The 72,089-nt window shown below is 47.1% G+C and overlaps 2 protein-coding genes and 1 non-coding gene across 4 annotated transcripts; 2 read left to right on the top strand and 1 right to left on the bottom strand.

Moving 5' to 3' along the window:
* The first annotated feature begins 41,944 nt into the window (after positions 1-41,944).
* Positions 41,945-47,446, top strand: LOC123181663 (uncharacterized). 2 transcript variants are annotated; one of them, XM_044593982.1, is made up of 15 exons: positions 41,945-42,477; positions 42,570-42,634; positions 43,033-43,935; positions 44,111-44,177; positions 44,261-44,323; positions 44,472-44,535; positions 44,619-44,712; positions 44,805-44,888; positions 44,984-45,079; positions 45,182-45,209; positions 45,861-46,340; positions 46,474-46,535; positions 46,610-46,719; positions 46,802-46,889; positions 46,975-47,446. In XM_044593982.1, exons 1-15 carry the CDS (start codon positions 42,069-42,071, stop codon positions 47,269-47,271), a joined length of 2,910 nt encoding a protein of 969 aa, XP_044449917.1. In that variant the 5' UTR covers positions 41,945-42,068; the 3' UTR covers positions 47,272-47,446. The 2 variants fall into 2 exon arrangements, with proteins under 2 accessions (XP_044449917.1, XP_044449918.1); XM_044593983.1 differs by having other exon boundaries at positions 41,948-42,477; positions 44,984-45,073.
* Positions 47,447-48,568: 1,122 nt separating this feature from the next.
* LOC123181664 (peptide methionine sulfoxide reductase A4, chloroplastic) lies at positions 48,569-51,532 on the top strand. Its single transcript, XM_044593984.1, has 2 exons — positions 48,569-49,226; positions 51,083-51,532. Exons 1-2 carry the CDS (start codon positions 48,693-48,695, stop codon positions 51,332-51,334), a joined length of 786 nt encoding a protein of 261 aa, XP_044449919.1. The 5' UTR covers positions 48,569-48,692; the 3' UTR covers positions 51,335-51,532.
* On the bottom strand, positions 49,467-49,548 carry TRNAS-GCU (transfer RNA serine (anticodon GCU)). Its single transcript has one exon. It is a non-coding gene; the product is annotated as a tRNA-Ser (tRNA).
* Positions 51,533-72,089: the final 20,557 nt, after the last annotated feature.

The raw sequence follows: 72,089 nt of genomic DNA, 5'->3' as shown, positions 1-72,089 counted from the left end.
TGCAAATTTCAAGTCTTCTACGAAGTTTACCTTCAAGAGGAACCCAGTCTCGAACTCTTTAGGGAATTTTTCTATTTAAACCGCCAAAACGAGTTCACGAACAGGCCCATCTTGGAACTTGGTGGAATTTCAATTCAACGAAGAAGAGACGCCATCTTTCCTTATGCTTGCCTGCCGAGTCACCCCAAGGATTGGAACCAGCCATGGTTTTATTGCAAGGATACCTCTCCGGCTGATGAGAATCCATTACCGGGTTATCATGCTGAACGTCTTGACCCAAAGCATATCTTCCTGAAAAACTTACAGCCGCTGAATGTAAAAAACTTGCCCCCACTATTGCAAAGGTCAAGGCCTTGCTGGGAAATGGTTTAACCAGCATTGATTTAGTTCGGTGTTGGGTCTCATGGCGAATCATACCCTTGAGCTGCCGACCCGGCTTAATGTGTACCTATACTAGCGGTACAAAGGATCCACTACGCCACAGCCCCTTGCGTTTGACTGATGATGCAATTACTGAAATGACCAAGACCCTTCTGAATGAGGACTCAGAAGACTGCCGCAAAGTGGGTCTGAATCCCTTCTGCAAACTTAACCCGCCGCCAGATGTAAGTCTCTAACTTACTTCACTTTTATCTCATCATTCAAATATTGTATTGACTCAACTTTGTTGACTTCCACAGGCTAAATCTGATTTTTGGAAGGCAAAATATGACCATGAAGCCGCCAAGAAGGCCAAGGCGGCCAAGAAAGCCGCCAAGAAAACCACCAAGAAGCACAAGAAGAAGCCAATTACCTCTGAAATGCTTAATCTGGATGACACCTCTAAGTCGGAGGTAGCCCTTGACTCTCTTGGCTCTTTTTTCAATCACCTCATTGACATTGATTACTCTCAGGATGATACGGGGGCCAGCCAAGCAGTTGAAGAAGAGGTAACTACTATTCCCTCCGGCTCAGCACATTTGCCAAGACAGAAAATTCAACGAGTAACCCGGAAAGTAAGATTTTCACACCCCTTAGCTCATTTGGATCCTCACTTACTTTTGAAGCAACAACAACATGAGAGCTGGCGTCAGACTCGGAACAGCGGAGGTGAAGAATTGTCCTCTGGCTTACTGAATACTCCAGTTCCACGAAAGCGCCAAAACGAGGTTCTTCCGAACTTAAATTCTCTTTACCCGCTGGCGGGTCTTATTCACCAACCACTCAATTCCTCTTATTCAAACTACCAGGAGGTTTCTCGCTCTTCCTCTGGCGACTCATCACAGACCCAGCTGCCGGCTTTCAAGACTGCCCCTGGGTAACTATAATTATCTTTTATTCTGTACCTCTTTATCCTCTTACAATCATACTGACTTATCACAACCTGTGCAGTGGACAAGCAAAGCCTAGCAAGAAGGCAAAGGTGACCAAGCCAGCTGAGGCTCCTAAAGCTGTTGAATTGGAGCAGCAAGTCTCTCCACCCGAAGTTTCTGAAAAACAGCAAGAACCTGCCCCGGACGTTCCACCTGAAATCCCTGATCTCTCCATTGATCACACCAACACCGACTCTTTGATCACTGAACCATCAAGCTCACTTAAGCTGCCAGAAACTCATATTGATGATGTTCTGATCACTGGCACCGGCTTTACAGAACCGGGAAACCCAACAGCTTTGGCCAAGCACTCTGCCAAAGAAGAGGTTATTGAAAGGCGGAAAGTGAGGTTTGATGTCTCGCATTATGCACAATTGAGCAGCAGTGAAATACTCTCTGGCTACCTTAACCAAGTACACTCCAGCCGCGATCTTGAAATTGATATGGTGAAGCAGATGCACCAAAAATATGAGGTACGAATCTCTGTTTCAATAAGTTATGTACATCCTGCTAGCCCCCAAGTCTACTGGGTATGATGAGATTGAATAGGCTGTAGACTTAGAATAACCATAAACATCTGTAGTAGAATCCTTCCAAAGCCAACTTGTATCGTTATAGTTAAGCCGGATTTGAACAATTAATATTGCATCCGTACCCCCAAGGGCCGGTTTAATCAGCATGAATGAGCCAGCCCTGCTCATTACTGTTTAACAAATAGAACTTATCTGTGTAGCCCTCATGAATCGGTTGTCATTGTTTACAGTACAATCGGGTCATCATAGAACAGTAAAAAGATTCAAGCGATATGCATTAGCCCCCAAGTGCCAAGTACTCTTGCTTGCAAAGTGCTTGGGACTTTACTGAAATGAGTCGTTGTACAGAGAATTGTTTTGGCAAGCATTAACCCCCAAGTGCCAAGTGTTGTTACTTGCAAAAGGCTTGGGACTTATATTCCTGTAACCCGGATATAAATGTATTTGCAACTCTATGTTTGTACAGAATGCCACTGCTGAACTTCAATCACAACTGACCGATGCAAAGACCCGACTGGAAAACCAAGAAGCTGAGACCCAGAAGGCCGATTCAAAATTCCAATTTAGCGTGGCTGAGACGGAAAAGCTGAAGACCAGTTTTGAGGCAGAGAGAACCAGTTGGGCTGAAGAGAAGACTGCTTTGATGCAATGAGCTGAAAAAGCAGAGGCAGCTCTTCAAGAGGTGACCACTGAGCTCACCGTCTTAAAACACTGTGTATCTCAGATGGTTTCTGCTATCTTTGGTGAGTCGCTGTCTTTAAACATTAAATGAGAATCTTTTCCTGTGATAGTATACATCCGCCTCTAACCAATCTGTGATTTACTCAGGTCCTAGGAGCAGCAACCTGAACCAAGACATGCTTGTGAAGCTGAAGGCGGTTTACACCCTTGTCGAACAACTGTATAATGGAGCTCAGCGTACACTGGCTACAATCTCTCCGACTAATCAAGCACCAAATCTGTTGATAGATGTCTTGAAAAGACTTTCTGTGCTACCTGCCAGGATTCATGAGATGAAGCGGTCGTCTGCAAGAGCCGGTGTTGTGACGGCTTTGAGCCGGGCCAAGGCATGGGTACCAGAGCTTGACCCGTCTGAGGTAGCCACTGGGTACCCAAGCTTGAAAGAAGATGGTACGCCGTTTGATCAGAAGGACTTCTCGGCTTGCGTGAAAGAGATACGTCCAATGGCGACTACGATTGCCAATGACTCGGACCTTTCAAAGTGCCATCCGGCTTACAACAAGGAGAATCAGAAGATGCCGACCCCGGCTTATAGAGTGATGGATCTAATCCCTCCAATTCGTAAGCATACTTTTGCCCCTGAAGTTGAGCCATCTGAACTTATAGATGATGAAGCTGAATTTCAAGCTTTATGTGGCATCGACTGGTCATCACCAAACTTCCAGATGGCAGAAGAAGACGAAGAGCCAGAAAAGGATGACCCAAAAGCCTCAAGCCAGCAAAGCCAAGGAGAGTGAACCGTCGGGCGGTTTATATATTTGATTCTTGGAAAAACACTTGTTCCCATTTGGCTCATGGAGTCATATAATAGGGTAGTAAAACTTGAATCTGTCGTGCCATCGTGCATGTTTCTGTTTTGCACTATACTGCTGATCCGGCAGTTTGAAAGATGATCATTTTATTCTTATGATAGTATTGATTTATGCAGATCAGACTTGATTATTATCCTGCACACAAAGAGATCACAAGTGCCCTGGCGGTTTACCGCCGGGCGGGTCATGATACCCAATTAAGGCCACTGGGGACGAACAGTCCATAACCAGGGTCGGTCGGACCATAATGCTTAACATAATAAAATATCATACCTGTGACATGTGCTTAGACTGCCGGCTTAGCAGCTTTATGCAGTTTAGAGTTTGTAGAACTATAACTCCAAACATAACATTATGATACTCTGATGACTTAGAATTTGCCATCCTGGCGGGTTGTAGAGACCCAAAAGATGCTTCAAATATGAGCCATAGGTAGGGCAGCTTGGCCCGATGTGTAAAAAACCAGATGGCAAGAAAGAGATCATATAAAGAAAGGAAATCAAAAAATTCGAGGCTTTTAAAGGCCGCCAAGCCAAAGTGTCTTCTTCGATGAAACTAGCCTGAGCCACTGGAAGGTACGTGCTTTCCGTGAGCCGGCACTCACAGTACCCAATCGACATTTGAACCCAGATAAAGTCAGGTCTTATTTAAAGATAGACTTATCAGGAGTACGCAGGGTCAGAGTCGTAGTATGCATCACGGGCCGATTTATCCAAGTTTCAAGGAAGGCGGCTTATGAAGCCTGGATCTATCCTGACTATCTGTAAACCATGCTCTCACATGACAAACTGCCGTTTGAACCTTAACGAGCTCAGAATCTTTGGTCGAATACACCGTAAAAGATTGATCGTTAAGAGTTCGGCTGGTCAATCGGGATTACCCGATGGAGTTGAAGCAGCTGGTTACAAGTAGGATTACCCGGAAAGGTTATGTTCTCTTTGGTCGAATACGCCTATGTTTGAACAAGATAACCTGGTCAAGAGGGTAGTCACGCTATGTTCTCTTTGGTCGAATACGCCTATGTTTGAACAGGAAGCCCCCAAGTGACATACTTACGAATTGTGCTCGTCGGGGGCCTATGTTTGAGCTGTGCTGTGCATCCAACTCTCTTTGGTCCCTGTAGTTTGGGCATCAAGCCTCTTAAGTGAACATGTAAGATGACGATAAAGACTCAACTTCGAGGAAGTGAAACGATAGAGGCCCTGAATTATCAGGGATGCCGGCTTTATTATACTGTTTATAATATATACATCATCAAACTATGTACATCACGAGAGTCGGTGGCTCAAGTATAGTAGGGCCAAAGATGAGCAATATTCCACGGCCGACGGGTCTCCTCCTCTGACTTACGTGAGTCCTTGTGGTCTCGAACGTCGATAAGATAGTATGACCCATTACGCAGATTCTTGCTGACCACAAAAGGTCCTTCCCAAGGCGGTGATAGCTTATGCATATTTGTCTGATCCTGGATGAGCTGGAGCACTAAGTCGCCTTCTTGAAAGGTTCTGGTTTTGACCCGGTGGCTGTGATAACGACGTAGGTCTTGCTAATAAATCGGCGAACGAGCCGCCGCGAGGTCACGCTCCTCATCTAACAGGTCAAGTGCATCTTGACGGGCTTTTTCATTATCGGCCTCAACGTAAGCCGCCACCCGGGGTGAATCGTGACGGATGTCACTAGGGAGAACCGCCTCTGCTCCATAAACCATGAAGAAAGGTGTGTAACCCGTAGATCTGTTGGGGGTTGTATTGATACTCCATAATATTGGGGGTAACTGTCGGCGTCCTGGGAACGGGGGTCCCCAGACTTGCCTGCCTGCGGCCCACGGCGTGGCTCCACCAGCGGCCCTATACGGCCCATCCTCATCAGCAAATACTCAAGACCCTCGCGAGGGGCCAAGCCTCGCGAGGCGGATGATGCAAGACCTCCTCGGGGGCGGCCTCACTAGGCTGGCTCGCGAGGAGCGGAGAGATCAAGGCAAGAGGCACCTCATGAGGTTCCTGTGACGCAAGCCATGACGACCAAGGCCAGGCGGGCGCCAGGCGGGCACCAGAGTGCGCAGCGTACTCGTTTCCTCTTTGGTGCTAAAGAGGCAAGCGCAGACGAGGAGTCCCGAGGCATCAGGCAAAGGTTGCCATATCGGTGCAACAAGACCAAGACCAGGAGGACGGAGGTCACCGTGGAGCCCAGGACGGCGTCACCACCAGAGCCTTTGGCAGGCGAAGACCACCTTTAGTCAGGATAACTTGTACTGGTTGTCTCCCTTCAAATTTGGCCGTTGTTGGATCCCTTCCCGCCTACATTTGGGAAGAGGACTAGGGCCTCTATAAATAGGACTAGCCATCACAGTAGGAGGCAACTGATCTTGGGCCATTCAGATCTTCCTCAACCACACAAGCTCACTGAGCTCAAGGACACCTCTCCTCAGGAGGATGTTCTTCCCTTGTACTTGTTCATCCTTAGCCCAAGAGGCAATCCACCACACCACACTGGAGTAGGGTATTACACCACATCGGTGGCCCGAACCAGTATAAACCCTGTGTCCTTTGTTCTGCGAGTTCGACGTGCTGAGCTTTGAGATTGTGGCGAGAGCGTGAGCTAGGGGGAGGAGAGATCTTCGTGTGCACCCCAGTGTTCGAACCTCAAGGGTTTTGCCGGAACCCGCAATCCGACATTTGGCGCGCCAGGTAGGGGTGCGCTGAAGCTTTCCTTTCGCTGATCCACGTTCTGCCGCTCCACCGCATCCATGGCGGACGCGCGTCGAGCCCGCGCCGAGCGCCGGGCCGCCCGTGTCGCTCAAACGGCCCCTGTCAATGGGCCTCCCCATTGTTCTCTGTCGCCCGCCGCCAATGCCGCCACCGGCCCGGCGGGAAATGAACAGCAAGCGTCCTCACTGCACCCCTCCGTGCGGCGGGACGGCCGCACCGCCACTCCATCGCCAACCCTAGCCGGCTCATCGTCTCACGCTCGTCGTGCGCCCACGGACGCGCATGCCACGCTGCTCATGGCACTCGAGCTCCTGCGCTACCGCCCGGTCGACGACCTCTACGAGGACTGGCTGGACCGCATCGCCGAGCTCGTCAGCGCTGCTGGGGGCTCTCCCGCACCATCCCTCTCGCTGCCTCGCCCTCCACCAGCTGCGGGTGACGTGGCTCATGGAGCACCTCCACCACCTCCGCACCAAGACGGAGCCCTGGCGCCAAGGCGCGCGGCCCCCCGGCGTGACCCACCGAGCCGGGCGCCCTTGCAAGAAGAAGGAAGCTGCCAAGAGGTTCCCCGGCCGCAAGAAAACGCTCCCGCGCTCCCAGCGCCACCACGACAAGACCGCGTGCCGCCTGCGGTGGCGGTGCGCGGACATCAAGGGCAGGCTCCGCATCTGCAAAGCGCCCCGATGGCCATAGCAGGCTGTCGCGCCTTCACTCCAGAGCTGCTAGCGTTGTCTGGCCGGGCAAGTTCAAGCCCGACCTGCCTCCTCGCTACGACGGCACCCCCGACCCTGCGGAGTTCTTGTAGCTCTACAAGCTGAGCACCGAGGCGGCCAACGGCGACGAGAAACTCATGGCGAACTGGTTCCCCATGGCTCTCAAGTATGGTGCTCGCTCGTGGCTCATGAACCTGCCCCCGGGCTCAATCTCCTCCTGGGGTGAGATGGGCGACCGCTTTGTCGCCAACTTCCAGGGCACTCACGACCGCCCGCCGGCCGCGGGTGACCTATGCCGCATCAAGCAGCAGCTAGGAGAGACCCTGCAGAAGTACATCCAGTGCTTCAGCAGCATTTGCCTCAAGATCCCCAAGGTGACGGACGAGGCCATCATCTCCGCGTTTTCCGATGGCGTCCGCGACGTCAAGATGAAGGAGGATCTCGCCATCCATGAGGAGCTATGCACGGCTCTGGATCTGTTCAACATGGCAACCAAGTGCGCAAGAGCAGAGGAAGGGCGCCTTTCCCTCCTCGAGCTCCCTGCTACCGACCTAGAGGAGAAGAAAGCCAAGGCCAAAGACGTGAAGCGCAAGGGGGTGGCCGTGCTCGCGGCGGAGCCAGACACGAAGCACGGCTGGGACCATCCCGAGTCGTCCAAGAACAGCCGTTCGTTCTGCGCCTTCCACAGCGTACACAGCCACAACACTGATGACTGTCAAGAGCTCAGAGCCATTCGAGATGGATGCTTCGGTCGACGCCTCGAGCGCAATGACCGGGGTTACGGCTGAGGAGGATGACGAGGTGGAGGATGCTGGGATGATCGTGGCCCCCGCCAGGAGTGGCGCGACCAGCCTCGTGAGGACCGCTGGTAGGACCAGCCTCGCGAGGGTGCATGGAGGGATCAGCCTCGCGAGGACCGCCCTCAGGGCAATGTTGGTCTCCCTCCATTGCCGCCACCGCCAAGACGGAACGACGACCACCATCAGGATGAGGGGCTGGGGGCTTCCAGGAGCCGCACGCTATCGCCTGCATCTTGGGCGGAGCTCAGGCCACAGCATCCCAGCGCACCTTCAAGCAGTTCTCTCGCGAGGTGAATGCAGCCCTTCCTAGGCTCAAGGCCACGCGCCCGCACAGGTGGTCCAAGTGCGCCATCACCTTCAGCTCGGTGGATCAACTCAAATGCGCAGCCACTGCTGGCGCCCTCCCGATGTTATGCTCGCCCGTCATCAGCAACATCCAAGTCACAAAGACCCTCATCGATGGCAGTGCAGGGCTCAATGTCCTGTCCGTTGAGACGTTTGGCAGCCTCCAAGTGCCATACGATCAACTACAGCCTACCAAGCCCTTCTCAGGAGTGGCCGACGGCTCCACCACCCCGATAGGGCAAGTCCGCCTCCCTGTCACCTTCGGCCAGCGCGACAACTACTGCACCGAGCTCATCGACTTTGACGTCGCCCACATTCGTCTGCCGTACAATGCCATCCTCGGGTATCCAGCATTAGCCAAGTTTATGGCGGTGACCTACCATGGCTACAACGTCCTCAAGATGCCAGGGAGCTGTCAGGACCCCGATTCCAAGTCACATTGATCTAGCCGGTAACACCTCATATCACTTTGCGGCCTCACGCACGGTATTCCCACGGGTGTCGCCTTACCATGGCCCGGGACCGTTTGCGCCTTTTGGCTCACGTATATGATAGTGTCGCTAGCATCCATATGACAGAGAACCCGGGCCGACATGACTAGTCATGAACCTAAAGTGGCACTAACTTACGGGGACAGGCATAGATGAATCAACATCGAGCATGTCGGTCAGCAGCGTGCGAATCTGGGTTGTAGCACTGGGATAACAGGACTCCGGTGAACCGGGCTGTAGCAGGCTAGGCAGGACTTCGGATGTCACCGCGTGACATTTCCCCGAAGGGACAGGCACAGGAACGAAGTGAATCACATGCCGGCCAGTCAGGTGTTCCGGAGCAGTAGTGCTGGGCTAGCAGGACTCCGGTGAACCGGGCTGTAGCGGACTACTATGGCTCATGGAAGCACAAGACTACATTTCCCCATAAGAGAGGCTACCAAGGATAAACAACTAGGTTGTCGGATCCCACACATACCAAGCATTTCAATCATACACACAATATGCTCGATATGTGTAAATACAACATGGCATCACAACAAAACTCTACGACTCAAAGTATTTATTCATTAGGCTCCGAGGAGCGAGATATTACAAACATGAGTCTCAGGACCCAACATTCAGAGCATACAAGTCAAAGCACATGCGAAAGCTTAACATGTTTGAGTACAGACATCTACAAATGAAAAAGGCTGAGAAGCCTGACTATCTACAAGACCCTGCCGAGGGCACAAGATCGTAGCTGAGGTATCAAGCTAAACGTTGAAGTCCACGCGGAACTACTAGCGAGACTGACGTCTCTCTGCAAAAACATAAAATAGGCAAACGTGAGTACAAATGTACCCAGCAAGACTTACATTAGAACTAGCTACATATGCATCGGTATCAATGAAGGGGTGGTGGAGTTTTACTGCAGCAAGCCAGCTTTGACTCGGTGGCTATCCTAAACTACGACTGCTAATAACTCTTTTGAGGTGGCGCACACGAGTCCACATATTCACCATGTCAATACACCACTATGGATCCGCTCCCGTCTCCTTACGAGAAGGCCATCCATAGCACTCACGCTTATCTTGCGAATTTTAGGGTATCCACTTTCACTTGTCTATGAACTGTACAGGCAACCCAGAAGTCCTTCACCGCGGACACGGCTATTCGAATAGATGATGTTAACCCTGCGGGAGTGTACTTCTTCACACACGCTCTCGCCACATACCACCATGTACACGTCGTGTATCTCGGCAACCTTCAAGCGGAAGCTTGGCGAGGGAGTCGTTCACGACCTGAATAACCACACAAGTCTCTAGTCCAGGTTTATCGCCTATTCGGGTTCCATCCGCAAGGAGATCCGGCCGGGGTGTCGCTCACGGCCCCAAACGATGAGAGCAGGGTTCCCGAGGCACCAAACGGGCGTCCCGGTACACCGTGCCTCGTTTCTCGACCGCAACATAGCCCACCCCTAGGGTCAGCGCTACGCACGGCCCCCGACACATATCCTATAAACACCAGAAACTACTTGCAACTCCTGGACAGAGATCAAGGTGATTAATAAGCCAAGAGGGGTCGAGTAACCAGAACCCAATGTGTGGTAGTAACTGTTCATGGATCACAAACACAGAACTCAGTTCCTGAGGACGGCTGCAATGAGACAACCCACCATGTACTCCTACAAGGCCTCTCGCCGCTACCTTTACCAAATCGCGTTCACACACTTAGCTCTCAACAGTAGGACATGTTCACCACATTCCAATTCATCCCCGATGAATCAAACCTGACTCAACTCTAAGCAGTAGCAGGCATGACAACAAGCATGAATGAGTAGGCACATCAGGGCTCAAACAACCCCTACTCATGCTAGTGGGTTTCATCTATTTACTGTGGCAATGACAGGTCATGCAGAGGAAAGGGGTTCAACTACCGCAGCATGTAACAGTTGAATCGTTGTTGTCCTAATGTAGTAAAAGAGAGCAGAAGTGAGAGAATGGGATTGTATCGGAATGAACAAGGGGGTTTTGCTTGCCTGGCACTTCTGAAGATAGTATAGCTCTTCATCGGTGTCATCGAACACATCGTCGGAACCACGTCTACTGAGAGGGGTCGAATACCGGCAACAGAGAAGGAACACAATCAATGCAATGCACAATATGATGCATGATCATGACATGGCAACATGCTGTGGTTTGAGCTATTGCAACTAGAACAGAAGGGTTTGAGCTTATTTGAACCAAAGGTTCAAATTCAAACTCAAGTTATAAACTCATATAATGCATTATCATGTTTTGATCTAAATAGCAGGGTTAAGTTTCTTTATCATGCATGAAACCAGTACAGGTGGAAAGATTGGATTTTTCTGATCATTTTTCATGTATAACTTATTTCATTTGGAGTTACGGTTGATTTTATATGATTTTTAGAAGTTTATAACATTTTCTGAAATAAATAAACCATTTAAGATTTATTTAAATTCCAGAAAGGAATTACTGCGTCAGCATGATGTCACTATGATGTCAGCAGTCTACAGGGCCGGTCCAGGTCAAACCTGACGAGTGGGGTCCACACGTCAGTGACTAACTAACTAATCTGAGTTAATTAGTGTTAAACTACTACTAACTAAAAATGTCAGTGGAGTTAATTAAACTTAATTAAAAACTAAACTAGGATTAGCTGAGGCCGGGGCCCACTTGTCAGCGACCCAGGGGAGGTCAAACCCCTGGTCAACAGGGTCAAACAGCCCAGCGGCTTGACGCCGGCGATGTCATACGCGGCGGTGGCGCTCGGGATTGCTTCTCCGGCGACCAAAACGATGGCCGAGGCCATATGCGGGACGAGGGGGCCCGTCCGCATCGATTGGTGGTCGGGGCCGGGCCTGAGGGGCCCGGAGGCGACGTCGGCGAGCACAACGGCAGTGCCCGGAGTACGGTGCACTCGGGAATGGCGTTGTGGTGTACGGGAGGAAGAGCTGGTGGGCGTTCTCGGCTCCTGGGAGCACGGTGAGTACGTTGACGCACTCGAATGCGAGCGGAAGCAGCTGTGGCCACGACGGCGCCATTGCTGGAGTTCGGGAGCTCTCGGCTCCGGCGGCTAAGCTAGCTAGGGAACGCGGTCGGCAACGGGGCAAGGGGGCTTTCGAACGGAGGCTCACCGCGAGTCTTTTGGGAAGGTCAGTCGGCTCGGGGGCGCTTGGGTCCAAGCGGATCGACGGCGACGAACCGCGACAGCCGAGGACGAAGACGACAATGGTGGCGACGTTGTAGGGCGCTCGAGGATGCGTGGCTCGTTTGGGATGATGCAGACGATGAGGCGGAGCCGATGGTCACGGCGGTTGGTCGAGGGACGGGCGGTGAGCGCGGTGGTAGTGAGCGGCGGTGACGGACGTGTTCGGGTCCGAGATGTGGAGCGATAGGGAGGCGGGGAACGGGGGCGAGAGTGAGAAGGTGGGGCTTGGGGACATGCGTGGCGTTCCTAGCCAGCTCCAGGCGGTCGGCGGCAAGCAGGAGGTGGCGTGCGGTGGCCGCGCGCGCGTCGGGCACGCGTTGTGCATCCGACTGGCGGGAGGAAGAAGACCTCCCTGCCCCTGGTGGGCTGGGCCGGCCAGATGGGCTGCCAGGTGGGCTGCACAGGTAAGCCAGTAAGTCTCTCTCTCTCTTTTAGTTCTGTTTTCTATTATTCTGTAAGCTTTAGGGCTTTATTAAAAATACCAAAACAATCTCAAAATTCATGAAACTGCTCAAGGCTACTGTTTGGAATATTTCCAACAGCAAACATTTTAGTTCATGAATATTTGGACATTTAAAATATTATATAGCATTTAATTGCCCAAATGCAAATAACATATGATTTAATTCAGTGACCCAATGTTGTCCTAGAAAAATGTGAACCATTTTTGTCAGAGGTTCCAGACCAAGGCAAAGATGATGAACATTTTTGAAGGCATTTCAGGTTCATTGAAAAAGTATTTTAGTAACCCTAGTTGGATTAAGTGGTGTTGGGGGTTTCTGCCATCCCCATTTCAACTTTAATTGAAACTTAAACATGATGCAACACATGACTAGCTAGCTCAGAGCATACCAGAACTAGGGATCTGACAACTCACCCCCACTAAACAAGAATCTCGTCCCGAGATTCAAGACGTGAGGTAAGAAGAAAGGAGGTCACAAACTATCACAATCTTCTCGATCCAACTGCCCTTCTCGAAGAAGTAGCTTCATTGCATCATAGTGATCTTGGCATCTTTACTTTCGAGATCTTCATTCAACGCGTTGACGACAAAGATAAACTCTACAGGAAATGATCTCCTCGAAGATCGAGCACTCAAGATCAACTCATGGAGTGAGACGTTGGAAACATCTCTTGAGCTGAGGCACAAAACACACATCAAGACAGATGGAAAGAAACTGATAACAAAGGTTCAATTTGATAGGCAACAATTCCACGCTTAGATAATATGGTGCATGGGTTTCAAAGTAGTGAGGAGTTAATTGCCATGACTCCATAACGGGGCACCTTAGGGAAGGTGGCTCGTAGAATTATTCCCTTAAGTGGCAAAAGGAATTACTTTTGATACATAGATCATTGAAACTCTTTATACCAGCCAAAGGCAATCACAAACGATCGTCTGAAGGAGTTCGAAAGAGTGGCATACTCATACTAGAATGGATGATGTGGACTACTTTGTTGAAGACAACACTATGAGTGATTTTTGCTTATCACTGGAGATGGATGGGACCCATGGTAGGACCACTTTTGAAGATGATCCTGAACAACAATTGCGAGAAGGATAGCCCATGGGACTTTGGTACAATGGCGGTGCAAGCTGGGAACAAAATGCAAATGTTGGGAATGTACCAACCATCATATCTGCCTGAGATTCAGATCTGGTTAGAAACAGGATACTTCAGACTCACATGTCTGAAAAGAAGAGTTGCAACACAAATCGACGAGATAATGTTGCGAGACTCTCCGGAGATGAACTACGATAGCAAGCTCCAAAACATGAGCTGGTTCTGCTACACACCTGTGAACACACTGTCCTAGACAAGCATGACCACATAGTAGTCTTATAATAAAACACTATCGAGTTCAGGTTAGAATCCATCATCAAGGATTTCGAAGTCTTTACGCGCGCTAGACTTCTTTTCCTTGAATAAGTCAATCAATGGCTTGGGGTGCTAGGGAACATATGGAATGAAGGTTGCAAGTCTCCAAACCACAGGATACTTCACACATCTGCATGAATGACTTGGGATGATTCCAGAGGAAGCAAAAACAAGCTTTCTCGAATTCATGGCGGCAACTTGCATCGATTGCACGTGAACTTAGAGGAAGTCGCTACTTTCATCCAAACATATACCTCATGAGCGGAACATGAAGGCAATGCTTACAAAGTTTCCCATGCTAGCTTTAATGTTCAACACGAGTCATGGAGAAGATAAGGATGTTGCCGATGGGCTCAGCAACAATTTATCAAAATTCCAATGGAGATGGAATTTCACAACTATGTGGACAAGGTTATAGCATTGGTCAGACCCAAAAGATATAATGTTGTATGCTCGAGGGATCAACCACGAGTAAGACAACATTATGGACATCGTTGGTTCTGATTTGATTTGATGATAGACCATACTCAAATCAAAGTTTTGATACGACAATAGGTCCAACAACTGATCACAGGGACCAATCGATGAAGATATCATCTATCTTCAACAAACACATGAGGATATCCCTTTAAAATCAACTAAGTTAGGCAAAGCTTTTATTATCTTCCAACTCTCCAAGTTGTTGTTTAGCTTGACCAACTAGCTTAGGGGTATCCAACATAGATTCTTGGAGAAGGGGTGGTTTACAAGAATCCAGCTTGATCACGAGCTCAACATAACAGTCAGGGAACAACCTGGTGATACTTCCGAGAAGATAATCGCAAAATCACGAACCATCGATATGTTACTAAGCTCGACAACGATCTTGCTTTTCAGAGCAAGACGATATGATCAAATAAGCAAGGGATTGAATAATCCTAACTCATTGATCGAAGAGTGCACCCGAAATAAGGACTAGGTAGCACAATCTATCTTAGAATGATGATTCAATAACCAACACACTAAGAATGTAATTACTGTCCTTTAGCTACCAAGCAACAGGGTTGCTAGGAGTATTGGTTTCACACGTCATGGTTCACCTGTCGGCATTCCGGTTGCAACAACACGGGAACCGAGAAATGAATAATGAGGGCGAGAAGTATCACCATATCAATAGTTCATAGGATGGTGTGCAATTCCTATGATATTGTTGATATAAAAGATGGTAATACTCCAAGGTGGAACAGACCAGAAGCTGGATTGGCATTTTGATTTGTGGAATGCAACTGCTTTGACCCAATCCTGGATATGGAAGAGGTACTAGAGTTTGTTTCTCGTAGTCATTCCGGAATAGAATGGCTTGTCGGACCACAAGAATAATAGGCATCGATAACACGAATGCACAACTACTCCTGACTACAAATTGATAGACGGAGGTCAGAAAACAAGTAATGAGGGACAACTCAAAGAACATATGATTTTTTGAGTTATGGATGCATGGACTAGCATGTTATTTCTTCCGGATAACCCATGCAGAAGGGTTGAACTGGCAGAGTCACAATATAGAATGGAGAACTCATTAGGAGCACTCTGGTTGTGATCTTTTGGTTCAAAGAACTTCTGCCATAAGCGGTTCATGGTATTTGGAAGAAGGAAATACCACAGACCTCGAGGACTATCTCAAAGGTTACTAATATCCTAAAGGAACTAGCAAACACTATCAACAGGAGGTGAGTGGGGTGAATCTCGGGTTCAAAACCTAGGAATAGAATACCTACTAACCAAATGGCATCACGGGATGCTTTCGAGAATGACGGCCAGAATCATCACACGGGGAACACAAAACATGGTTGGATTACTAGGTGGTCCTCTAAGACACCTAGGGTCATAATAATGGCTCCAACATAAATGCCGAGGCAGTAAAGTACCTCAACACACTAATTAGTGTGGTTGATCTGGCACAAAGGAACTTCGGAACGGTAGGAAGGAATTTGCAAATGCATCAGACTATTTAGAAACCTGGGATGACTCGGACAACATAACGAATGTAAATGCTCAAAAGATTTGGGACATTCTGCAAAAATGGTGGCATAACCACTTAGCATCACAATATCAATGTTTCGAGAGCAACTGTCACCACACGGAGGTAGTAAGAACTGAACTGAGGCTTGAATCCAACAATCCTATAAGTCTCTATCATAGTAACTCGTCATCCTGATAGATAGATGAGAAGGCCTAGTTCTTAATCCCCGTAGAAAAGAAGAGGATGACCCAGATCAGAGGGACATAAGGTAAAGGAGTAAAAGAGCCTTACGCTCCCTTCCACAGTCAATTCCCTTATATAACTAAAGCATTTCTAGACTCAACTTCGACCAGTTTGGCTTGGTAATCCTACAGGCAGTCAGGCTCTGATACCAAAGCTGTCAGGACCCCGATTCCAAGTAGAATTGATCTAGCCGGTAACACCTCGTATCACTTTGCGGCCTCACGCACGGTATTCCCACGGGTGTCGCCTTACCATGGCCCGGTACCGTTTGCGCCTTTTGGCTCACGTATATGATAGTGTCGCTAGCATCCATATGACAGAGAATCCGGGCCGACATGACTAGTCGTGAACCTAAAGTGGCACTAACTTACGGGGACATGCATACATGAATCAACATCGAGCATGTCGGTCAGTAGCGTGCGAATCCGGGCTGTAGCACGGGGCTAACAGGACTCCGGTGAACCGGGCTGTAGCAGGCTAGGCAGGACTCCGGATGTCACCGCGTGACATTTCCCGAAGGGACCGACACAGGAACGAAGTGAATCACATGCCGGCCAGTTAGGTGTTCCGAAGCAGTAGTGCTGGGCTAGCAGGACTCCGGTGAACCGGGCTGTAGCGGACTACTATGGCTCATGGAAGCACAAGACTACATTTCCCCATAAGAGAGGCTACCAAGGATAAACAACTAGGTTGTCGGATCCCACAGATACCAAGCATTTCAATCATACACACAATATGCTCGATATGTGTAAATACAACATGGCATCACAACAAAACTCTACGACTCAAAGTATTTATTCATTAGGCTCCGAGGAGCGAGATATTACAAACATGGGTCTCATGACCCAACATTCAGAGCATACAAGTCAAAGCACATGCGGAAGCTTAACATGTCTGAGTACAGACATCTACAAATGAAAAAGGCTGAGAAGCTTGACTATCTACAAGACCCTGCCGAGGGCACAAGATCGTAGCTGAGGTATCAAGCTAAACGTCGAAGTCCACGCGGAACTACTAGCGAGACTGACGTCTCTCTGCAAAAACATAAAATAGGCAAACGTGAGTACAAATGTACCCAGCAAGACTTACATTAGAACTAGCTACATATGCATCGGTATCAATGAAGGGGTGGTGGAGTTTAACTTCAGCAAGCTAGCTTTGACTCGGTGGCTATCCTGAACTACGATTGCAAATAACTCTTTTGAGGTGGCGCACACGAGTCCACATATTCACCATATCAATACACCAATATGGATCCGCTCCCGTCTCCCTACGAGAAGGCCATCCATAGCACTCACACTTATCTTGCGAGTTTTAGGGTATCCACTTTCACTTGTCTATGAACTGTACACGCAACCCAGAAGTCCTTCACCGTGGACACGGCTATTCGAATAGATGATGTTAACCATGCAGGGGTGTACTTCTTCACACACGCTCTCGCCACTTACCACCATGTACACGTCGTGTATCTCGGCAACCTTCAAGCGGAAGCCTGGCGAGGGAGTCGGCCATGACCTGAATAACCACACAAGTCTCTAGTCCAGGTTTATCGCCTATTCGGGTTCCATCCGCAAGGAGATCCGGCCGGGGTGTCGCTCACGGCCCCAAACGATGGGAGCAGGGTTCCCGAGGCACCAGACGGGCGTCCCGGTACACCGTGCCTCGTGTCTTTACCAGAACATAGCCCACCCCTAGGGTCAGCGCTACGCACGGCCCCCAACACATATCCTACAAACACCAGAAACTAGTTGCAACTCCTGGACAGAGATCCAGGCGATTAATAAGCAGAGAGGGGTCGAGTTACGGGAGCCCAATGTGTGGTAGTAACTGTTCATGGATCACAAACGCAGAACTCAGTTCTTGAGGATGGATGCAATGAGACAACCCACCATGTACTCCTACATGGCCTCTCACCGCTACCTTTACCAAATCGTGTTCACACACTTAGCTCTCAACAGTAGGACATGTTCACCACATTCCAATTCATCCCCGATGAATTAGACCTGACTCAACTCTAAGCAATAGGAGGCATGACAACAAGCATGAATGAGTAGGCACATCAGGGCTCAAACAACTCCTACTCATGCTAGTGGGTTTCATCTATTTACTGTGGCAATGACAGGTCATGCAGAGGAAAGGGGTTCAACTACCCCAGCATGTAACAGTTGAATCGTTGTTGTCCTAATGCAGTAATAGAGAGCAGAAGCGAGAGAGTGGGATTGTATCGGAATGAACAAGGGGGTTTTGCTTGCCTGGCACTTCTGAAGATAGTATAGCTCTTCATCTGTGTCATTGAACACATCGTCGGAACCACGTCTACTTAGAGGGGTCGAATACCGGCAACAGAGAAGGAACACAATCAATTGAATGCACAAGATGATGCATGATCATGACATGGCAACATGTCGTGGTTTGAGCTAATGCAACTAGAACAGAAGGGTTTGAGCTTATTTGAACCAAAGGTTCAAATTCAAACTCAAGTTATGAACTCATATAATGCATTATCATGTTTTGATCTAAATAGCAGGGTTACGTTTCTTTATCGTGCATGAAACCAGTACAGATGGAAAGATTGGATTTTTCTGATCATTTTTCATGTATAACTTATTTCATTTGGAGTTACGGTTGATTTTATATGATTTTTAGAAGTTTATAACATTTTCTAAAATAAATAAACCATTTAAGATTTATTTAAATTCCAGAAAGGAATTACTGGGTCACCATGACGTCACTATGATGTCAGCAGTCTACAGGGCCGGTCCAGGTCAAACCTGACGAGTGGGGTCCACACGTCAGTGACTAACTAACTAATCTGAGTTAATTAGTGTTAAACTACTACTAACTAAAAATATCAGTGGAGTTAATTAAACTTAATTAAAAACTAAACTAGGATTAGCTGAGGCTGGGGCCCACTTGTCAGCGACCCAGGGGAGGTCAAACCCCTGGTCAACAGGGTCAAGCAGGCCGGCGGCTTGACGCCGGCGATGTCATACGCGGCGGTGGCGCTCGGGATTGCTTCTCCGGCGACCAAAACGATGGCTGAGGCCATATGCGGGACGAGGGGACCCGTCCGCATCGATTGGTGGTCGGGGCCGGGCCTGAGGGGCCCGGAGGCGACGACGGCGAGCACAACGATGGTGCCCGGAGTACATCGCGCTCGGGAACGGCGTTGTGGTGTATGGGAGGAAGAGCTGGTGGGCGTTCTCGGCTCCTGGGAGCACGGTGAGTACGTTGACGCGCTCGAATGCGAGCGGAAGCAGCTGTGGCCACGACGGCGCCATTGCCGGAGTTCGGGAGCTCTCGGCTCCGGCGGCTAAGCTAGCTAGGGAACGCGGTCGGCAACGGGGCAAGGGGGCTTTCGATCGGAGGCTCACCGCGAGTCTGTTGGGAAGGTCAGTCGGCTCGGCGGCGCTTGGGTCGAAGCGGATCGACGGCGACGAACTGCGGCAGCCGAGGACAAAGACGACGATGGTGGCGACGTTGTAGGGTGCTCGAGGATGCGTGGCTCGTTTGGGATGATGCAGACGATGAGGCGGAGCCGATGGTCACGGCGGTTGGTCGAGGGACGGGCGGTGAGCGCGGTGGTAGTGAGCGGCGGCGACGGACATGTTCGGGTCTGAGATGCGGAGCGATAGGGAGGCGGGGAACGGGGGCGAGAGTGAGAAGGTGGGGCTTGGGGACATGCGTGGCGTTCCTAGCCAGCTCCAGGCGGTCGGCGGCAAGCAGGAGGTGGCGTGTGGTGGCCGCGCGTGCGTCGGGCACGCGCTGTGCATCCGACTGGCGGGAGGAAGAAGACCTCCGTGCCCCTGGTGGGCTGGGCCGGCCAGATGGGCTGCCAGGTGGGCTGCACAGGTAAGCCAGTAAGTCTCTCTCTCTTTTATTTCTGTTTTCTATTATTCTGTAAGCTTTAGAGCATTATTAAAAATATCAAAACAATCTCAAAATTCATGAAACTTCTCAAGGCTACTGTTTGGAATATTTCCAACAGTAAACATTTTAGTTCATGAATATTTGGGCATTTAAAATATTATATAGCATTTAATTGCCCAAATGCAAATAACATATGATTTAATTCAGTGACCCAATGCTGTCCTATAAAAATGTGAACCATTTTTGTCAGAGGTTCCAGACCAAGGCAAAGATGATGAACATTTTTTAAGGCATTTCAGGTTCATTGAAAAAGTATTTTAGTAACGCTAGTTGGATTAAGTGGTGCTGGGGGTTTCTGCCATCCCCATTTCAACTTTAATTGAAACTTAAACATGATGCAACACATGACTAGCTAGCTCAGAGCATACCAGAACTAGGGATGTGACAGGAGCGGCGGGATCATCACAGTCCCCTGCGAAGAAAGAGATGCGGTGTGCTCCCTCGAGCGCGCCTTACAAGCCACAACAATCGAAGACCCTGACAGCGAGGGCACGTAGTACCCTCCTGAGGCGATCCCAAGAAGAAGAAGCAACTACTCCGCGCAGGGCCTCAGGAGGGCGGTGTCTCCAACGCCGCCGCCTCAGGATCAGCGCCCGCACCTGGGGCGCCTCTCTCCCTCGCATAGGAAGGCGCGCTCGGCACCCTCCTCAGGCTGGGCTCAGGGGCTCTCTTCTGGAGGGCCTCAGACCTAGCCAACATCACGAGGGAGGCGCTCGGGCACCATGTGGAGGCGTGCTTTGCGGCACGTTTCCCTCAGGAGGGCACCGGGCAAGGAGCGCCCGGCGCCCAGGAGTTCATCAACAAGGCCACCCAAGAGCTTCAAGAAGCAAGGACCATGCGCGGCGACCGCCGCCCACCCGGTGCAGCTCTCCATCTAGGCGAGGATGGCGGGCTGCGCGTCTGCATCGACATCCCAGGGCTCAACAGAGCCGTGTCTCAGGAGCGCTCCTGGCCCAAGCTTTTAAATCTAGGCCGATACGACCGATATATAGGCCGATATATCACTTTTGAGGCTCTACCGATATAACATGGCACATCATTTTGTAAATATCATTTTCAGAACATATCAGCCGATATGGACCGAAATATCGACCAATATGGCCGATACCTAGCCCGATATATCCACCGATATAGAACGATACGTATATGACAACAGTTATTTAGTAGAAAGCAGTGAAATAAGATTATGCATTTACAACTTTATTTATATTATCAAAGTCATGCACAATGTTTTGTACAAATGCATATATATAGTACTGTTTTAATCATAGAGTAAGAATTTTATGAATCTTTTCTTAATAGTTTCTTAATCAACATGTTAATAAAATAGGAATACTAAAGTGTTCTGTTAAAGCATTGACATCATATATACTTGTTGTTTTACTATAAATAAATATTTTGAACAAGAATAATAAAAAAACTAGACATGTTTTCTCCGATATATCTACATATCATCCGATATATCACCCGATATCCGACATCCGACATGTTGAAGCCAAAACGATACGAACCCGATATCCGATATTTTGAAGCTTGTTCTGGCCTTCATGCGCTAGGCGTTGCGAGGGTCCACCTCACAGCTATGTCCGCATGCCGTTTGGCCTGCCGAACGTGGCAGCCGCCTTCCAGCACAACCTATGGAGCATCCTGGCGACTCAGGAGGCCAGGCATCACGCAGTGCTGGCAGAGATGGAGACGGTCCTCAAGGAACCACCTGAGCCCCCAGAGCCTCCCAAGGTTCAGGGCCCTGATGGCTCATGAGGGGCGACCCCTTCATCACGCGTCTTCGGCTACTTCAACACTCCTTCAACAACGGAACCATGTGACATTTTCCAAGACTATTTAGCTAGGAGCGCGCCTCGAGCTGCATTATTCCCAGGTCGCACGGGCCTGTCCCCGCGGCATGTATCCTTTTGCATCTTTAGCTTACCCTACTAGGGGCACCCCTCGAGCTGCATCATCCCCGGGTTGCTCGGGTCCGTCCCGGTGGCATGTATCGTTCTCGCATCTATCTAAGCTAGTACGCTTCCCATGCATGAGTTATTTATGATCACCCCTTGCTTGATTGTTACTCACCGCGTCCGCCCGCGTCGCCGATCGGCCCCTTGCTCACCCCGCAACAGGGGCTACTCATGCTGACACAACGCTTGTGCTCGGGTCCGTCCCTGCAATGCTGACAAATCTGAGCGGTTGAGCTCTGGTTCGCGGCACACCGGCGCGCGTCACCTCACCAGACCCTTAGTGCCTTCATCTTCTTGCGGAACGACCAGAGGCAGACCGGCAAGCGTGGTTGCAATCCGTACCCCTCCTCACGCTAACCTGCAGGAACCTCCCGAGGGCAATAGTGGGCGGCACCGCGGTCTCCTTCCTTTCCCATGCAACTCGCTTGCGCGTTGAAAGGGGGGCTCCTGAGCATCGCGACTCAGGAGCTCTTACTGGCTCTCCAGCCCTCACCCCTGGCCTTGACCACGGCATCGCGACCTGGCATACCAGCGGCGGCTGAGCTCGCTCGAGGGCCGGGACCCGAGGACGTAGAGCACACGGAAGAGCGTGGGAAAGAGGGGGAGTCCCGCACGGGCCTAACCTGGCTACACTACAGTCGCCAACGCACAAGGAGCCTGGTGCTGCACAAGGAATCGACTCTGGACTACCAAGATAAGTTCCGCATCCGAGTCAGCCGAGCACCGCGTCATAGGATTCCCATATCTTGCAGCCCTGTTGCGGCGACGTCGCCTCCCTTTCCCGCCTTTAGGTAGCTGCTTGCACGCTAAAGGGGACCTCTTGAGCATCACGCCTCAGGAGCTCTTACTGGACCTCGGGCCGCTCACCTCCTGGCCTTGACCACGGCATCGCGACGTGGCATACCAGCGACAGCTGCAGCCCGCCTGGGGACCGGGACCTGTCGGCATAGAGCACCAAGCTACCGCGAAGTTGGAAAGGGGAGACCAAGCCGAAGCAGGACATGCATTCGTAAATCTTATAATAAGGACGATATCAAGAAAAGGCATTACAGACCCTTTACACGCCTCCACGGGGTCCATCTCGATTCCTCGCAGGGAACAAAAGAAGGAAGTTTCTAGGATCCCTATCTACACGCGCCAACGCCGCCGACGCCATCATCAAGTGGGCCATGGGAGGCCGGCGCCAACCCCATCCAGATCAGCGACGGCGGCGACCGGACGCTGCGGCTGCACTCCGGGCACGGCACGAGCTCGGAGGCACGTAGCTATCGTCACTCGTCTCCAGAGTCTCGTATGGCTCGAGGGAGTCGCTGGACTCTCAAGCGCCACTGCTGCTGCGGGAGGAACCGCCGGCGAGGCCAGCGGCAGGCCTGGCTCGTGCCGCAGCGCCATCTCGACGGCCCCCTCCAGGGCAGCACTCCAAGCAGCGGCCTTCCTCGTCGAAGACCTTGAAGAACATCGTGGAGGCACCATCGTACTCGAAGTGGATGGCGAGGGCGCCCTCCGTACGGCAAACTCGGGCAACCTCACCCCAACCGCGGGGTCATGAAGATCTTTCCCGGGGAGACGACCTCGACCTCCGCCCCTGTCGCTGGGGCATCGCACTCGGCGTGCTGCAGCCAAAGCTCGAGGGGACCCCTCGGCGGCATCTCGGCGGAGAGGAACTGCGGGAAGCGAATCCAAGTGCGCAGAGGCATCGCCGCCCACATCGCGAGTTCGCGTGAGGAGCCCTCCGCGTGGGTTCCTGGGGCGATGGCGCGTGCCACCGCGGCGCGGCGGCCACGGCCTCGACGTGGACGGTGCTGGTCGCTGCCTCTGCCTCCGGAGCCCTCGGCCTGGGCATGCAAGGGCAGTGGATACCCGGGGGGAGGTCGCTCACACCAAGGCCTCGACGCCTCTGGCCTCACGACTACATCGCGGCGGCGGACCAACCTCTTCTTCGGCGGAAGCGGCCCCGGCTCATCGCGGGGGGGCTTTTCCCTTTTCTGCGGCTGAGAACCTCCGAATAGGCGCCATGGGAGTCACTGCGAGCGATGGAGCAATGGAGGAGAAGCGAGCGGAGCAGGAAGAGATGAGCGACGGGGGCTCCACCCCCTCCTCATTTATAGCAGGAGAAGGCCAACCGGCGACCCCCACAATCACAGGTAATGATGATTTTCTCTACATGTATCAGGGACCCGTCAAGTCGAGCGGTTGCCAAGGCAGCGTGGGAAAGTAGAGACGCCGACGTCCCGTCAATCGCCACGCGTCAATCGAGGCCGCAGGCGGTTGGGGCCCGTGGCGCTTCCCACATGCCCCTTGGCTTCGCCTCGAAGCCAAGTCCGAGCGCGCCTTGGGCCCGGAGGCTACTGTCGGCGTCCTGGGAACGGGGGTCCCCAGACTTGCCTGCCTGCGGCCCACGGCATGGCTCCACCAGCGGCCCTGTACGGCCCATCCTCATCAGCAAACACTCAAGACCCTCGCGAGGGGCCAAGCCTCGCGAGGCGGACGACGCAAGACCTCCTCGGGGGCGACCTCACTAGGCTGGCTCGCGAGGAGCGGAGAGATCAAGGCAAGGGGCACCTCGCGAGGTTCCTGTGATGCAAGCCATGACGACCAAGACCAGACGGGCGCCAGAGCGTGCAGCGTACCTCTTTGGTGCTAAAAAGAGGCAAGCGCAGGTGAGGAGTCCCGAGGCATCAGGCAAAGGTTGCCATATCGGTGCAACAAGACCAAGACTAGCAGGACGGCAGGGCGGAGGTCACCATGGAGCCCAGGACGGCGTCACCACCAGAGCCTTTGGCAGGCGAAGACCACCTTTAGTCAGCATAACTTGTACTGGTTGTCTCCCTTCAAATTTGGCCGTTGTTGGATCCCTTCCCGCCTACATTTGGGAAGAGGACCATGGCCTCTATAAATAGGACTAGCCACCACAGTAGGAGGCAACTGATGTTGGGCCATTCAGATCTTCCTCAACCACACAAGCTCACCGAGCTCAAGGACACCTCTCCTCAGGAGGCTGTTCTTCCCTTGTACTTGTTCATCCTCAGCCCAAGAGGCAATCCACCACACCACACTGGAGTAGGGTATTACACCACATCGGTGGCCTGAACCAGTATAAACCCTGTGTCCTTTGTTCTGCGAGTTCGACGTGCTGAGCTTTGAGATTGTGGCGAGAGCGTGAGCTAGGGGGAGGAGATATCTTCGTGCGCACCCTAGTGTTCGAACCTCAAGGGTTTTGCCGGAACCCGCAATCTGACAGTAACTCCTCCACCCAACAACCCGGCGTTCTTTGCAAAGGAACCATAAGCCGGGGCTTGACACCTCGCAAAATCTCTTGATTAGCTCGTTCTGCTTGACCATTGGACTGAGGGTGAGCCACAGAGGAAACGTCAAGCCGAATATGCTCCCGTTGACAAAATTCTTTCATAGCGTCTTTGGAGAGATTAGTACCATTATCCGTTATAATGTTGTGTGGAAAACCAAAACAGAAGATCACCTTCTTGATGAATTGAACCGCTGTTGCTGCATCACACTCACTAACCGGCTGTGCTTCAACCCATTTAGTAAACTTATCAACTGCCACCAAAAGGTGGGTCTTCTTATCCTTGGACCTCTTAAAAGGCCCAACCATATCAAGCCCCCAAGTTACAAATGGCCAAGTAATTGGAATCATCCTCAACTGTTGAGCCGGCACATGAGCTCGTCGTGAAAACTTCTAACAACCATCACATTTGCTGACCAAATCCTCAGCATCAGCATGAGCCATCAACCAATAGAACCCATGACGAAAAGCCTTGGCTATAAGAGATTTAGAGCCGGCGTGATGACCACAATCTCCTTCGTGAATCTCCCGTAGAATCTCACAGCCTTCTTCAAGAGAGACGCAACGCTGAAACGCCCCTGTGACACTGCGATGGTGCAATTCCCCATTGACAATTGACATTGACTTAGACCGCCGGGTTATCTGTCTGGCCAAGATCTCATCCTGTGGCAACTCGCCCCGGGTCATGTAAGCCAAATACGGAACTATCCAATCAGGAATAGCATGAAGAGCCGCCACCAACTGTACCTCCGGGTCAGGGACAGCAAGATCCTCCTCTGTAGGTAATTTGACAGAAGGGTTAAGCAAAATATCCAGGAACGTGTTAGGTGGCACCGGCTTACGCTGAGACCCTAACCGGCTTAAAGTATCAGCCACCTCATTCTTCCTGCGATCAATATGTTCAACTTGATAACCCTTGAAATGACCCGCAATAGCATCAACCTCTCGGCGATAAGCCGCCATGAGTGGATCCTTAGAATCCCAGGTGCCAGAGACTTGTTGAGCTACCAGATCTGAATCGCTGAAGCACCTCACCCATCTTAAATTCATCTCCTTGGCCATCCGAAGACCGTGAAGTAAGGCCTCGTACTCAGCTACATTGTTAGTACAAGGGAACATTAACCAGAGAACATAAGAAAACTTGTCACCTCGTGGGGAAGTCAAGACAACTCCAGCCCCCGAGCCTTCCAACTGCCTGGACCCATCAAAGTTAATAGTCCGGTATGTATTGTCCGGCTTTTCCTCAGGTCTCTGCAACTCTGTCCAATCATTGATAAAATCCACGAGTGCTTGTGACTTGATGGCCGTACGAGGCACATACTTCAAACCATGGGGTCCAAGCTCGATGGCCCACTTGGCAATCCGTCCCGTGGCTTCTCTGTTTTGGATGATGTCCCCCAAAGGAGCAGAGCTAACCATAGTAATGGGATGACCCAGAAAATATTGCTTAAGCTTCTGGCTTGCCATGAAGACCCCATACACAAGCTTCTGCTAGTGCAGATACCTCTGTTTGGACTCAATAAGCACCTCACTGATGTAGTAAATTGGCCGTTGAACCGGGTATTCCTTGCCTGCCTCTTTCCTTTCCACCACAATAGCTACACTGACGGACCGGCTATTGGCAGCCACATATAACAACATAGGCTCCTTATCAATAGGGGCAGCAAGAACGGGCGGCTCAGCCAACTGTTTCTTCAGATCCTCAAACGCTTGATTAGCAGCATCACTCCAAATAAAATGATTTGTCTTCTTCATCATCTGATACAGAGGAATAGCCTTCTCGCCTAACCGGCTTATGAACCGGCTTAGGGCTGCAATACGACCCGCCAAACGCTGAACATCATTGACGCATGCCGGCTTAGCTAAGGAAGTAATAGCCTTGATTTTCTCTGGGTTAGCTTCAATGCCTCTGTTAGAAACCAAGAAACCCAAAAGCTTGCCCGCTGGCACACTGAAGACACACTAGGTCAGGTTGTATTGTTGTCCCTTGAGCCGGCCTCCCCTTGCGACGCTAGTTATAACTCCGTGCACTGGTGTTAGCCAAAAAGTCATCAGCCTTACGCTTACCGTTGCCGCTCTGATTGGCTGGGTTGTACCGCTGTCCCTTCATGCCGCTACTCTTCTTTCCCTTTCCCGATCTTTCATCCTGAGAGTCGGGGTCCTTGGTACCATCAGAGTCGGCATACTTGACAAGAGCCGCCATAAGCTCCCCCATGTCGTTGCAATGACGCTTAAGCCGCCCAAGTTTCTGCTTGAGTGGAATGAAACGGCAATTTTTCTCCAACATTAGAACTGCTGAGCTGATGTCGATGTTATCTGAAGAATGTATGATAGTCGAGACCCGGCGCACCCAGCTAGTCGTTGACTCGCCCTCGGCTTGAACACAAGAAACCAAATCCACGATCGACATAGGTTGCTTGCATGTATCTTTGAAATTCTGGATAAACCTGGCCTTCAGCTCTGCCCATGACCCGATGGAGTTGGCCGGCAGCCCCTTCAACCAGGTATGAGCCGTCCCCTCCAGTATCATGGTGAAGTAATTAGCATATGCAGCCTCACTAACATCCAGCATCTCCATAGCCATCTCATAACTCTCCACCCAAGCCTCAGGGGGCCGATCTGCTGTGTAATTAGGCACCTTACGAGGGCCTTTGAAGTCCTTGGGCAGACGCTCGTTTCGTAGATCCGCCGTTAGACATGGCACACCGAAAGCTCTAGAAGTTACACCTGCCTCAATTGAAGCCGTCGGGTAAACCGGCGCGTGCTGATGAGCCACCAGCTGAGCCGCCAGCTCGGCCTCCCGACGCGCTCTGCCCTGGTCCACCAAATCCTGTGCATTAGCACCATTGCGCGTCGGGTCATGTCCATGAGGTTGTTTACGGCGCTGCTCCATACTCGAGACTGCTGGCGAGTCAATGTGTCTATTGTAGCTCCGGCTTGGACGAGGGGTCGAATGAATCCGGTCACGACTATAGGAATAAGCCTGTTGCTGCACCAAAGCTGTCTGAAGAAGGTCCCTAGCCCTTTGGGTTTCAACGGCCGTTGGAGTCTCGCCCTCGACTGGTAGAGCCGCCAATCGCATAGCTGCAGCAATCATATTGTCTAAAGGGGTGAGTAATGACCCGGCGGCGTCACCACATGCTGAGGCGGGGTGTTATTCATATGCAGAGAACATGTCACGCATGGCTGAACCGACACTCCACCTTCTGGCGCTTCAGTCATCCGGTTTATTATTGGCGGGTTACTGGCCCCCGCCCCGAGTGTGTTGAAGAGGTCCCTCGACTCATAAACTGAGGGCAGACGACTCCGGTGCTTTCTCCTTAAGACTTCGTTTGAAGCGTTCTGATCCACCATAAGCCGGCATGAATCTGCTTGAATCTGCTGCGCTTGAGCGTTCAAAACGGCCCGTTCTGCAGCCATCCTGGCGTTTTCCGCTGCCAAGTCTGCCTTAGCTTGTGCTATCTCATCACGCAATTTAGCCACTTCTACCTTATGCTGCTCCTGGTTGTCTGGGGTTACATCAACCTCCATCAGAGTCGCTAGAGCTTCCAACAGATCTATCAAAACTTGAGCCGGCGGGCGAGCTGACCCGCCAGCGCCTGTCGTCGTCACCGCCGCTGCACTAGAAGTCATAGTCGTGGCGGCTGTCGAACCGAGAACCGGCTGGGTGCCATCCATGAAGATCGCCACCCTGTTCGGCGGCTCACGGGGGTCCGGAATACTGTCGCCATCGGAACATCCCCCAAGCCGTCCGTCTTGTAGCTGATACATTGAGTTGGTCTCGCCCGTGGACGACTCATCACCAAATTAGATGGCCGTCTCACCGCCAGACACAGAGCCTTCCAACTCAGCCCCATGGATGAACCCAATGAAGACACACTTCATGGCGGGTTGAACTCGGGCGGGTCGTGCACGCTGAGCCGTCTCAATGATGTCGGTGCAGATGTCCGGCTCAGGGTCCGGTTCACCGATCTTGCCGATGAAGACGTGGATTCTGCCGAAGGGGACCCGGTACCCATACTCAATTGAGCCGGCCTCGGGGCCCCGGCCTGCATCGTTGATGTAGAGCTTGCCGCGATGACTCTTGATCATCCGGCCCATAGTGTATCCCTTGATCCCCTCGAAGCTGCCCTTCAAGAACTCAAAACCACCGTGCGTAGGCCCCACGGTGGGCGCCAACTGTCGTGGAGTTGTCACAGCAGATGTCCTAGTGAAAGGACTTAGTTGTGGAGCCATGGCGACGAGGTTAGCTTAAAGGGGTTAAACGGGACAAAGGACACGAGGAGTTTATACTCGTTCGGCCCCTTGCGGTGAAGGTAAAGGCCTAATCCAGTTTGAGGTGGTATTGCTAGGGTTTCGATTACCAGGGAGCGAATACGCTTTTCCTAGCTTTCGATCTGTTGTTTCTTGCCCTAAGCCGCTGCCGGGTCGTCCCCTTATATACATGGGTTGATGCCCTGCAGCCTACAGAGTCCTGGCCGGCTCATACAAATGTGTCCGGCTCGGTGACTTATCTTACATGCCTTATAATACAAGTTACATATACATGGCGGTTTATACTTAAGGGCCTTAAGCCGCCTTCGGGTTTGGGCCCTTTAACAAGCCCGCTTCATGAACTGCCATCTTCAACATACTCATGGGCTCTGTTTAGATGAACCGCCATTGATATAACCCGGCCCCTCCTGGGCGGGTCATATCTAATAGTCATATCCCCAACACTACGGGTGTTCGATTCATCACAATGTAACTAGATTATTGACTCTAGTGCAAGTGGGAGACTGTTGGAAATATACCCTAGAGGCAATAATAAAATGGTTATTATTATATTTCCTTGTTCATGATAATTGTCTATTGTTCAGGCTATAATTGTATTAACCAAAAACCATAATACATGTGTGAATACATAGACCACAACATGTCCCTAGTGAGCCTCTATTTGACTAGCTCGTTGATCAATAGATGGTTATGGTTTCCTGACCATGGACATTGGATGTCATTGATAACGGGATCACATCATTAGGAGAATGATGTGATGGACAAGACCCAATCCTAAGCATAGCACAAGATCGTGTAGTTCGTTTGCTAGAGATTTTCTAATGTCAAGTATCATTTCCTTAGACCATGAGATTGTGCAACTTCCGGATACCGTAGGAATGATTTGGGTGTATCAAACGTCACAACGTAACTGGGTGACTATAAAGGTGCACTACATGTATCTGCGAAAGTATCTATTGGGTTGGCACGAATCGAGATTGGGATTTGTCACTCCGTATGACAGAGAGGTATCTCTTGGCCCACTCGGTAATGCATTATCATAATGAGCTCAACGTGACTAAGGAGTTAGTCACGGGATCATGTGTTACGGAACGAGTAAAGAGACTCGCTAGTAACGAGATTGAACGAGGTATGGGGATACCGACGATCGAATCTCGGGCAAGTAACATACTGATGGACAAAGGGAATTGTATACGGGATTGATTGAATCCCCGAGATCGTGGTTCATCCGATGAGATCATCATGGAACATGTGGGAGCCAATATGGGTATCCAGATCCCGCTATTGGTTATTGGCCGGAGAGGCATCTCGGTCATGTCTGCATGGTTCCCGAACCCGTAGGGTCTACACACTTAAGGTTCGGTGACGCTAGAGTTGTAATGGGAATTGTATATGGTTACCGAAAGTTGTTCGGAGTCTCGGATGAGATCCCGGACGTCACGAGGAGTTCTGGAATGGTCCGGAGGTAAATATTTATATATGGGAAGTCCTATTTTGGCCACCGAAAAATGTTCGGGATTTTTCGGTATTGTACCGAGAATGTTCTAGAAGGTTCCAGAGTGGGGCCCACCTACATGGGGGCCCCACATGAACATGGGTAGTGGGGGAAAGGCCCCACACCCCTGGTCAAGGCGCACCAAGATCCCCCCTTAGAAGGAATAAGATCATATGCCGAAGGGATAAGATCAAGATCCCTAAAAAGGGGGGATAACAATCGGTGGGGAATGGAAAGGATGTGATTTCTTTCCTCCCACCTTTGCTAATTCCCCAATGGACTTGGAGGGCAAGAAACCAGCCCCCTCCACCCCTATATATAGTGGTGAGGTGCATGCGAGCTGCACCCCTTGCCCCTGGCGCAGCCCTCCCCCCCTCCTCCTCCTCCGTTGAGCGTAGCGAAGCTCTGCCGGAGAACCACGAGCTCCACCACCACCACGCCGTCGTGCTGCTGGAGTTCTCCCTCAACTTCTATTCTCCCCTTGCTGGATCAAGAAGGAGGAGCCGTCCCCAGGCTGTACGTGTGTTGAACGCGGAGGCGCCGTCCGTTCGGCGCTTGGATCGGATCTTCCGCGATTTGAATCGCCACGCGTACGACTCCATCAACCGCGTTCTTGTACCGCTTCCGCTTAGCGATCTTCAAGGGTATGAAGATGCACTCCCTCTCTCTCGTTGCTAGCTTCTCCTAGATTGATCTTGGTGACACGTAGGAAAGTTTTGAATTATTACTACGTTACCCAACAGTGGCATCATGAGCTAGGTCTATGCGTAGATTCTATGCACGAGTAGAACACAAAGTAGTTGTGGGCGATGATTTGGTCAATTTACTTACCGTTACTAGTCTTATCTTGATTCGGCGGATTGTGGGATGAAGCGGCCCGGACCGACCTTACACATACGCTTACGTGAGACAGGTTCCACCGACTGACATGCACTTGCTGCATAAGGTGGCTAGCGGGTGTCTATCTCTCCCACTTTAGTCGGATCGGATTCGATGAAGATGGTCCTTATGAAGGGTAAATAGCAATTGGCATATCACCTTTGTGGCTTTTGCGTAGGTAAGAAACGTTCTTGCTAGAAACCCATAGCAGCCACGTAAAACATGCAACAACAATTAGAGGACGTCTAACTTGTTTTTGCAGGGTATGCTATGTGATGTGATATGGCCAAAAGGATGTGATGAATTATATATGTGATGCATGAGATTGATCATGTTCTTGTAATAGGAATCACGACTTGCATGTCGATGAGTATGACAACCGGCATGAGCCATAGGAGTTGTTTTAATTTATTGTATGACCTGCGAGTCAATACAAATGCCATGTAATTACTTTACCTTTTGCTAACCATTAGCTATAGTAGTAGAAATAATAGTTGGCGAGACAACTTCATGAAGACACGATGATGGAGATCGTGATGATGGAGGCGTCATGCCGGTGACGATGGTGATCATGCCGCGCCTCGAAGATGGAGATCAAAGGCGCAAGATGATATTGGCCATATCATGTCACTTTATGATTTGCATGTGATGTTTATCCTGTTTACATCTTATTTGCTTAGAACGACGGTAGCATAAATAAGATGATCCCTCACTAAAATTTCAAGAAATGTGTTCCCCTAAGTGTGCACCATTGCGAAGGTTCATTGTTTCGAAGCACCACGTGACGATCGGGTGTGATAGATTCTAATGTTCGAATACAGTGGGTGCAAGCCAGATTTACACATGTGAAACACTTAGGTTGACTTGACGAGCCTAGCATGTACAGACATGGCCTCGGAACACAAGAGATCGAAAGGTCGAATATGAGTCGTATAGTAGATGTGATCAACATGGAGATGTTCACCGTTGATGACTAGTCCGTCTCATGTGATGATAGGACACGGCCTAGTCGATTCGGATCATGTATCACTTAGATGACTAGAGGGATGTATATCTGAGTGGGAGTTCATTAAATAATTTGATTAGATGAACTTCATTATCATGAACTTAGTCTAAAATTGTCTTTACAATCTATCCTGTAGATCCAATGGCCCACACTAATGTTGCCCTCAACTTCAACGCGTTCCTAGAGAAAACCAAGCTGAAAGACGGTGGTAGCAACTATACGGATTGGGTCCGTAACTTGAGGATCATCCTCGTAGCTACCAAGAAAGCATATGTCCTTGAAGCACCACTAGGTGACGCACTCATTTTCCCAGCAACTCAAGACGTTATGAACGCCTGGCAGTCGCGTAGTGATGATTGCTCCCTGGTTCAGTGCGGCATGCTTTACAGCTTAGAACCGGGGCTCCAAAAGCGTTTTGAGCAACACGGAGCATATGAGATGTTCCAAGAGCTGAAAATGGTTTTCCAAGATCATGCCCGGGTCGAGAGATATGAAGTCTCTGACAAGTTCTACAATTGTAAGATGGAGGAAAATAGTTCTGTCAACGAGCATATACTCAAAATGTCTGGGTTGCACAACCGCTTGTCTGAGCTGGGAGTTAATCTTCCAGATGACTCGGTCATTGACAGAATCCTCCAGTCGCCTCCACCTAGCTACAAGAGCTTTGTGATGAACTACAATATGCAAGGGATGGAGAAGTCCATTCCTGAGTTATATTCAACGCTGAAATCAGCGGAGGTGGAAATAAAAAAGGAACATCAAGTGTTGATGGTGAATAAGACCACTAGTTTCAAGAAAGGCAAGGGTAAGAAGAACTTCAAGAAGGACGGCAAGGGAGTTGCCACGCCCGGTAAGTCAGTTGCCGGGAAGAAGAAGCCAAAGAATGGACCCAAGCATGAGACTGAGTGCTTTTATTGCAAGGGAAATGGTCACTCGAAGCGGAACTGCCCCAAGTATTTAATGAATAAGAAGGCCGGCAACGCCAAAGGTATATATGATATACATGTTATTGATGGGTACCTTACCAGTGCTCATAGTAGCTCCTGGGTATTTGATACCGGTGCCGTTGCTCACAACTACTTTGTATCTCCGAAAGTATCTATTGGGTTGGCACGAATCGAGACTCGGATTTGTCACTCCGCATGACGGAGAGGTATCTCTGGGCCCACTCGGTAATGCATCATCATAACGAGCTCAACGTGACTAAGGAGTTAGTCACGAGATCATGTGTTACGAAACGAGTAAAGAGACTTGCCGGTAACGAGATTGAACGAGGTATGGGGATACCGACGATCGAATCTCGGACAAGTAACATACCGATGGACAAAGAGAATTATATACGGGATTGATTGAATCCCCGACATCGTGGTTCATCCGATGAGATCATCGTGGAACATGTGGGAGCCAATATGGGTATCCAGATCCCGCTATTGGTTATTGGCCAGAGAGGCATCTCGGTCATGTCTGCATGGTTCCCGAACCCGTAGGGTCTACACACTTAAGGTTCGGTGACGCTAGAGTTGTAATGGGAATTGTATGTGGTTACCAAAAGTTGTTCGGAGTCTCGGATGAGATCCCGGACGTTACGAGGAGTTCCAGAATGGTTCGGAGGTAAAGATTTATATATGGGAAGTCCTATTTTGGCCACCGGAAAATGTTCGGGATTTTTCGGTATTGTACCAGGAAGGTTCTAGAAGGTTCCGGAGTGGGGCCCACATGAACGTGGGTAGTGGGGGAAAGGCCCCACACCCCTGGTCAAGGCGCACCAAGATCCCCCCTTAGAAGGAATAAGATCATATGCCGAAGGGATAAGATCAAGATCCCTAAAAAGGGGGATAACAATCGGCGGGGAAGGGAAAGGATGGGATTTCTTTCCTCCCACCTTTGCCAACGCCCCAATGGACTTGGAGGGCAAGAAACCAGCCCCCTCCACCCCTATATATAACGGGGAGGTGCATGGGAGCTGCACCCCTTGCCCCTGGCGCAACCCTCCCCCTCCTCCTCCGTTGAGCGTAGTGAAGCTCTGCCGGAGAACCACGAGCTCCACCACCACCACGTCGTCGTGCTGCCGAAGTTCTCCCTCAACTTCTCCTCTCCCCTTGCTGGATCAAGAAGGAGGAGACGTCCGTAGGCTGTACGTGTGTTGAACGCGGAGGCGTCGTCCGTTCGGCGGTTGGATCGGATCTTCTGCGATTTGAATCGTCGCGAGTACGACTCCATCAACCGCGTTCTTCTAACGCTTCCGCTTAGCGATCTTCAAGGGTATCAAGATGCACTCCCTCTCTCTCGTTGCTAGCTTCTCCTAAATTGATCTTGGTGATACATAGGAAATCTTTTGAATTATTACTACGTTCCCCAACATACTATGTAAACGGTACCTGCACACAAAGAACAAATACTTGCAACCCGACGATTAGGAGGGGTTGTCAATCCCTCTACGGGTAACGGTGCCAGAAATTGTCAAGTTGACGGGATAAAAATTGTGTAGATTGGATAAATAGATCTCAATTAAATGCGAAATAAACTAAATAGCAAAAAATTGCAGCAAGGTATTTCTGGGTTTTTGGAAGGGATAATTCAAATTGTGCCCTTAGTTGTGTCCCACTCGACTGGTTTGCCCCTAATTTTGAAAAATATGTGGCCCTGCCCAAGTGCGTTTGGTCCCCTTGTGTTTTTGCCCTTCCGTCCAGTCAAAGGGGTTTGACTGTTAGGCGGGCATTTTTGGGACCATTTTGCCCTTGCAGCTTGGTGCTTCCCCAGCCAACCACCACCACTGCGGCCTGTCGTGGCCCAAATCTGGCCCTCCCAGCCTAGTTCCTTCCTCTCTCCCATGGGTTCTCTCTCTCCCCTAACTCCTCTCTCCCCATCAGATGTGCAGAGTGCCGCCGCCGTTGCCCTAGGAGTTCGCCTCCATCGCCGGATCTTCTACCCCGCCTCAGCCACATCCACACCCCCGTAATTCCTCGCCGTTCTTGTCGCCGGACACCCGCACCTCGACTCTCTGCCTCGCAGCCACGCCGGAGCCCTGCGTCATGCGCTGCCACCAAGGTCGTCGTCCAGCTAGGTGGCCGAGGTAGGTGGCCGGAGTGCCCGCGCCTCCCACAGCCAAATCCACCGGAGCCACTGAGAAAAGGCGGATCCAGGGACGATGGACAGATCCTGGGGTATGGGGCGGTGACGCGATGCAGGGAAGGCCAGGATTGGTGTGGGCATGGGGGCACGACAGAGGTGGCGGATCCGGTTGTGGGAGGCGTCAGCTGGACTGGATCCGACCGGATGAAGGTCGAGGAAGGACTGGCGGCCGGCAGTGGGGCGTAGGGCACCATGGCCGGGATGGAGGTCGGGGATGAGCCCGGGGAGGAAGAAGATAGGAGGGAAGGCTTTTTTTCTTTTGTATTTAATTGGGTCCCGCATGTAAGTGTAACTTGTTTTTTCTTTGATTTTTAACTGAACTTGTAAGGAGGGGTAAAATGGTCCAAACAAATGTCTCCCTAACAGTCAAACGCCTTTGACTGGATGGAATTGGGACGGAAGGGCAAAAACACAAGGGGACCAAACGCACTTGGGCAAGACCACGGGTTTTTCAAAATTAGGGGAAAAACAGTCGAGTGGGACACAACTAAGGGCACAATTTCAATTATCCCTTTTTGGAAATATAGATCTGAAAACAAAAGCAAATAAAAGCAGATCTCAAGGCAAATATGATAAAGAATAGACCCGGGGGCCGTAGATTTCACTAGTGGCTTCTGTCGAGAAAATAGCATACGGCGGGCAAACAAATTACTGTTGGGCAATTGATAGAAGATCGAATAATTATGACGATATCCCGGCAATGATCATTATATAGGCATCACATCCAAAATTAGTAGACCGACTCTGCCTGCATCTACTACTATTACTCCACAGATCGACCGCTATCCAGCATGCATCTAGTGTATTAAGTTCATGAAGAAACGGAGTAATGCAATAAGAACGATGACATGATGTAGATGAGATCTATTCATGTAGGAATAGCCTCCATCCTGTTATCCTTAATAGCAACGATAGATGCGTGTCTTGCTGCCCCTTCTGTCACTGGGAAAGAACACCGCACGATCGAACCCATCACAAAGCACCTCTTCCCATGGCAAGAAAAAACGATCTAGTTGGCCCAACTAAACCAAAGATTCGAAGAAGAAATACGAGGCTATAACTAATCATGCATAAAAGAGATCAATGAACTCAAATAACTTTCATGGATATAGATCTGATTATAAACTCAAAGTTCATCGGATCCGAACAAACACACCGCAAAAAGAGTTACATCAAATAGACAATTGTATTGAGAATCAAAAAGAGAGAAGAAGCCATCTAGCTACTGCCTACAAACCCGTAGGTCTACAATGAACTACTCACGCATCATCGGAGAGGCACCAGTGAGGATGATGAACCCCTCCGTGATGGTGACTAGATTGGGTCTGGTGGTTCTGGAACTTGCGGCGGCTGGAATGGTGTTTCGTCGACTCCCCTAGGTTTTTTTGAATATTTGGGTATTTATAGGGCGAAGAGGCGGTGCGGGAGGCCAGCGAGGTGGGCACAATCCACCAGGGCGCGCCTGGGCCCCCAGGCGCGCCCAGGTGGGTTGTGCCCCCTCGGGGCACCCCTCTGGTACTTCTGTGGCCCAAGTTGTTCCTTTTGTTCCATAAAAATTCTCCAAAAAGTTTCGCTGCGTTTGGACTCCGTTTGGTACTGATATTCTGCGAAGTAAAAAAAAGCAAAACACAGCAACTGGCACTGGGCACTATGTAAATAGGTTAGTCCCAAAAAATGATATAAAGTTGCTATAAAATGATTGTAAAACATCCAAGAATGATAATATAACAACATGGAACAAGCAAAAATTATATATACGTTGGAGACATATCAGGAACCGCCACAAATGTTCAATCACTTTGCTGCAGATATTTAATCTTCAGGTGTGGTTGAATTGACAACTCAACTGCTAATACTTACAAATATTTTTTGGCTCCCCTTATGTCGAATATATAAATTTGGGTTGAATACTTTACCCTCAAAAACTATTGCGATCCCTTATACTTGTGGGTTATCAGTTTCCTCCCTGTGATCTTTGTGTATTGGTTGCAAGTACTCCAAGTTTGTGCTCCTAGATCATGCATCGTAGTTTGGTCCTTTTCAATTTCATGCTAGATGGTCGTGGTAGTTGTAACGAAGACATTGTGGGTTGTAGTAATGAAAATCGGAGAGGGAACTCTCTTTGTAAAAAAGTTAGATATTGATCAAGAAAATGGAATAGAGACTCAAGGACCGCTTCACCAATAAAATCCACGTCATAAGCTTTTTAAATCACATCATCCAAAACCAGACCTCTCCATACATCCTTGGCCTTCTGATTGAAACACAATGCTTTGTGTCCTCAGGACCATTTGTGCAAGGCGTGAACCGAAGCAAAACTCTCGATTGTCTATTGGCGAGCAAAAATGACAGAGAAGAGTTACATGCAACATGCACCAGATAAAAAACGCCTTGGTGGAACAAGATAATTTTCAAACATCCCCGTCCCCGATAGAATTAACTAGAAATTGTCCCATCCCATGCCACGACATACCAACCAGCTATCTCTCTTCTTAGAACAACCAACCAATTCCAGGTCAAATATAGAGTTTGGGTCCACTTTATATTTGTTTGCAGGTAATACGTGTCTCAGTTATATCGTAAAGATCATAGTACAATCCACGTAGACACCGACATGACAAAATTGAAAAGACAACAAAATATTAGCCTTTGCACAAAGGAACACCAGCCAAGAAGGGAAATTACAATCAAGAGCAAAGAATCCCCTTAGTTTGACACTATCTCCCACCATGTGCCTCCGGCACCACCACAACAACCATACAAGGCCGCCCTTGCTGCCCCCCCCCCCCCCCCCCCCCCCCGAAATTAAGGGGCCCCAACTTGGGCCTGTGCTGCTTGGTCAAACCGTCCAAAGGCCGTCGAAGTCAGGGTAACAGACGAAGCGCTGAGATCGCTCTATTCCAGCGAACACATTGGATTCTCCCGCAAATTCTGGACTAGACGATATCAGGTCATATTACTCAAGCCATATTTTCTAGCCTGCGCCGCCGCACCAATGCTGCACTTCGAAATCCATGGGTAAAGTTCATCGAGCTATGCAGCTACCCTCCTCGGCTCCTTCCTTCCTGATTCCCCCACGCCCACCCACCCGGATGGCATGTTTCCTCCTACATGCAAGTTAATTTATTATCTGCTGCCCATGTATACCCGTTATGTGATAACGATGGAAAATCTTAACATCTTTTTTTTTGCTCTCATGAGTTGTGAACATACGTTGATAATGAAGTTTCGGGGAAGGGACATGTGGAGCGGCAACAAAACAAAACAAAAGATGGGGTAGGAGTAGGACGCAGGAGACAACAATATGTTTTTTTGTTCTAGATTTGATTCAAGAAGGTCACAAATGGAGTTGGGTAGTAGATGCACGTTTTTGATTGAATTCTAAATTACACTCGCTGAACAAATTAGACAGGTAAACAATCAAATCTTGACAGTTATTTTTCCCCAAAACAGATAGCCAACCCTCAGGATGTGTGTGATGTTATGTGACTTCGAGATTTAACATCGTCGCTGTCGACGCGGCCGCACCGAGAGGCGAGATGATGAGTCGCCAAGAGGAGACCACACCTGCAAACTACGTCCACAAGCCATCGTGATGATGTGTTTATAGAAGGTATGTTTTTATTTCATATGAACGTTGTTTGATGCATTTTAACTGTTTATTCATATTTTCTAATGCATACACATCGGATATTTTAATGCGCTATTGTTCATGCATGCTTGGATGATTCTAGTTGAGATTTGGTGCATAAGTGCTTCAATAGATGGTCATCACGAGCTCGCTTGAACGAGCGGTACCAAACTTATTGGCGTTCTTCAGAACTTTTACGGTACCCTGGTACTCCCTAAGCCGGGGCAGGAGTACCACTCGAATCTAGCCCTTTATTTAAAAGGGCAGTTTAGTCATTTTCATTTGACCTAATCTAATCCCCGATCTATCTAAAAAAACCAATCTGATCATAAATCTCGGCTCCCGGAAGCGAAACTTCTAGGGTATCACTCGTGATCACCTCTTGGTTCTTTGGCGCCGCCATGGCCACAGGGGTCGGTGCCACTTGCACGTGTGCTTGTATCTGGTCTACATCTCCCTAATCCCAAACCTATCGTGGCCACCCCGCAGCCGCCTAATCCCCTTCGTGCACGCCATAGTTGGATCACAATCAAGCGATATACCCTTCATTCCTGCCATTGCTGGATATCAATCATTCGATATACCAGCAGCCTGCCACTACTAGATAATGGTTTGCAGTCCGTAGACAAAATTGATGAGAGGATATTAACATGTACATGGGAATTAAAACAGAAATTCCCAATCTTCCTGAGCATGCCGGCAGCGAAGAACAGAGGAAAACAGTGAACTCGTTTGCGCTACTCATCCGTTCTCTAGTCAATGTGTTCAGAAATTGTCTTCGCGATCCACTTAAATTAACTTCAGTTAGAGTGAGGTGAGTGCGTCTATACGTGGAAGCAATTCAACTCCCGCAGATGCCACGCGATAGAGGCCCAGCTATGCGACCCCATGTCGTTGTGTCCATCACCGTTTAGCACATCCCTATTCTGGTGACGGCGGTAAGGCTGACGCCAATCTTCTGCCCAGCCCGGTAGCCGTCGCTCAAGCAAGCACGCCGACGGGCGATGGCCAACCACGGCCGGCGCCGAGTCCAGTGCGCGTAGAACAGGCTGATCGCCGGCGTCTCTCCCACTTCGTAAAGAGTCCAAGAATAACCAACAGTGACTGACTGAGTCTAGATGATGTGCATCAGCCGTAACGCACTGAGATTTAATATGGATAAAAGGTCAGGCATAACTGCCTAAATGAATACGTTTTTACCCCTAAGCTCAAGGTACTCCCAAGTGTTTTCTCGTAGTACTCCGTAGTAGTTAGGTTGGAGTACCAGATAAGATCATCCATTGGATTAGGCGAAATGGAGGGCTTCTATCAATTTCAGGGTACAGTAAAAGAACTCTTCAAAAATTGGTTGTTATTTTAGTATTTGTACCAAGGGGCCCTGGATTTCAGTTTTGCACTGGCCCCTCGAAATGCCAGCACCGGCAATGCAACCACCGAAGAAAAACTCGATGAATCACCTCCTCATTCGATATGTAGCTTTGCGGACCTTCAAAGTGCCTTACCAAAGGCGAAGCCATTACCGTTGAATGAATGGAACCGGGGAAACACCCCAGACACGTCACTGAAGTCCAGATATAGCACCACCGCATGACTAAGACGTCGGAGGAGTAAATCATACCTGCCAGTCACGAACCACAAAACCAACACACGATCTAGCATCTTCCAGATGCTGCCGATGCTGACAATATCAACATCCGCTCCTAGACTACCCGCCAAGCTCCGCACTGACACTGGAGCAAACGACGTTGCAATGGTGGGTCCGAGGACACAAGCCACCACGAGGAAGCGACCGCCGCCACGCCATCCTTACTTGAACAGTCTGGTTTCTAAATATATTCTCAACCATATGATCGATCACCTCGTCGGGGAAGGATCTAAAACCTCTTTATCCAGCGTCGCTATCGCCACCGCTGAAGCCAAGACGATGAACACTGCTACTAGGGCCTAAATCTAAAGCAAATATGATCCACACGCGTGGATCCGTGGGTCCCCCTCACCACTGACTACCGAGCGGAGCCGCCGGAGGACGGCGGCGGAAGAAGCTCTCCGAGTGGCTGGCGAGGTCGCTTTTTCTTTCTCCATGCGAAAGAAATAAAACTGTTGCTATCTTCTGGGCCCACTTTTCTAAAAAAAGAAGAAGACTCTGGGCCAAGTGCGCCAGCGTGTCGATACAGTTGCTGCTTTGGCTTTTCTTTAAAAAAAAAGTTGCTGCGTTGGCGTGTTGATATACAGTCGAAAAGAGACTGTGTGTGCAGCTAAAAAAAAAAAGAGACTGTGTGCGTACGAGCACGCACGAGCTCCTATTTTTGTGTACACTTGCTGCATGGGCCGTAGCAGTTACAGGCCCGACACAGGGAAAAAAAGGCGGGAATCGGCAGCGCCCAGATCCACCGCTCCCGAAAACTCCACTCGCCAACGAAATTTTCCCGCCTCCCGCCCGGACCCGTCCCGCAAAGACCAGCAACTCGGAGGACCGAATGGAAAAAACCACCCACATCTCTTCACTACCACCGCAGGATTCGAAGCCAGGTTCCCTCCCACCCAAACCCTGCGGGGAATTCCTTGCCTTCCTCCTCCGGATCCTAGAGCCGCAGATCCGAGCGCCTCCCCTCCCCTCCGATGGATCCCGCCGCCGCCGGCGCGGGCTCGTGGGACACGGAGCTCGCGTGGCACCTCCTCACCGTGCTCCTCCGCATCGGCCGCCCCGCCGCCGCCGCCGAGCTCGCCGCCGTGGCGTCGACGTCGGCGGCGGGCGCCATGACGCCGCAGCACGTCGAGCGGCTGTGCCACGCCCCGGGATCGCCGCTCCGCTCCTCCGGCGGCACGGTGACTGTTTCGGGGACGGCCGTCGTGGCGTTTCTGAGGTTCCTGGGGTGGGATGTGCCGGCGGTCCCGAGGGCGAGGCTGAGGCCCTCCGACTTGAGGAGCTGGTGCGCGGAGATGCCGATTAAGTATGAGCGCAAGCGGAAGGCTCCCGACGCGGACCGCTTCGGCGTGAAGAGGCGCCTCCTGATGGAGGCCGATGCAGGTTGGTCCTGCTTGCAGCTTTGTGCCGGGCGATGGTTTCTCTAGAGCTACTGCTCAATGTCGCTGACCCCCGTCTGGGCCAATTTTGTGCAGATTTTGTAGAACTCGAGCAGCAGCTGCCGATTGTGCCAAGTTGTTCCTCAGTTGCTGCTGGAGAGGTACGATTTTTCTTCATCACTGCTCATGTTCTTCTAAGAATCACCCAAGTTAAGAAAATACTGAAGTGCAGTACCTCCATGTCCCATTTCATTTTGCTTGCATATGTAGTTGGCTTAGCTGGCATTTGAAATCAATTTGTGTCGAATACCGAGCGAAGTTCAGTTGTAGAAAATAGCAGTACAGTTAACAGAACCTCACTGTTACACAATGGACAGCACTGTACGGCTGCACTGTGAGTGTGTGTGTGTGTGGGGGGGGGGGGGGGATTGCTTATCACAGGCAAATGTAAAGTTTCTTATGCATTTTTTGGCGTGCTATGCATTTAAGCTTTTGCATCCATAGCAGTGACATACAATAGCTTTTATTTTACTCCTGTTTGTTGTCATATCTTGGTCAGGTACACCTGGAGGTTATGCAAGATAGGCTTCCTCTAGTTTCCAACATTGCTAAAATTGGTACACCTTGTCTTCAACCTAAACTTAATCAGTCTCTTGGAGTCAGCAATGACAATCTTCTTGGGAACATGACATCTACACTGACATGGAAGGAGTTGTCCGTTCGTCCATTTAGTGATATTCCTTCCCTCTGCGCTGAGAAATCAGAGAACATCCATGCAGCAGTTAATGAAATTAGTAGGATTGGTGAACTGGAAGGAGCACTTTCATATTACAATTGCCGAGTAGAGGATAGTGAGGATCTGGAAAAGAAGTCTAGCCCCCTTCCTATGATAGTGGAGGTGCCTTTAGTTGGAGATACAAAAATTTGGCTTGATGAGGATCTAAATCTTTTTCACACAAGACCATGCAGTCCATCTCTCAATTGTGATACACAGTTAGTAGACAGTATAGTAAGAACCAGTGTGATGCCTGACCAAGCAGCTGTACAAAATGACAGCCCAAATGCTGGACAGGGTGAGGAGATCCCATCTTGTGGTCAGGATGCTAATACTGGTGTTTTCCAGTCTGCTACATGCACCAAAGCAGAACCTCTACTACAGGAACCGATTCATGAAATGAACAAAAGCTCATGTCAACCATCTCTGGGCACAAAAGTTGACCCGGCGGCATTGCCGCTAGAAGCGACGAGCCATGATTGTATCAACAATGGAAAGTTGAACGTTGTTGCTGAAAATATCGATAGCACATACCTAAAGGACAGAGAGCAGCTACATAAGAAAGTGGGTACCATTTTTCCGAAGAAGGAGCAAGACAGAAAGATGGTGAAGCAACGGGAGAAGCGCAAGAAAAATGATGCCCTGCGCAAGGAAGATAAGGATCAACTTGCAGAAAATGCTCAAAAGGTTATTTTTGTCTTGCATTATGTTGACATTGCAGTTACTATTTTTTAGCTCCTTGCCTCCTTTCTATATTCTTAGGGTCGAATGCATTAGTAATTTTTTATAGCTGTAAATAGCATAAGTCTTGTTCTGTTCATCTGATATTTTTATTAAGTTATGTCGATCTATTGTGTTGCAGGGCCATGCAGAGCCAAAACCACTGCCTAGCTTCAAGGATTTTGTCGTGGAAGAGGAGGAAGGGTCAGGTGAGAGGCCCTATACATTTCTGTTGGAACTGGGATAGTTTTGCTGAATGTTGACTAATATGTCATATTGTTTATTTGCTCAGGAGGTTATGGGATCGTTTATAGGGCTCGGAGAAGCGCAGATGGAAAAGTATTTGCCATAAAATGTGCGAACATCAGTCCACTTGTCATATTTCTATACAAAGTTCGTTAAATGTATTGGGTGTAGTTTTGATAGTTCATTCATGTTTCTATATTTTTTCTGTGATGTTTTTGTATGAGAAAGGGAATTAACTTGTATGTTTCTACTGCCAGGTCCTCGTGAGAAAGCTCATTCACATCACGTTGACAATGAACGAAAGATGTTGGAACGATTTGGGTACTAGAAAATGCTGCTGCCCTAAATACCTTATCTTGTTCCCACAATAAACACAGCAGATTTACTGTGTTTTTCTTCTGCAGAGGCAAGAGTTTTGTGATTAGATATGAAGGTTCTTTTAGGAGTGGTGAACTAGACTGCTTTGTTCTAGAACACGTTAAGCATGACAGACCAGAGGTTAAAAACATTGGTGGCTATGAATGTTATTTGTCCTACCAACTTTGCATATGTATTCATATTTTGCTAAGTATTTTCTCTTATCTTTGCAGATTCTCAAAAGAGAAATAAATGTCTTTGAGTTGCAGTGGTATGGGTATTGTCTGTTCAAAGCTCTTTCAAGCTTGCATAAACAGGTTGGGTTTGATTGCATGTTACCTTCATTAACTGTTGAGTTCTGCGTGCCGTTAACCCCCAGCTAATCCTGAGTACCTGATATTTCTGCTCCCAGGGAATAGTGCATAGAGATGTGAAACCTGGAAACTTCCTCTTCTCTCGTGACCAGACAAAGGGATATCTTGTTGACTTCAACTTAGCAAGTGTTAGTGCGTGTATTGCTTGCCCTTGTTTTCTTTGATGCTTCTTTCCTGCAGTAGATGCTAATGCCATTTTTGCTATTGTGGTCCTTCCCCCCTGAAATTCCATGCAGGATCTTCACCATAAGTTCTTGAAAAACAGTAAGTTCACCTTCTAATATTGAATTACTGTTTGATGATTTTGTGGTGCACTTAAACCATTGATTCTTTTTGCTCGTTCCTCTTTAGGATTCTCCACACCGAATGTATTTATATTTCACAACATTTTCCTCCATGCTATAGCGCTTTGAACTTTTTTCACTCTGGAATATGCTTGTTTGTTGTAAAAAAATGAATCAAATGAAACACAAATATCTCCAGTAGTTATCCAAAATTAGAACCATTAAGTTGTGTCATTGTATTTTTGTCCAAAATGCATTCTCCTGGCAATGGTTCTGAAAAATCATTAGCTTGAGCAACCAAATGATGGTACAAGATACCTGAGTGAAAAGCTACTTCTTAAAAAATGTGAGTTGAAAGGTGTCATGAAAAGTTTTTCACCATGGTCTTGAAAAAGAATGAAAATTTTTGCTCCATGCCACCTTTGCTAATTGTTGTTAGAAATCACTATGAAACAGTCCCAACAAAAAGATTCAACAATGAATAAGCCAGTGTAGTGTCGGTCTCTGATTCATTAGAAGTTTTTGTTACCTAGGTAGGATTACATGAACTCTTATTCAATGAATTTGTAATGGTTTGAATTGTTATATGTCGTGTGTGACTGCATACTGAGATATGACTTCTGTTGATCAGGTAAATCTGAGACAATGTCATGTGGGAAGGATACCGCATCTCAATCTTCGTTGAAATCTGCTCTAGTGATTCATGCCAAAGAAGCAGCAGCCGACTCAAAACAACCTCTTGGGCCCAAGAGGAAAAGATCAAATAAAATCCCTGTAGGCAGTGATCCTAGGATTGACAATAAAAGTAGGCATGGTAGCCAAGCTGCTGATGGATCTGGTGTAACCTCCGCCAAGGATCCTACAAGCGCGAAAACACCATTAGACAGGTTAAAGCAGCCAATGCCTTACAGAGGGCGGAAGGAATTAATGAGCTTCTTGCAGGAGGCAATGGACAGTCCCAAACAAAATATACCGGCAGCTCCAGTTTCCCAAAGGAAGAGGGTTGCTGCTCCTGTGGGTAGTGTCGATCGGAAGTTATTTGTACTTACTCCAATGCCCCTGCGTTGTGATGGTAATGCTGTTGCCGGTTCTGGGACGATTAACAGCAAAGGTATGCTTTTCCATTAAACAGTGTTAGACCTTGTGCATTGAATCCAGCGACCTCAGGTGTTGAGTGATCTAACCTCAGGTGTTGAGTGATCTAACCTCAGGTGTTGAGTGATCTAACTAATTGGTTCTTGCAGGAAATGGAAAGCAGCGAAGAGAAGGTCCATGTGTTGGAACTAAAGGATTCCGAGCTCCAGAGGTTTGATGTAGTTCCTACCTGAGAGTTTTTCGGCTTCGAGGTGCCACATATTGAATGGCTGTTTTTTCCTTCAGGTTCTTTTGAGATCTTCTCATCAGAGTTGCAAAGTTGATGTCTGGTCGGCTGGGGTGACACTCCTGTACTTCATAATCGGCAAGGCACCTTTCGGCGGAGATCCTGAACAGTGAGTTAGCTGGCTCATTTTCAAAGCTTTGCTTCCCTGAGTTGAAGAGCACGCTAACCTGGTGGCATATGTTGAACAACAGGAACATGAAAGAAATAGCGAAGATCAGAGGCAACGAAGAATTATGGGAAGTAGCAAAACTGCACAACTGCGAGTCCTCGTACCCACAGGTACGCAAACTCAACTGATGACACATCGACACCCTATGAACAGACCACTGAATCAGTCATCTTGACCACTGCCTTTGTCCTCCAGGAGCTATTTGATGTCAAATTGCAGCAGTCGGTGGATCTCAGGGAGTGGTGCGTCGCCAACGCCCGCAGGCCGGAGCTCCTCGAGCAGGTCCCTGACTCGCTGTTTGATCTCGTGGACAAGTGCCTGGCGGTTAACCCCAGGTGCAGGATCACGTCGGAGGATGCTCTGTCGCATGAGTTTTTGGCGCCGTGCCGTGAAAGCCTCAAGAAGAATGCGCTTAGGAGTAGGTCAGCATCAGCTTCTCACACTCCTCCATGCTTGCCTCGAGATGCCATGGTTAACGCCAACGAGTTGTAGCACTCGTTTCCAACCTTACTTGACCTGTTTTGACCTGAGTAAGCTTAAGCTGAAACTGGCAACTGACGTGTCGTGTGTGGCTGTGTGCCAATAGCTTGTTTATCTGTTTATTACTGCTGTAAATGCTGTACTTAAAAAATGTAATATTTAATGCTCTAATGTTTGCGTGTGCTGACAAGGTTATTATAAAGTACTCCCTCTGATTTCTTTTTACTCTGCATATAAAATTTGTTTGAAGTCAAACAACGCAAAGTTTGACCAAATTTATATAAAAAATATCAACATCTATAATATTAAAGTTATATTGTATGAAAGTTAATTTTATGATACATCCAATAATATTGATTTCATATTGTGAATGTTGATATTTTTTAAAGTTTTACTTTGACCAAAATTTATAAGCAAACTAAAATGAAACGGGGGAGAAATATTGCCTGATTTACATATGGAGTTCCTCGTGTTACTATGGAAATCAACCGATTTGTATGAAAATTTCATGCTTGAAACACATTTTCTGGGTCTGCCTAGTACTTAGTGATTTAAATGTTCTTATATTTCTTTATAGAGGGAGTAAAAAACAGATTAGAACGTGTGGTTTTGTTGACCGGGGTCGTTACGTGATTCTTCAAAGATGCAACCGGTGCTTCCGGCATGAGAAAAAAGTCTTGCCGTTCTTGAACACAGAATTCTTCAGAAATACGTAGAGCACAAGTGTTCTCGCGTGGCATCACACAGCATACGTGGAGCCTCATCTGATCACAGGAAAGTCTTGCCCTGCCATCCAATCCACCACCACCAGCGCTGTACAGACTGCAGGTCGCAGCTTCTATTTCCTCACTGACTACGTGTCCTACAACGCCTTCGCATACCCGCATCGCATGATCCTCTCATCGTCTTATCCACAACAAACACTAGCCCCGGACGAAACTGCCTGCGCGTACCCGGTCAAAACCCTCGAAGGTTCGCCACTCGCCTGCGATTTTGTTCTTTCTTTCATGGAGCCTGCAGATTTTATATCCACTAGACAGCGACTGAGATCAAACTCACGGCTGTCAGGGTGTTGTTTTATTACTGAATGTGATGGGTGCAACCCGATGATGACTTTTACAGCATGTTGTTTCACCGTTTTATCGTGTTGGAAGTAAACCAAATTTATGTAAAACAAGTCGTGGTAACATAGTACTGCGATAAACGGGTGAAACCCGCGAACCCGGCCCGGCAAAAAAAAACCCGCGAACCCGGCCCGGCAAGCAGGAGTGCAGGACTCCATCATCAAAAGGCAGCGAGGGAGGACGTGGAGAAAAGAAAAGAGCAGCAACCAACCAGCCAAAGCGACGCAACGCAAACGCAACCGGGACTGACTGAGCCGACGAAGCATCCGGGCCACGCCGCCACAAAAGGCAAGGCAAGGGAAAGCCTCGATGCCTCCCCTCCTCACCTCCCCCGCCTCCCTCTCCTCCTCCCCCCTCCGCCTCGCCTCCCACCTCGGCGGCGCCGCCCTCCGTCCTACCTCCCACCACCACCGTCGGTTCCTCGCCCCCGCTCCCCAAACCGCGGCGCGGGGCCCCACCACCAGCGGCGGGTTCGCGGCGATGAGCTGGCTCGGGAAGCTGGGGCTGGGGGGCGGGGGAAGCCCGCGCGCGTCGGAGGCGTCGGCGGCGCTGGCGCAGGGGCCCGACGAGGACAAGCCGGCGCCCGGGAGCGAGTTCGCCCAGTTCGGGGCCGGCTGCTTCTGGGGCGTGGAGCTGGTGTTCCAGCGCGTGCCCGGGGTCACCCGCACCGAGGTCGGCTACAGCCAGGGCGCCTTCCACGACCCCACCTACGAGGACGTCTGCACCGGCGCCACCGGCCACAACGAGGTCGTCCGCGTCCAGTACGACCCCGCCGCCTGCAAGTACGATGACCTCCTCGACACCTTCTGGGCGCGCCACGACCCGACCACGCCCAATCGCCAGGTCCGTCGCCACTCGGCCACACAGCCTGATTGCTGATCCCCTCAATTTTGCCTTTGATTCCTTTTCTGTGGCTTGGAGTGTGTGGATACGGAGTTTCAGGATTGGGGAAAATTTTCTGGACATTACAAATTTATTACTGAGAAAAAATCTTGAGAATTTTTGGGGGAAATTGCTTAATTAATTCTCTAGACAGAAACAATTTATTGCAAAATTGACAAACAAAAATAGGAGGAAAAAACTCGTCGCCTGAGAGATTCGAACTCTCGCGGGGAAACCCCATGTACTTAGCAGGCACACGCCTTAACCACTCGGCCAAAGCGACGCTTATGTTCTTTCTGTCGTCAGTTCTACACAGCAAGGTGTGAACTTAAATATGCACCGTACAAACATTACCGAACCTGAACGGATTTAGGCAACCTTATATACAGAGTGTCAGACTACGACTGTGAATCGGGCAGCGAGCTAAGCACGCCCGCTGAGTAGTAGTACTTTGAGCATTTGATGTGTACAGTCCGCGATTGTGTGTATAGTAGAGGTCTGCAAACTTGTTGCCCACCTTTTACATTTTGGGCGGAATAGGCATAGCACCGGACACTAGCAGTGTTCCTGACTAATTTTCAGAGGAACTACTTAGCTAGACACTCTTTAGGGCTCCTTTGATTCAGAGGAATTCCATAGGATTTTTGGAGGGTTAGAATCCTTAGGAATTTTTCCTACATTGGTCGTTTAATTCATAGGATTGAATCCTATAGGAATTATTCCTATGGAATCATGTGTACTACATTTCATTGGAAATCTAGCATCCACTCCAACCTCTTTTTTCACTTCCTTTGTTTTTCCCGTGGCATCAAACATTCTGTGCTAATCCTATGAGATTCAATGGACATGCCACTCCAATCCTTTCTTCCTATTCCCGCGTTTTGAGAATCCTACGAATCAAAGAGGGCCTTAGCGGTTAGTACCATAGTGGTATTGTCATTTGCGCAGTTTTGCGTTAGGCTAATCAGTGTTATGAGAGTGGTGGTAATCTTGGCTTTAAGGCTCAGCTGCAGAATCCATTTGGTACGAAGAGTTTTACTAACTCTATGGAATCTGGCACCTTGACTGATCAGTCATTATGCCTGTTAGTGCCCTTTGTTAACTGATATTTCAAACTAGCTCGTAGCCTTTTGAACCTCTGATGTGAACTTGCTTGAATCTCTGAATGATATCCTGAAGCTCATTTGATTGCGAGCAATGGAACTTGCTTCTGCACATTTGTATAAGCCCATTTCTCAGGGCCTCTTTGATTCAAAGGATTTTCTTAGGAATTTTAGAGGATTGGAATCCTCATGATTTTTCCTACGTTGGTGGTTTGATTCATAGGGTTGAATCCTAGGATTTGTTTCCTAAGGATTCTTTGATTCAAAGGATTTTCATAGGAATTTTAGAGGATTGGAATCCTTTGGATTTTTCCTACGTTGGTCGTTTGATTCATTTTTTTTAGAAAGGAGGATGACCCCCGGCCTCTGCATCTGGGCGATGCATCTGGTCGTTTGATTCATAGGGTTGAATCCTAGGAAATTTTCCTAATGATTCCTTTGTACTACATTGCATAGGAATTTTAGCATCCACTCACAAACCTCTTGGTAAGAGTCCTTTGTTTTTACTGTGACGCTATCAAACAAACCAAAATCCTGTAGGATTCAAATGGGTATGACATTACAAGCGTATGTCTTTTTCTATTCATGCTTTTTTGGACTTCTGCTAATCAAAGAGGCCCTGTTTCCGACATACGGCGACACGTCAGTTCCTTTTCTTAAAGGTTCATTACCTGTGTTTCTGATCATATACATTTCTGAAATATGTACATGCAGGGGGGCGACGTCGGAACCCAGTACAGGTCAGGGATCTACTACTACACATCGGAGCAGGAGAAGGCGGCGCTCGAGTCTATGGAGAAGCAGCAGAAGGCTCAGAACCGGAAGATAGTCACTGAGATCCTCCCGGCGAAGAGGTTCTACAGGGCGGAGGAGTACCACCAGCAGTACCTTGCGAAGGGCGGTCGCTTTGGCTTCAAACAGTCCACGGAGAAGGGCTGCAACGACCCCATCCGCTGCTATGGATGAACGAGCCTGGTGACCTGACCAGCATGGAAGCACACAGGCAGCAATGTTATAGTCAGATAACGCTGCCTGAATAATGGTGGATGTCAGCTGAATTTCACTACAGTTTTCCTAGCTTGTGCTGTTACCTAAATGCAAGGATTGTAAGAGAGAAGAAAGTTATTACCATTATACCTTATTAGTGTTGAATTACCATTGTAATTTAGTGTTGAATTGCCATCGTACTTAGGATAAATTATGGCCTGGGTAATAAAGCTCATTTTAATCACAAAAATGGTGTTATCAGAGTTAGCAGGCCTGGTTAGACCCTCTGACCCAAATTACTTGTCACATAAATGGTCACATAAATGGGTGAAATGGATAGAAATGAGTGTATTTAGAACTAAAAATATGTCTAGATACAACTATTCCCACGATGGGTAATTCAGGACGGAGGGAGTAGTTACAACGCGGTTTGTTCAAAACTAAAGTATTGACACAACAGAACCCCCAGCCCACCCCCGCGTCTCCAACCCTAGGCGACACGGGGGGCGACCGCGCCGCCGGCCCTAGGCCCCCTCCCCTCGCCTCCTTCATCCAGCCGCCTCCTGAGGCCTCACCGGCGAAGCCTGGCCTATGATGGCGGCGGTGGGGCCTTATCCCTCGCGCGGTGGCGGCGATTTTCCCGGGCGGCGGCGGTGCATCGTTCGGCGGAGATCCGGCGGCAAGGAGCGGCGGGGTCCCTATGCCATGCGTGACGGCGGCGTCAGCGGAGGCGCAACCTCCCCGCGGCGGAGTCGCCCCTGTGGCGGCGGTCGAGATCACTGATCCGGTCTTGCCCAGATGGGCTTGGGCGGGCCGGCGGTTTCGGTGTGCATCTACAGGCGAGCGTGGTGGGCCTGACGGCGCCGGCTGTAGGCACCGTGGTGGTGCCATGGCCGGTCAGGCAGCGGCGGCCTGGGTCCCTTTCGTCCAGTCCCCGGTAGAGATGGCGGCAGTCTGTGCACGAGATGCTTGAGGGAGGATCTTCTAACAGACCTGGGTGAAAACCTGCTCTCGGCTAGCTGCCAAGGCCGGCGGTGGCGGCGCTGTCTGCGTCGTTCCCTTCTTGAAGGCATCGCCGTGGAGAAGTTCAAGGCCACTCTATGCTACCTCTGGGGGAAACCCTAGATCAGTAGATCAGATGATGGCGGCGCTATGGTGTCGTATCCCTCTTGGGGGCGTCATTCGTGGAGGTGTACACGGACCGAGGGACCAGTGGACGGCTTTTTTGGTGGAGCGGTGCTTGAGCTTACACATTGCTGGTGGCGGATATCGGCGGCATGGCGCCGTCGAGACTCGACATCCGATGCGCGGAGATGGACTCGCGCAGGGAGGTGGCGCTGTCTGGCGTCGTGGTGGCATCCACGGCAGCTAGACCGGGCAAGGTTGATGCATCAGTATAGCACTGAAAATGGATTGGTGGCAGGTGGCTGCGGCGGCCTCATACCCGGCAGGCGTCCTGGTTGGGACCTCAGGTCTTAGATGGTAGGTTTGGCTGCGAGGTCTGTTTGGTATTAGGCCCAGACTATCAGCATCCCTTCATCAACTGGATAGGAGTAGCGACAGATGTTGCCTAGACGGTGGCTTTAGTCTTACTGTTGTATGACTTTGTAAGATCTTGTGTGCATTATTAATAAAGTGGCTGCATGCATCGTCCAGATGCAGAGGCCGAGGGTCATCCTCCTTTTCTAAAAAAAAGGGGCTTATCAACCAGCTTACAACCACATGAGTATAACTTTACTGGGACAGGGCCTGGTTACGACGACTCCAAAGTGATTGCTTCACAAACTGGTTGGAATATTCACCCCTGACAAATTGTGCCTGTTGCTTGCTTTGTTTTCTCTTTTCGAAGAAGCCAATTGGGAAGTGTGGTTCACACACATTCATGGTCAAAGTATTTGATAAGTGGAAGAAGGTTAACAATGGAAAATAATGTGCTTTCCTCACACATATGGGCACTACTCCCAACTCGGCTCACAATTTTGCAGTTCGGTGTTTTGAAAACTTGAAAAATAGAATGAACCATGTTGACGAGGTGATTAAAAAGCAAACTAAGAACATGGTTCTTGATGCAAGACTAAGGCTAAAGACTTCCATTGATGCCATGATGTAAGCAAGAATTATGTAATTTCAAACATTAGAATTTCTTAATACACTGGGTGTTAATGTTCCAAGCATGTCCCTTTAGAGGAAATGATGAATCCGAGGATTCCAGGAACCAAGGTAACTTCAAGGGAATGATTAAGCTTTTAATAAGGATGTACATGAAGTTATATAGAATCCTCCCCCAAAACAGTAAAGTACGCCTCACCAACTATTCAAAAGGAAATTGCTAGCATATTTGCAGAAAAAGTGAAGACCTCGATTAAAGAAGAAATTGCTAATAGCAATTTTCTATCATGGTTGATGAATGTAGAAATGAGTCTATAAAGGAGGAGATGACACTAGTTGTTCGATTTGCAAACATAGAAGGGGTGATAAGAGAACATCTTATTCATGTTAGAGACACTAGTGCTTTGGCTCTCAAGAACACAATTATTGTCATCATAGTTGATAATGAGTTGAATGTGCAAGATATTAGAGGCCAAGGATGGAGCAAGTAACATGAGTGGGGGGAGTGGACTGGGTAAAAGCTCTAATCTCAATGAGTGCCCTTGTGCATTCTATATTCGGTGTGTAGCTTATCAACTCCAGTTGGCTCTTGTTGTTGCTTCAAGGGAGGTACATGAGGTCCATACTTTTTTTCAGCATGCAAATTTCATTGTAAATACAGTTAGTGCATCTCCCAAACGCAACGATGAGCTACTAGAAAATCAGGTTGCTGAAATTGCTGGAGAGATTGAGTTGGGAGAGCTTAACACAGGAAGAGGAGCCAACTAAATAGGATCTTTACAAAGGGCTGGAGACACGAGATGGAGTTCCCACTACAAATCTATCGAAGGTTTGTTAAAGATGTTTGCCGCAACTATTTCAGTGCTAAGTGCTACCTGTGAGCTATGTTGAGATTTTCCCTGAAGAGGAATGGTGAAACAATATAGTAGCGGCCAACATTTCCTTCAGTGAGAACAAAAGTTATCGAACCAATAGGAGAACCACGCAAATTCCTAGTAAGCAGTACCTGCACACACAAGAGCAAATACTTGCACCCAACGCGGGCAAGAGGGTTGTCAATCCCCTTGAACTTGTTACTTGCAAGGATTAAATCTGGTAATGATAGATAGACAAATTGAAAACTAAAATAAAAAGAGTAAAATTGTTGCACGGTATTTTTGGTTTTAGTAATATGACAAAAGTAGACCCGGGGGCCATAGTTTTCACTAGAGGCTTCTCTCTCGAAACATAGCATACGGTGGGTAGACAAAGTACTGTTGGTCACTTGATAGAAAAGCGCATAGTTATGATGTTATTCATGACAATGGTCATGTATATAGGCATCACGTCTGTGACAAGTGGACCGAAAGAATTCTGCATCTACTACTATTACTCCACCAATCGACCGACTCCTACCCGCATCTATGGTATTCAGTTCATAACAAACAAAATAATGCTTTGAGCAAGATGACATGATATAGACAGAATAAACTCAAGCAATATGATTAAACCCCGTCGTTTTACCCTTAATGACAACAATACAATACGTGCCTCGCTACCCCTTCTGTCACGAGGTGAGGACACCGCAAGATTGAACCCACTACAAAGCACCTCTCCTACTGAAGGTACATCAATCTAGTTGGCCAAGCCGAATGGATATATCGGAGAGAAATACAAAGATATAACAATTGTGCATAATAAAATTTAGAAAAGACTCAATTACTTTCAGAAATAATCTGATCATAAACCCACATGAATCCCAACAACCACACTGCAAAAGAATATTACATCGGATATAACTCCTTGGAGATCATGGAGAACATTGTATTAAAGATCAAAGAGAGAGAAGTCATCTAGCTACCAGCTATGGACCCGTAGATCTGTGGTGAACTACTCACACATCATCGGAAGGGTAGTAAGGTTGATGTAGAAGCCCTCCGTGATCGATTCCCTCTCCAGCAGAGTACCGAAAAAGGCCTCCAAATGGGATCCGGAAGAACGGGAGCTTGCGGCGGCGAAAAAATTTGTTTTCGTTGGCTCTCTCTTGGTTTGGGGATTTATGGGAATTTACAGCGCTGGAATTAGGTCAAACGGAGTTGTGTGGGACCATGAGCTCAGGTGGCGCGCCCCCCTAGGGGCGCACCATGTGAGCTCGTGGCTCTCTGATACGTCTCCAACGTATCTATAATTTTTGATTGTTCCATGCTAGTATATATTCTGTTTTGGATGTTTAATGGGATTTATTATACACTTTTATATCATTTTTGGGACTAACCTATTAACCGGAGGCCCAACCCAAATTGTTGTTTTTTTCCTATTTCAGTGTTTCGCAGAAAAAGAATATCAAACGGAGTCCAAACGGAATGAAACCTTCGGGAACGTGATTTTCGGAACAAACGTGATCCAGAGGACTTGGAGTGGACGTCAAGCAACCAACGAGGAAGCCACGAGGCAGGGGGCGCGCCAACCCCCTGGGCACGCCCTCCACCCTCGTGGGCCCCTCGTGGCTCCACCGACCTACTTCTTCCTCCTATATATATACCTACGTACCCCCAAACCATCAGCAGAGGAGCCAAAACCCTATTTCCACCGCCGCAACCTTCTGTACCCGTGAGATCCCATCTTGAGGCCTTTCCGGTGCTCCGACGGAGGGGGCATTGATCACGGAGGGCTTCTACATCAACACCATAGCCTCTCCGATGATGTGTGAGTAGTTTACCTCAGACCTTCGGGTCCATAGTTATTAGCTAGATGGCTTCTTCTCTCTCTTTGGATCTCAATACAAAGTTCTCCTCGATCTTCTTGGAGATCTATTCGATGTAACTCTTTTTGCGGTGTGTTTGTCGAGATCCGATGAATTGTGGGTTTATGATCAAGATTATCTATGAACAATATTTGAATCTTCTCTGAATTCTTTTATGTATGATTGGTTATCTTTACAAGTCTCTTCGAATTATCAGTTTGGTTTGGCCTACTAGATTGATATTTCTTGCAATGGGAGAAGTGCTTAGCTTTGGGTTCAATCTTGTGGTGCTCGATCCCAGTGACAGTAGGGGAAACGACACGTATTGTATTGTTGCCATCGAGGATAAAAAGATGGGGTTTATATCATATTGCATGAGTTTATCCCTCTGCATCATGTCATCTTGCTTAAAGCGTTACTATGTTCTTATGAACTTAATACTCTAGATGCATGCTGGATAGCGGTCGATGTGTGGAGTAATAGTAGTAGATGCAGGCAGGAGTCGGTCTACTTGTCACGGACGTGATGCCTATATACATGATCATACCTAGATATTCTCATAACTATGCTCAATTCTATCAATTGCTCGATAGTAATTTTTTCACCCACCGTAATACTTATGCTATCTTGAGAGAAGCCACTAGTGAAACCTATGGCCCCCGGGTCTATTTTCCATCATAGTAATCTTCTGTCAACAAGCTATTTTCATTACCTTTTATTTTGCAATCTTTACTTTTTATCTTTATCATAAAAATACCAAAAATATTATCTTATCATCTCTATCAGATCTCACTTTTGCAAGTGGCCGTGAAGGGATTGACAACCCCTTTATCGCGTTGGTTGCAAGGTTCTTATTTGTTTGTGTAGGTGCGAGGGACTTGAGCGTGGTCTCCTACTGGATTGATACCTTGGTTCTCAAAAACTGAGGGAAATACTTACGCTACTTTGCTGCATCACCCTTTCCTCTTCAAGGGAAAACCAACGCAGTGCTCAAGAGGTAGCAAGAAGGATTTCTGGCGCCGTTGCCGGGGAGTCTACGCACAAGTCAAGACATACCAAGTACCCGTCACAAACTCTTACCCCTCGCGTTACATTATTTGCCATTTGCCTCTCGTTTCCCTCTCCCCCACTTCACATTTGCCGTTTTATTCTCCTTCTTTTTCGTTTGCCTTTTTCTTGCCAGATCTATTGTTTGCTTGTGTTACCATGTGCCTTCTATTTGCTTGCATCTTTGCTTGCTAAAAATCTATTGATATGGATCCACTTAAAGTGTTCTACTTGGATCATCTTTGATCCTTATGCGCTCGTGCTGAAACCCCAACTAGCCTAGTTGATGGGAAATCTTTAGATGAGCATGCTCATTTTGTGCGTCACCGTTTGTCTGAAAAAGGGAGACTCTTATGGGATCAAATAAACATATTGATGTGTTATGCTTGGAATCTTCGTGAAATCTATGATTTTACTTGTTGCTCTGAAAACCTTAAGAAACACCTTCCCTACCAATGTGAGTTTAGTGATAATGGAATCGTATCTTCGTATGCTAACGGTGTTTATAATTACTATGATGTTCAACAAATTGAAGAATTTGTTGCTTTTAAGGGTGCTTATGAAATTGCTTCTTTGATTGAAACATATGACGCTGCTCTTTACAAATCTAATTTTTTTGCCATACTTAAATATTGGTATGATAATTATGCTTCTAATGCCTATGCTAAACCATATATTGAGGACTCCTCCGCTGTCCAAGAAGAGACTAATATTTTGCAGGAATCTATGGAGGAAGAAAATAATGATATGCATGAATCTATAGATAATTATGATTCCGATGATTTGATTGAAATATCCCTTGATGAACATGATGCTTGCTATTCTTGTGGCCATGATGCCAATATTTATGAAGATGAATTTGCTATAGTTCCTTATGTTAAACATGAGATCGTTGCTATTGCACCCATACTTGATAGTTCCTTCGATGAAAAGCATGATTGCAATGCTTTTACTATAAATTCTCTTGATGTCAATTGTGCTAATAATATGCAAAACCCTAAGCTTGGGGATGCTAGTTTTGTACGACTACTATTTGTTGCAATGATCATGATTGGGGTGATTCTTCTTTTGATCTTGAAAATTTATTTAAGCCCCATGATGAATATGAGATTAATAATAGTATTTGCAATAATATTGAAAGTGGGTTTGGAAGAGTGTCAACTTTAGATCCCACATATTTGGAGAACGTTCAAATTTATGAAATTTTTGATAAAAGTCGTTTTGGAGAGGTCATGACTTTAGTTAATGATAATCCCACTATTTTGGAAGAGTGTCAACTTTGCATGCATGTGGATCGTGTTGAAAATATTTTATGTGATAGCTATTTTGTTGAATTTGCTTATGATCCCACATGTAATTATTATGAGAGAGGAAAATATGGTTGTAGAAATTTCCATGTTACAAAATTACCTCTTGTTATGTTGAGATTGCTATTGTTTCTTTCTTCTTCCTTGCATATGGTAGTTTTTACTTGCCTTGATAATTTGTTTGCTTATAAAATGCCTATGCATAGGAAGTATGTTAGACTTAAGTGTGTTTGTCACATGTTTTATGATGCTCTCTTTGTGCTTCAATTCTTGTCTTTCATGTGAGCATCATTAAAATTATCAATGCCTAGTGATATGTCTCCGTCGTATCTACTTTTCCAAACACTTTTGCCCTTGTTTTGGACTCTAACTTGCATGATTTGAATGGAACTAACCCGGACTGGCGCTGTTTTCAGCAGAATTGCCATGGTGTTATTTATGTGCAGAAACAAAAGTTCTCGGAATGACCTGAAACTTCACGGAGATTATTTTTGGAAATAATAAAAATACTGGCGAAAGAATCAAGGCCAGGGGGCCCACACTCTTTCCACGAGGGTGGGGGGCGCGCCCAGCCTGGAGCTCCACCGACCTCAACTCCAACTCCATATATTCATGTTCGGGAAGAAAAAAAATCAGAGAGAAAGATTCATCGCGTTTTACGATACGGAGCCGCCGCCAAGCCCTAAACTCTCTCGGGAGGGCTGATCTGGAGTCCATTCGGGGCTCCAGAGAGGGGAATCCGTCGCCGTCGTCATCATCAACCATCCTCCATCACCAATTTCATGATGCTCACCGCCGTGCGTGAGTAATTCCATCGTAGGCTTGCTGGACGGTGATGGGTTGGATGAGATTTATCATGTAATCGAGTTAGTTTTGTTAGGGTTTGATCCCTAGTATCCACTATGTTCTGAGATTGATGTTGCTATGACTTTTCTATGCTTAATGCTTGTCACTAGGGCCCGAGTGCCATGATTTCAGATCTGAACCTATTATATTTTCATGAATATATGTGAGTTCTGGATCCTATCTTGCAAGTCTATAGTCACCTACTATGTGTTATGATCCGGCAACCCCGAAGTGACAATAATCGGGACCACTCCCGGTGATGACCATAGTTTGAGGAGTTCATGTATTCACTATGTGTTAATGCTTTGGTCTGGTACTCTATTAAAAGGAGGCCTTAATATCCCTTAGTTTCCAATAGGACCCCGCTGCCACGGGAGGGTAGGACAAAAGATGTCATGCAAGTTCTTGTCCATAAGCACGTATGACTATATTTGGAATACATGCCTACATTACATTGATGAATTGGAGCTAGTTCTGTGTCACCCTATGTTATAACTGTTGCATGAATAATCGCATCCGGCATAATTCTCCATCACCGATCCAATGCCTACGAGCTTTTCACATATTGTTCTTCCTTATTTACTTTTCTGTTGCTACTTTTACAATCACTACAAACACTATCACTGTTAATTTTTCCATCGTTACCGCTACTATCATACTACTTTGCTACTAAATACTTTGCTGCAGATATTAAGTTATCCAGGTGTGGTTGAACTGACAACTCAATTGCTAATACTTGAGAATATTCTTTGGCTCCCCTTGTGTCGAATCAATAAATTTGGGTTGAATACTCTACTCTCGAAAACTGTTGCGATCCCCTATACTTGTGGGTTATCAAGACTATTTTCTGGCGCCGTTGCCGGGGAGCATAGCTCTATTCTTTGAATCACTCGGGATTTATATCTGCTGGTCACTATGAAGAACTTGAAAGACGAGAAAACTAAAATTTATCCCTCAACTACGAGGGGAGGTAAGGAACTGCCATCTAGCTCTGCACTTGATTCACCTTCTGTTTTGAGTAAGCTTGCGACACCTAAACCTGCTTCTGCTATTAATTCTGATATGTCGCATGTTATTGATGATGCCACTTCTGCTATGCATGATACTTATGATGAAATTACTTCTATGCTTGATACTACTGTGCCACTTGGTGAATTTCTTGATGAACAACTTGCTAGGGCTAGAGAGAATGAAATTATTGAAACTGATATTATTGATGAAAGTGATGATGAGGACTCTCCCCCTAAATATGAATTGCCTGTTGTGCCTGAGGGCTATGTTATGGATGAAGAAACTGTAGAGACTTTCTTGCTTGCAATGATAGAAGTGATCTTAAGAAATTATTAGCTAAGTTTAAACAAAAAACTCTGATTGCTAGAATGAAATATGGTCCTGCTTATGCTACTTCACCTATCTTTGTTACTGATAAGCATTATGAATTCTCTATTGATCCTGAGATAATTACTTTGGTTGAGTCTGATCCTTTCTATGGCTATGAATCTGAAACTGTTGTGGCACATCTTACTAAATTAAATGATATAGCCACCCTGTTCACTAATGATGAGAGAACTAGCTACTTTTATATCCTTAAAATATTTCCGTTCTCATTAAAGGGTGATGCTAAGATATGGTTTAATTCTCTTGATCCTGGTTGTGTGCGTAGTCCCCAGGATATGATTTATTACTTCTCTGCTAAATATTTCCCTGCTCATAAGAAACAAGCTGCTTTAAGGGATATATATAATTTTGTGGAAATTGAAGAAGAGAGTCTCCCACAAGCTTAAGGGAGGCTTCTCCAATTACTTAATGCTTTGCCCGATCATCCTCTCAAGAAAAATGAAATACTTGATATCTTTTATAATGGACTAACCGATGCTTCCAGAGACCACCTGGATAGTTGTGCTGGTTGTGTTTTCAGGGAAAGAACTGTTGATGAAGCTGAAATTATATTGAATAATATGTTGACTAATGAAAATAATTGGACACTTCCTGAACCAACTCCGAAGAAAAGGGGTATTCTATTTCTTAGTCCTGAAGATATGCAAGAGGCAAAGAAATCTATGAAAGAAAAAGGTATAAAAGCTGAAGATGTTAAGAATTTACCTCCTGTTGAAGAAATACATGGTCTTAATTTACCGCTTGTTGAAGAAACACATGGTCTTAATAAACCGACACAGGTAGTAAAGGTAAATTCTCTCTATAGATATGATAAAGCTGAAATCCCTCCCACCAAGTTTGCTAGCCAATGCCTAGATGAGTTTGATAATTTTATGGTTAAGCAAGTGTAGCGACCAGACCTCAAATGGTCTGTGCTGCTGTGCACCAGTGTCATCCCTGGATCAGTAATGCTGACACACACAGTACAAATGGAGGATTTATAACAAAGTAGCAATCACACACTTATTACATCGAATATCTCCAAAGAGATTAAGTATGATAAATATGGCTTAAGGCCATCTAAAAACGATAACAGCGGAAGACTTGGAAGATAAGTGAGTCCATCAACTCCAGCGGCATCACTGAGTATAAGACCACGACCTAAGGCACCTTACTCGTCCTCTGAAAAGTCTGCAACATGAAACGTTGCAGCCCGGAAACGGGTCAGCACATAGAATATGCTGGCAAAGTAACACATAGAGAATAATGAACAATAATAAGGCTATACTACATGCATATATGGCTGGTGGAAAGCTCTATGGTTACAGTTTTTGCGAAAAGCCAATTTTGCCCTACTGCAAAGGAATAAATTTTATTTAACTATCATGGTGGTTGTGAAACATTGAGATGGTTGACAGCATCTCAATCCCAATTAAGTGTCATCAATAACCCAACAAAATTAATTAGAAGTAACATGGTGATGAGATTCACATGATAATCCAAGTACTAGATACTCAAGTTGTCCATAACCGGGGACACGGCTAACCATGATTAGTTTGTACACTCTGCAGAGGTTTGCGCACTTTTCCCCACAAGACTCGATCGCCTCCGCTTGATTCTCGCACTACATGATGTTTGAGAAACGGATGACCGAGACACAGTCTTTCAGAAGTGTTTGCACCTTACGTATGGGTAGACAGTTACACCTACTTTCCCCTACATCTGCTAGTCTACCACTTTAAGAGTTCACACAACTTAGTCAACTATGCTAGAGCCCATAATAGCTTGCGGCTGCACACGGAAGTTTCTAGCATGAAAATCTTATGATCCCTTTGAACCTGGGTGGCGGTCCAAAAGAAAAACAGGCAATCCTGGAATACCCAGGTACCTCAATCCACCCAGATGTGAGTTTTAGTTGCCACCTTAAGTAAACCATTATTAACAATCTCACATCTGTCATGAATATCACTCAAACCCAATCCACGTCTACGAGCATAGCATGGCAATAATAATAGCAACGTAGAAGTAACTCCCAAGGGTTTGATAATGAAACAGGTAATAGGTACTACCTCAACTACTTCCCAAAGTCCCACAATTTAATTAGATCCTAATCATGCAATTGATTGAGGAGAAGATCTAATGCAATAAAACTGGGTATGGAAGGTATGATCAAAGTGTTACTTGCCTTGCTGATGATCCGCAAAACCTAGCGATTCGAAGTAACAAGCGGCACACTCCGGGTACTCTATCGCAAACAAACAAGCAAACAATCAGTACTCCTCTAATGCATAGGTAAAACACGAATGAAAGATCCAACCAGAAAGTTCAACTTAAGAACTCCGGTTTTCAAAAAGAATCAACTCGAACGAAGCAACGAAAGTCAAACTGCGAAAGAAACAAGCTTCGTTTACTAATCTGGATCTAGGTCAAATTTTTACAGTAGCAAAAACTTGTTTGAGTAGGTTAAACGGAAAGAGAATTTCGAGACGAAACTCTAGGCGCTTGAATCGCCTGATTCCGATAAACGAGCGAAAAGTTAAACAGAAACGAAGATTCGATCAGAAATCGAGATATGAGATAATCGCGGAAAAATCCGACGAAAAAGAAAAACGGACGAACGGTTAAAGAACGGACGTTCGTTAACAGAGAAAATCCGACGAACGCGTTTGCTAAAACGAACGTGTCGGTGAACGCTCACAAAATAATAAAACCGAAAAAACCGATCTAGGTTTTTTTTAAACGAACGGTTTTTTTTAAAAACAAAACCGGCAACGAACGGCGGCGAGGTATACCTCGTCGGGGGCGGGCTCCGGCGGGGCTCCGGCTGCTCCGGCGAGGGCGGCGGGGTGCGGCGGGGTGCGGGGGTGCTCGGGGGTGCGAGGGGGCGGCGAGGGGCGGCGAACGGCGGCGGGGCTTGAGCTCCGGCTCCGGCGGCGGGGTGGCGGGCAGGTGCGGGCGGCGGCGGGATGAGAAGAGGGGGGGCGGCGGCTATATATGAGGGGGGGGGTGCTCGGCTTGGAGGAGGGGGCAAGCTCCGGCGGGGTCCCGTGCTCGCCACGGACTCGGCGGCGGCAGCGTCGTGCTGGGGAAGGAGACGGCGCGGGCGGGCCGGCGGCTCGGCTGGGCCTCGGCCCGGTCGGGCGGCGCGCAGTTTTTTTTTAAATACGTTCCGCGGAAAAATTCGTAGAAAAATAAATAAAAGTCCAAAAACGATAAAATAAATTTTCCCCGTCTAGTTAGAAAATCTAGAATAGGGTGAACATTTTTTGACACAAAAATAATTTCTTGAAAACATGCAATATTTTTAATGCAATTAAAATTGCAAATAAAATCCGAATAAATTCCAAAAAATGATTTTAACATTTTTCCTCCAATATTTCAATTGTTTTGGAGAAGTCATATTTTCTCCTCTCGTTTATTTTTAAAATGAAATATTTTTCCGGAGAGAAAATAATTAAAACCAAAATCCTCGTTTTATTATTTGATGAAAATCAAATATGAAAATTCGAGAAAATCCCCAACTCTCTCCGAGGGTCCTTGAGTTGCTTAGGATTTATCGAGGATTTTGTCAAAATGCAATAAAATATGATATGCAATGATGATCTATGTATAACATACCAAATTGAAAATTTGGGATGTTACAGCAAGAAAACTTCAATGCTTATTTTGGTTGAGAATTAAAACGCAATGCTGATATGATTGAACACTTGAGTGATTATATGTCTAGAGTTAAAGGTGAACTTAAACTCGTTAGTAAACATGCTTCTATGGTTACCACTCAAGTAGAACAAGTACTTAAAGCTCAGAATGATTTGCTCAATGAATTGAATAGTAAGAATAATGACTTTGCTGTTAGAGTTGCAACTAGAGGGGATAAAGTGACTCAGGAACCTTTGTATCCTGAGGGTCACCCTAAGAGAATTGAGCAGGATTCTCATAGAACTAATGTTGATGCACCTAGTCCGTCTAGGAGGAAGAAAAAGAAAAATGATAGGACTTTGCATGCTTCTAGTGAACCTGTTGTTGACAAACCTGAGAATCCCAATGATATTTCTATTTCTGATGCTGAAACACAATCTGGTGATGAACATGAACCTAGTGATAATGTTGATAATGATGTTCATGTTGATGCTCAACCTAGTAATGATAATGATGTAGAAATTTAACCTGTTGTTGATCTTGATAACCCACAATCAAAGAATCAACGTTATGATAAGAGAGACTTTGTTGCTAGGAAGCATGGTAAAGAAAGAGAGCCATGGGTTCAGAAACACATGCCTTTTCCTCCCAAACCATCCAAGAAAAAGGATGATGAGGATTTTGAGCGCTTTGCTGAAATGATTAGACCTATCTTTTTGCGTATGCGTTTGACTGATATGCTCAAAATAAATCCTTATGCCAAGTATATGAAAGAAATTGTTACAAATAAAAGAAAGATACCGGAAGCTGAAATTTCCACCATGCTTGCTAATTATACTTTTAAGGGTTGAATACCAAAGAAACTTGGAGATCCAGGAGTACCAACTATACCATGCTCCATTAAAAGAAACTATGTAAAAACTGCTTTATGTGATCTTGGAGCTGGTGTTAGTGTTATGCCTCTCTCTTTATATCATAGACTTGATTTAAATAAGTTGACACCTGCTGAAATATCTTTGCAAATGGCTGATAAATCAACTGCTATACCTGTCGGTATTTGTAAGGATGTGCCTGTTGTGGTTGCAAACGTTACTATTTTAACGGACTTTGTTATTCTTGATATTCCCGAGGACGATAGTATGTCTATTATTCTTGGAAGACCCATTTTGAATACTGCAGGGGCTGTTATTGATTGCAACAAAGGCAATGTCACTTTTCATGTTAATGGTAATGAGCATACGGTACACTTTCCGAGGAAACAACCTCAAGTTCATAGCATAAACTCTATTGGAAAAATTCCATCAATTATTTTTGGAGGTTTTGAATTTCCTCTACCTACTGTCAAGAAGAAATATGATATTCTTATTATTGGGGACGTGCATATCCCCGTTGAGGTAACATAGTGTTATTCGAAATTTCTCTGGTTTCATGTTACTCGAAATGAGTTTGTTAACAAGACCTGATCAACCTTGTTAGTGGATTCCTTTTGATGAGCATGAGATGGATGAAGTTAGAAAGCACAACCTTCTGTACCCTCCTTTTACTTTCTGTTATTTAGATTAGATAAAGCAAAAATAGTATTTTCTGTCAGTTTTCTGAATTATCCGTGCAATGAAAAATACCCCGAAAATAAAAGTTCTCCAAATACCCTGAAATTGAAATATGATTTTTTCTGGAATATTTGAGAATATCAAGCACTGAGAACATAGCAGGGGGAGCAAGCACCTGGCCACGAGGGTCCAGGGCGCGCCCACCCCCTGGGCGCGCCCCCTGCCTCATGGGCCCATGGTGGCTCCCCTCCACTTATTCCAGCACCCACACACTGCTTCTTCCTCCCAAAAAAATCACCAACCAGCTCAAGCACGAGTTCTAACTCATTTTGCTGCGATTTTCGATCTCCTTGCTCAAAGCTCCACTCACAAAACTGCTTTTGGAGATTGTTCTTTGGTATGTGACTCCTCCAATGGTCCAATTAGTTTTTGTTCTAGTGCTTTATTCATTGCAAATTTTTGCTGCCTAGAGGACCCTGTTCTTGAGCTTGCATGTCAAATTTATATGGTCCCAAGTAGTTCTAATGCATGATATAGTCTCTAGGCACTTGTGGGAGTAGTTGCTATCAATTTTGTTGAGCTTGGTTCACTTTTATTTGAAGTTACTAAAAATATCAGAAATTTTCAGAAAATGATGAAGAGATTTTTGAGGGGTTCTTCGAGCCGAAGCTCGAAGGATAAGCAAAGTGAAGAAGAAGAGAGGCCCAAGTATAATCTCCCTCGCACCGCGGAAGTTCGGCCGTGTGAATGGCCTTGTGATGATTTCTTGAGAGCAGCCGGGATTTATGATGATTTTCATGAGTTGGCTGATAATGCAGGCCTCACCGACTTCCTCCGCGACCAACGCGAACAGTATCTCTTACTCACTAATATCTTTGTGCAAAATTTTCATTTCCATGCTAGGAGGTCACCACCTTCGGTGGATTTTTATTTATATGATGAGTATAAGGAGATGCCCCTCTCTGAATTTTGTAAGGTTTGTAAATTGCCCTTTTTGGGTAGCGTAGAGGAACCACATCGTGACGATGTGGAGGGGTTTATTGATACAATTGCTGTAGGGGAAACTAGGAAAGTTTCCGATGCAAGAATTACTAGCATACATTTTCCTGTTTTACGTTACTTTGCATTATTTGCTAGTAGATGCTTAATTGGTCGCGGAAACTGTGGCAACCTAAGTGCCCCTGATATTGTTATTTTGTGCCATGCCCTGTTTCGTGATGACACATTTAGTATGGGCGCTATTGTTGTAAGGCGGTTAAATCTTAACCGTACTAAGGGCCCCATCTTGGGAGGCATCTTCGCCTCGCGCCTCGCTGCATACTTTAACATACCTATTAGGCATTATGAGAAAGAAGAAAAAATGTTGCCTTCTGTTTTTCTAGACTACAAGAGTATGGTTGCACATGATTTCATTGTTAAGAACAGGAAAAAGGAGCTTAACTATAGACTGTTATTTGATAAAAATCACCATGAGACTATCTGCAGGCAAGTACCTTGTTCCGCTGGAGGCCATTCATGCCTACCGGAACCCCGCATCAGCTACAGAGCCAGATCTGGAACCACAATTTGTTCCCCCACGCCAGTCTGTTTACCAGTGGGATCCGGAGGAGATTGCCAACCAGTGGCAACCCGAGGCTTCATCTCAGTACGACCCCAACTATAACTTCGGATATCCGCCAGGCCAGCCGTGGCAGTAGACCAACTTAGGCCAAAAGCCTAAGCTTGGGGGAGTACGTATTTCTCACCGACATTACATTCATGTTCACACACTCATTGCTAGTTGTCGGTGCTCATACTTTTTCATTGTACTATCCATGCTAGTTTATTTTCCTTTTTGTGCTTTCTTCTTGTGTGTTTGAAAAACCTTAAGAAAAACTAAAAAAATTAGTTGTAGCTTTTAGCGAGTTTACTTTTCTTGCTGTAGTAATAGTAACTAAAAGAAAACCCAAAAAGATTTCCCGTTCTTCTTTTACTTGTTGGGAGCTTTCCCGTGTAAATAGCTTTATTTTTTTCTTTTCTTTGGGGGTCGATAGGAGAGGACCATAATGAAAATGTTGAAGTGGCTCTTATATGCATTATTGTTGATTTAACCAAGAGCCCATATTGCCTTGTCTTCTCCTGTTTATCAGATGCTTGCAGATTCCATCTTAGTCCAATGCACGTGCACTATTTTTATTATTCACATCGTTCGGTCGTGCAAGTGAAAGGCAATAATGACGATATATGATGGACTGATTGAGATGAGAGAAGCTGGTATGAACTCGACCTCTCCTGTTTTTGTAAATTTGATTAGTTCTTTATTCCTGATTCAGCTTATTATGAATAAACATGTTTGCAATGACAATTTGAGATTATAGTTGCTTATGCCATGCTTAATTAGCTAGGAGTTTATAATGGTTTATCTTGCGTGCCAACATGTTATTAAAATGGTTGTGATGTGGTATAGTAGGGTGGTATCCTCCTTCGAACGATTCGAGTGACTTGACTTGGCACATGTAGTTGAAACAAAATCAACAATAGCCTTCACGATATTTATGTTCATGGTGGATTATATCCTACTCATGCTTGCACTCAATGTTTATTAATTTTAATGCATGCTCATGACTGTTGTCGCTCTCTAGTTGGTCGCTTCCCAGTCTTTTTCTAGCCTTCACTTGTACTAAGCGGGAATACTGCTTGTGCATCCAATTCCTTAAACCCCAAAGTTATTCCATATGAGTCCACTATACCTTCCTATATGTGGTATCTACTTGCCGTTCCAAGTAAATTTGTATGTGCCAAACTCCAAACCTTCAAATGAAATTCTGTTTTGTATGCTCGAATAGCTCATGTATCAACTAGGGTTGTCCGTATCTTCCATGTTAGGCGGGTTATTCTCAAGAGGAGTGGACTCCGCTCCTCACTCACGAGAAAATGGCTGGTCATCGGGATGCCCAGTCCCATGCTTTATGCTAACCAAATCAAAATAATTGCAAACAAAACTCCCCCGGGACTGTTGTTAGTTGGAGGCACTCGTTGTTTCGAGCAAGCCATGGATTGATGCTTGTTGGTGGAGGGGGAGTATAAACTTTACCATTCTGTTTGGGAACCGCCTATAATGTGTGTAGCATGGAAGATATCGCCATCTCTTGGTTGTTATGTTGACAATGAAAGTATGCCGCTCAAAATATTATTTATCTCTATTTCAAAATCGACCTCTGGCACCTCTACAAATCCCTGCTTCCCTCTGCGAAGGGCCTATCTATTTTCTTTTATGTTGAGTCATCACCCTCTTATTAAAAAAGCACCAGCTTGAGAGCACCGCTGTCATTTGCATCCATTACTATTAATTTATATTGGGTATGACTATGACTGGATCTCTTTTACCATGAATTACAATGTTTAGTCAGTCCTTGATCTTTAAAGGTGCTCTGCATTTATGTTTTGCGGTCTCAGAAAGGCCTAGCGAGATACCATCTTGTTATATCATATCATGATTGTTTTGAGAAAGTGTTGTCATCCGAGATTTATTATTATTGCTCGCTAGTTGATTATGCGATTGATATGAGTAAACATGAGACCTAAAAGTTATTGTGAATATGGTTAGTTCATAATCTTTGCTGAAAACTTGAATGCTAGCTTTACATATTTACAACAACAAGAGCAAACAGAGTTCGTAAAAGTTTTTCTTTATCACTTTCAGTTTATCAACTGAATTGCTTGATGACAAGCAAAGGTTTAAGCTTGGGGGAGTTGATACGTCTCCGTCGTATCTACTTTTCCAAACACTTTTGCCCTTGTTTTGGACTCTAACTTGCATTATTTATGTGCAGAAACAAAAGTTCTCGGAATGACCTGAAACTTCACGGAGGTTATTTTTGGAAATAATAAAAAATACTGGCCAAAGAATCAAGGCTAGGGGGCCCACACCCTTTCCACGAGGGTGGGGGCGCGCCCCCCTGCCTCGTGGGCCCCCTGGAGCTCCACCGACCTCAACTCCAACTCCATATATTCGTGTTCGGGGAGAAAAAATCAGAGAGAAAGATTCATCGCGTTTTACGATATGGAGCCGCCGCCAAGCCCTAAACTCTCTCGGGAGGGCTGATCTGGAGTCCGTTCGGGGCTCCGGAGAGGGGAATCCGTCGCCGTCGTCATCATCAACCATCCTCCATCACCAATTTCATGATGCTCACCGCCGTGCGTGAGTAATTTCATCGTAGGCTTGCTGGACGGTGATGGGTTGGATGAGATTTATCATGTAATCGAGTTAGTTTTGTTAGGGTTTGATCCCTAGTATCCACTATGTTCTGAGATTGATGTTGCTATGACTTTGCTATGCTTAATGCTTGTCACTAGGGCCCGGGTGCCATGATTTCAGATCTGAACCTATTATGTTTTCATGAATATATGTGAGTTCTTGATCCTATCTTGCAAGTCTATAGTCACCTACTATGTGTTATGATCCGGCAACCCCGACGTGACAATAATCGGGACCACTCCCGGTGATGACCATAGTTTGAGGAGTTCATGTATTCACTATGTGTTAATGCTTTGGTCCGGTACTCTATTAAAAGGAGGCCTTAATATCCCTTAGTTTCCAATAGGACCCCGCTGCCACGGGAGGGTAGGACAAAAGATGTCATGCAAGTTCTTTTCCATAAGCACGTATGACTATATTTGGAATACATGCCTACATTACATTGATGAATTGGAGCTAGTTCTGTGTCACCCTATGTTATAACTGTTGCATGAATAATCGCATCCGGCATAATTCTCCATCACGGATCCAATGCCTATGAGCTTTTCACATATTGTTCTTCGCTTATTTACTTTTCCGTTGCTATTTTTACAATCACTACAAAACTATCACTGTTACTTTTGCCACCGTTACCGCTACTATCATACTACTTTGCTACTAAATACTTTGCTGCAGATATTAAGTTATCCAGGTGTGGTTGAACTGACAACTTAATTGCTAATACTTGAGAATATTCTTTCGCTCCCCTTGTGTCGAATCAATAAATTTGGGTTGAATACTCTACTCTCGAAAACTGTTGTGATCCCCTATACTTGTGGGTTATCACCTAGCTAAAAGGCTTTAAAGAAAAGCGCTTGTTGGGAGACAACCCAATATTTTTCCTTGCTGTTATTCAATAAATCTTTGATCTAGCCTCTGGTTAGATGTGGTTTTGTGTTTTAATTAGTGTTTGTGCCAAGTTAAACCTATAGGATCTTCTTGGATGATAGTTATTTGATCTTGCTGAAAATTCCAGAAACTTTCTGTTCACGAAAAAATTGTTAAAAATCACCAGAACGTGATAAAATACTGATTCCAATTGCAGTAGATCAATAAACAAATTATCTAGGTCGTCCTATTTTGGTAGAATTTTTGGAGTTCCAGAATTTTGCGTTAGTTACAGATTACTACAGACTGTTCTGTTTTTGACAGATTCTGTTTTTCATGTGCTGTTTGCTTATTTTGATAAATCTATGGCTAGTAAAAGAGTTTATAAACCATAGAGAAGTTGGAATACAGTAGGTTTAACACAAATATAAATAAAGAATGAGTTCATTACAGTACCTTGAAGTGGTGTTTTGCTTTCTTTCGCTAACGGAGCTCACGAGATTTTCTGTTAAGTTTTGTGTTGTGAAGTTTTCAAGTTTTGGGTAAAGATTTGATGGATTATGGAACAAGGATTGGCAAGCCTAAGCTTGGGGATGCCCAAGGCACCCTAAGGTAAAATTCAAGGACACCCAAAAGCCTAAGCTTGGGGATGCCCCGGAAGGCATCCCCTCTTTTGTCTTCGTCTATCGGTAACTTTACTTGGAGCTATATTTTTATTCACCACATGATATGTGTTTTGCTTGGAGCGTTTTGTATGATTTGAGTCTTTGCTTTTTAGTTCACCACAATCATCCTTGCTGTACACACCTTTTGAGAGAGACACACATGATTCGGAATTTATCAGAATACTCTATGTGCTTCACTTATATCTTTTGAGCTATATAGTTTTTTGCTCTAGTGCTTCACTTATATCTTTTAGAGCACGGTGGTGGTTTTATTTTATAGAAATTATTGATCTCTCATGCTTCACTTATATTATTTTGAGAGTCCTTTAGAACAGCATGGTAATTTGCTTTAATTATGAAATTAGTCC

The sequence above is a fragment of the Triticum aestivum genome, chromosome 1D (assembly GCF_018294505.1).
Source record: "Triticum aestivum cultivar Chinese Spring chromosome 1D, IWGSC CS RefSeq v2.1, whole genome shotgun sequence".
Classification (NCBI taxonomy): domain Eukaryota; kingdom Viridiplantae; phylum Streptophyta; class Magnoliopsida; order Poales; family Poaceae; genus Triticum; species Triticum aestivum.
This window is presented reverse-complemented; position numbering and strand designations above follow the sequence as displayed.

Excerpts from the sequence above, each read along its gene's own strand:
- LOC123181663 (XM_044593982.1), top strand. The coding sequence starts at position 42,069 with ATGGATCCCGCCGCCGCCGGCGCGGGCTCGTGGGACACGGAGCTCGCG. Across the intron at positions 44,178-44,260 it reads GGAAGAGGAGGAAGGGTCAG|GAGGTTATGGGATCGTTTAT; the intron begins GTGAGAGGCCCT and ends TTATTTGCTCAG. Across the intron at positions 46,890-46,974 it reads GCGAGTCCTCGTACCCACAG|GAGCTATTTGATGTCAAATT; the intron begins GTACGCAAACTC and ends TTTGTCCTCCAG.
- LOC123181664 (XM_044593984.1), top strand. The coding sequence starts at position 48,693 with ATGCCTCCCCTCCTCACCTCCCCCGCCTCCCTCTCCTCCTCCCCCCTC. Across the intron at positions 49,227-51,082 it reads CGACCACGCCCAATCGCCAG|GGGGGCGACGTCGGAACCCA; the intron begins GTCCGTCGCCAC and ends ATGTACATGCAG.